Source organism: Anomaloglossus baeobatrachus, chromosome 4 (assembly GCF_048569485.1).
Source record: "Anomaloglossus baeobatrachus isolate aAnoBae1 chromosome 4, aAnoBae1.hap1, whole genome shotgun sequence".
Classification (NCBI taxonomy): Eukaryota; Metazoa; Chordata; class Amphibia; order Anura; family Aromobatidae; genus Anomaloglossus; species Anomaloglossus baeobatrachus.
This window is the reverse complement of record NC_134356.1, coordinates 594,241,333-594,313,421: the sequence shown is the minus strand read 5'-3', so window position 1 is coordinate 594,313,421 and position 72,089 is coordinate 594,241,333. Positions and strand designations below refer to the sequence as shown.

Below are 72,089 nucleotides of genomic sequence, written 5' to 3'. Positions count from 1 at the left end.
GCAGCTGCTGTCTGCTCTCCTGCATACACTAGTGAATGGAGGATGCTGAGACTTGTAGTTCTGCAGCTGCTGTCTGCTCTCCTGCATACACTAGTGAATGGAGGATGCTGAGACTTGTAGTTCTGCAGCTGCTGTCTGCTCTCCTCCATACACTAGTGAATGGAGGATGCTGAGACTTGTAGTTCTGCAGCTGCTGTCTGCTCTCCTGCATACACTAGTTCTGCAGCTGTCTGCTCTCCTGCATACAATGAACATTTTGAAGAAGGAAATGACATCAGACCTTTTTTTTTTTCATCAACAATCTTTAATGGCATTGTGCACTGATTAAAAACGCAGTGAGCAAAAACGCAGCAAAAAACGCACCAAATCGCGGCAAAAACGCATGCGTTTTTGCCGCGTTTTTTTAGCCGCGGGTGCGTTTTTTAGACAAAAACGCACATAAAAACGCAGCGTGAAAAAAACGCCTAGTGCGCACATACCCTAATAATGTTTTACCTCAGGAAGAGTTCAGAAATCAATATTTTGTGGAATAACCATGATTTTTAATCACAGCTTTCATGCGTCTTGTCATGCTTTCCACCAGCCTTTCACACTACTTTTGGGTGACTTTATGCCACTCCTGGTGCAAAAATGTAAGCAGTTCTTCTTTGTTTGATGGCTTGTGACTATCCATCTTCCTCTTGATTACATTCCAGAGATTTTCATTGGGGTTCAGGTCTGGAGATTGGTCTGGCCATGACAGGGTTTTGATGTGGTGGTCCTTCATCCACACATTGATTGACCTATCTGTGTGGCATGGCGCATTGTCCTGCTGGAAAAACCAGTCCTCAGAGTTGGGGAGCATTGCCTGAGCAGAATGAAGCAACTGTTTTTCTAGGATAACCTTGTATGCGGCTTGATTCGTACATCCTTCACAAAGTTTACTCTGCCCAATTCCAGCCTTGCTGAAGCATCCCCAGATCATCACCGATCCTCCACCAAATTTCACAATGGGTAAAAGACACTGTGGCTTATACGCCTCTCCAGGTCTCTGTCTCACCATTAGATGAGCAGGTGTTGGGCAAGGTTGAAAATTAGACTCATCAGAGAAGATTACCTTACTCCATTCCCTTATGGTCCAATCCACATGGACTTTAGCAAACTGCAACCTGGCTTTCCTTTGCTTCTCATTGATGAAAGAAGGATTTTTGTGTACTCACCGTAAAATCTCTTTCTCTGAGTCTTCATTGGGGGACACAGGACCATGGGTTATGCTGCTGTCACTAGGAGGCTGACACTAAGTAAACAGAAAAAGTTAGCTCCTCCCCAGCAGTATAACCCCTGAGCCGGAGGCGGGCTCAATCAGTTTAGTGCACAAGCAGTAGGAGGAGAACCAAACAATCCTGGATAAAACAAGGTAAAAACTATGACTAATAGTCGTGTGACCAGTGGCCTGGGGAAATGGCCACTGGGGTAACAGACAGGTAATATATAACAAATAACACAAGCAGGGTGGGTGCTGTGTCCCCCAATGAAGACTCAGAGAAAGAGATTTTATGGTGAGTACACAAAAATCCTTCTTTCTCTATCGTTTCATTGGGGGACACAGGACCATGGGACGTCCAAAAGCAGTCCCTGGGTGGGAAGAAAAACCATCACCGGAGATAGGAAGGCAACCGCTTCCCCCTGTCGGGCTTGCGCCAGACCTACAAGCACCTACGTTGTTACAGGTGTGCCACTGCCACCCGCAAACCTTACTCCAAGACTGGCCGCTGCCGAAGCTTGGGTGTGACCCTGGTAGAAACTAGTAAAAGGTATGTCGAGTAGAACGGGTGGCGGCCCAGGGGACCTAGTCGGTCGACGTCTGGAGTGCAAACGTCCAAAGGGTACCCCTTGCTCGGTAGACCGCGGCAGAAGTCCGCCCTTCATGCGATAGTCTTCACATATGGAGGAATGGATCCATGTGAAAAATCTGGCCCCTGGCGCCGGCATGCGCCTCTTGGGAACGGGTGGAGGGATGGACTGACTGTCGGTGTAACCGAAAAGGGTGGCCTGCAGACATGTAAGACTGAGGGCTCGTACCAGTTCAGGAACGAACTAGGCCCCTTTCCGGCTGAGAGAGGAGACTAGAACCGAAAACCGAAAAACTAAACACCTCTTCTGAAAGGAAACAGCGAGCTGCCTTGGACAGAAACGAAGAGTTCTGGCCGGAGCCTCCCCTTGTCCTGCTGGAGGAGCCGGAAAAAAAAAAAGGGGGGGAAAAAACGACAAGAGGGCTGTCCGCCCTGATGCCGTCTGTAACAACGAGATAGCCACGAGGAGCCCACCTATCAAAGCAGGTGGAAGCCGGGAGAAAAAGGGGTACCTTGAACGAACCCAACACTGGAATAAGGACCCACGTCCTTAGTGAACGATGATACAGCCGAGCCAGATGGACGCTTCTCTGAGCGAAGGCTCTGATTGGAGGACGGGAAGTGAAAGGACTCCGAAAAACCGAAGCGAAAACAGGCCGACACCTGGCCGATACAGGGACGCGCGAGAGGGCCGCATTCGGATCTGACTGGAAGAATGCCAGCAAGAAGGAGGGAAGATGTGGTCCTCACCCGCCGGGGGAGCTCTTCCCGAGTGGAAATAAATCCTGGAGGAAACTGGATTCCCGGCCCTCCACATTGTCTGTAATACTCTTGTCAACAGACCTGACCGAGGCAGCACCCGGGATCCACTGGTGAAGGCCGTCGAACTTGGGACTTCTGAGTCCTGATAGAAGAGAGGGGCCCCGACACGGAGAACTTGGCGGTCGGGAAGGAGCCCCGGGGCCTCCGTGAGGAGTTGAGTAGGCTATGTGAACTATGCTCGCCTGGGCCACTCCAGAGGCATCTTTGCCTTGGTCCATCCTGAGAACCCTCGAGACCATGGGAAGCCGCGGGAAGATGCAGGAGAGCCTGAACAGGCTACACGACCGGTCGAGGGCGTCGTCACCTAGTCCAGAGCAGGTGGCACACTCGAAGCACCATTGACTTGAAAGTTGGAACGGAAGAACAATAGGTCCCCGACTGGAGGTCTTCCCTCGCCAGGGATCTGACTGGTGACTTCCCTGTTGAGGAGCCCTTTTCCTAAGGGAGGTCTTTTCTACCGAGAAAATCGGCCGTCCAAACGTCCATGCTAGGGATGTACTGCCGAGACTAGCGAGTTAAGGGACCCGTCCCAGAGCAAGATCTTCCTGGCCTCTTCCCTTGCCATGACACTCTCTGCGTCTTCCTGGTGGATGATGCACGTCACCGCTGTGGCATGGTCCGACTGGAACCTGACTGGGCAACCCCGACCCAGAGAAGAAATTGTAACCGGGCTAACCGGATGGCTGTGGTTTCCGGAATGTTGAAAGGGAGACAACGCTCTAGGGCTGTCCCTCGGGACCGTGCCGAGGAATGGTGGGGTAGCATAGCCTAGCACGGGAGACTGGTGACGGTTGATAATATCCTCCAGAGGAGGAAAGGGAAGCTTCCCAAGGGACGGTATCGAAGACTGGTCCGCTAAGAGGAGATTGGCGGATCACCCGCGAAGACGGAACCCTTTTTGCCTCCGATCTTCAGTGTGGTCCGCTGGAGAGTCAGGGATGAAATCTGGTAAGTGCACCGTCGCTATCACCGCCACAGACTGCCGAGGACTCGCATAGCCAAAACGGGAGCGGGTGGCAAGGGTACGCGGAACTCTGTTCCAGGAAGGAAACTATTCCTGCGTGAGGAGTAGCTACTCCTGAACGGGCTCGAAAAAACCGTGCCTAAGGGATGATGGACCGAGCCGGGGTCTGGGAGGACTCCTTCCGGTATCTCAGCTACCCTAGTAGCGAAACAGTGGATATGACGGTCTAAACCTCAAGCGAGGATCCTTGAAGGGAGAACTCTGGGCCTCCCGGCCGTACCTGGGCGTAGAGAACCTAGCAGCTCTGTATAGCAGGATGCGCAGGGACAGTGATCCCCGCAAGCGCCGCTATAAAAACTGGAACGGTCCACTGCCACGCAAGGCGGAGGGGCTGTTGGAGGGATAGAGGCTTCCCGACGGGTGCGGCGTGAACGGGCTGGGCCCTAGTGTGAGGGGACGATCCTGATGCATCTGGGACGATGCAGGGAAAGGGATGTACCCTTCCCTTACGTAGTCTAGGGGAGAAGTACTCTACCCTGACGTAGCCAAGGGGGGCCACTGGACTCGCCTATCTCCAGAGGGGCGTTCCCTAAAGTCGGAAGGGAAGTCAGTGACTTCCTAGATGTCGAATCTGCGATCCTGATCCCGAGTCAGAGGTCTCGACGGGTGGACACACTGATGGTAGAGGCTCAGGCCGAGCCGCAGGCAGACCTCAGGCTTGTGAAGAGAGGGTACTCACAGAAGATGATAACCAGTCCTGGGACGGCATAGGTGGAACGTGGTCCGCTGAGTATGGTGTCCGCTGATTCTCTGAGGGATGCCACGTTCGGGACGAGAAACCCGGAGGAACACAGGCGGGTCGACTACAGGGTGGGGTGCCCCTTCCTTTCGGAGCCCCTTTCTAGAAGGGGTAATGACAATGAAAGGACTTACCACTGGTAAACATCGAGTCCTGGGATTATCCGTGATAACACAGTCACACAGCGAACTGGATTCCACTGAAAACCGCAGGGGCCTGCCATCTCCGTCTCTGCAAGGTGGACCGCCCCCTCTCTCTAGAGCCCTTTGGGGGAATGATAATGACAAAAAACACGACTTACCGCTGGTAAACGCCGTGTCTGGTAGATGTCTGTGATCAATCAAAGACTCCAGCGTAGCACGGCCATTCCCTCCGAAACCCCTTTGGAGAAGGGAATAATGACAATGACATGGCTTACCGCTGGGAAACGTTGTGTCTGGTAGTTGTCTGTGATCACGCGGTAACTCGGCGAACTCTGGATGTCCCCCGAGCACATCAAGGGTCCACTCCAAACGTCTTAACGGAGACCTGGGTGCACAGAAACGATACCTGCAGAAAAAGAGAATTCCAACAGATGAGAGCGACGAGCGTCGCCGAGAAAAAAATGAAAAAATATACGCAAAAAATCAAGTGGCTGAAGGGGGCCCAGTCGGCCCACATCAGCCTCCTACGACACTAAGCAAAAAACTGATTGAGCCCGCCTCCGGCTCAGGGGTTATACTGCTGGGGAGGAGCTAACTTTTTCTGTTTACTTAGTGTCAGCCTCCTAGTGACAGCAGCATAACCCATGGTCCTGTGTCCCCCAATGAAACGATAGAGAAAGGCTTTTTTCTAGCTTTACATGACTTGAGCCCTGCCCTCTAGGAGCCTGTTACAAACTGTTCTTGCCATGCACTTCACCCCAGCTGCCATTTGCCATTACTTTTGTAGGTCACTTGATGTCATCCTGTGGTTGCTGAGTGAAATTTGAATAAGATGATGGTCATCCGTGCAACGGAGAGTCGCTGTCGCCCTCTGCCAGTCTGTACTCTGGTTGGAATTCAAATGACACTGGAATGGAGTGGCTGTCAGACATGTAGAGAAGCTGATTTTTATAAATCTCTCAGTGGTCTCTTAATTTTTACCAGAGCTGTATAATAAATTATAAATATAAATAAATAAATTTTATATCTATATATATATAGATATATATATATATCTATATATATATATATAGATATATATATATAGATATATATCTATCTATATATATATCTATATATATATCTATATATATATCTATATATATCTATCTATCTATATATATCTATATATATCTATCTATCTATATATATCTATATCTATATCTATATCATATATATATCTCTCTCTATATATATATATATATATATTATATATATATATCTATATATAATCTATATCTATCTATATCTATATCTATATCTATATCTATATCTATATCTATATCTATATATATATATATATATATATATATATATATATATATATATATATATATATATATATACATACATACATACACACACCGTGTATATATTATTACTCATCTTGCAGTTTTGCTTTTAACTATACACAAGGACAAAAAAGTAAGAAAACTGAGTAATGTGCAGATATCACAATGCATAGAGAGGGAGGAGGTGAGCTGTCTAGCTGTCTATTACCTAGTGGACCCCATTTATTTTATTTTATTTTTGCCCCTCCATAGGTGTTACCCTCCATCTTTATGGTGCCTGGGATGATAACAAGAGGACAATGTGTCTTCTAGCCATACTTGTAGGATGGGTACATTTATAGGAGTTATTTTTATGGTGGTCTTGTTACATATTCAAAAACCATTGCATTTTTTTACAAAAATCTTTCCATTTTGCCATAGGTTAGATCTCAAAGATAACTCACGTAAAAAACCTTAAGTTATTAGATGTTCGTATTGTACATTTATATGTATATGAAGTTCTACTTGCCATAGGTAAGGCATTGCCCAGATGACCCAATCTTATAATTTGGATTCCAAGACAGAAATCACAGTACTATAAAAGGTTGTCTCACTACAGATGGCCAGTGCATTATGGAATAATTTGGTCATCAAAATAAAATGACTTGTTTGCACAAATGAGTTGTGGGCAGATAGTGTGTTAAATCCTGATAGGGCAAATAATTGGAACTGGTTTTGGTAACCCAATAAAGCCTCTTTAGTGCCTTGAGATGTAACAGAGCGTGTCGGCAAAAGAGGAAAAAAAAAAACCCTGTTCAAACCAAGCTCAGGCACTCAATGCACCCTTGGCATGACCAAATAATTCATTGCACCTTCACACCTACTTGTCCAACCTTTTCTCCGCTTTCCTCTGGCTCTCACAAAGTCAAAGATGTGAATAAATGAAGGAAGACAATGGAGGTAGATAGAAAGCAAGTCAAGGGTGCCTGTGTTTTGTTTGAACAGTCATTTTGTGCTCACAGATTCCATGTAAATTAAAGGGAACCGGTCACCGGATTTGTTCCATATAAGCTCCAGCCACCACCAGTAAGTCCTTATATACTGCATTGTAGTATACTGTATATAAGAGCCCAGGCCGCTGTGTATGACATAAAAAATACCTTTATAATACTCACCTGGGGGCGGTCCAGTCTGATGGACATCACTGGTGTTGGTCTGGCGCCTCCTCTCTTTTTGCAATCACCGTCCTCCTTCTTGCTTCGTGTGAATGGCTTGTCCTACGTCATCCGCCGTGTCCACTACTGCAAAATTCCCTCTGCGCTGCTGAGGGCAGATCAAAGTATTGTAGTGCGCATGCTTGTGAATTCTTTGACCTTTCCACGTGCCTGCACATTACAATACTTTGATCTGCCCTCAGCAGGGCAGAGTGAAAGGCGCAGGACCGCAATGGAGACCTCTGTGTGGATGACGTAGGACTCGTCGTCCACACAAAGCAAGAAGAAGGACGGTGATCGCAAGAAAAGAGGAGGCGCCCGACAGACCAGCAACACCAATCGAACTGGACCGGCCTGCGGCTGATTATAATAAAAATGTATATGGTTACGTTATACAGAACGGCCTGAACACTTTTATATACAGCACTCTAGAATGCTGTATTTAAGGGCTCACAGTTGGTGGCCGCAGCTTATAGGGGACAAATGTGGTGAGGGGTTCCCTTTAATGCTGAAGTTTTTTCCTCCTTATTTGTATTTCCATGCAAAAGCCAATTTCCCAGTAACAGAGGAACAAACCGGCCATGTAAGGCTGTGTGTGCACGTTTTTCGGGTGCGTTTCTGTTCAGAAAACTGCATGACTTTGCTTCCCCAGCAAAGTCTATGAGTTTTCATTTTTGCTGTCTGCACACAGCGGGGTTTTTTTTAGCTGCGTTTTTGTGGTGCCCACAAAAACGCAGCATGTCAATTATTTCTGCGTTTTTCACCCATTGAGTTTAATGAGATGTTCAAAAACGCAACGAAAAACGCAAACTGCAAATACAGCTGCGTTTTAGTGCATTTCTATGACTAAAAACGCAGCTATAAACGCAAGGGGTGGGTAGTTAAGTGACATGAACAGGAAGAGGATTCCTTCTTTTAGTAAACACAGAAGCGTGAATCATCCCGGTACCGTCACCGCTGCGACCACCTCCCGCCCAGCGCCATGTCCACTCCCGTGCCGCACCATGTCCGGACGGGAGGTGGAAGCAGCTGCGAAATCAAAAGTGAACAGTAGAAAAAAAAAAAAAAATCTCATACTCACTTGTCAGCAGACTCCAGGTGCCATGTCCGCTCCCAGCTCCTCCTCCCAGTACCACCACCCCCGCTCCGGCTGTGTGCAGATTCCCGGACCTGGCGGTGATCACCTGATGCGGTCACCTGATGCGGCACCTGACGCGTCAGCTGATCGTAAGTCTCGTGGTGACGCCGGCTTTTTACCGCCCGGCCGGCTTAAACTATCAGCTGATGCCGTCAGGAGACTTCATCAGCTGATTACCTGCAGCGATCGGACGGGAGTCAGCACAGACGTGTGTATTTTTTTTTTTGCACTGATGTATCAGCTGATTGTATAAACGGCTTTTATACAATCAGCTGATGTGTGATGTGATTCAGGCCCTTGAACCTGACACATCATCTGATCGGTATGCCTTCCAGCAAACCAATCAGATGATATTGGATCCGGATTGGACGGCGCGGGACCCTTGACCCAGGATTGCTGCGGAGGGGCACGGTGGCTCAGTGGTTAGCACTGCAGCCTTGCAGCGCTGGGGTACTGGGTTCTAATCCCACTCAGGACAACATCTGCAAGGAGGTTGTATGTTCTCCCCGTGTTTGTGTGGGTTTCCTCCGGGTTCTCCGGTTTCCTCCCACTCTCCAAAAAACATACTGATAGGGAATTTAGATTGTGAGCCCCAATGGGGACAGTGTTGCCAATATATGTAAAGCGCTGTGGAATTAATAGCGCTATATAAGTGAATAAATATTATATATATTCTTTATTTCAATAAAGATGGAGTCACTAATTGTGTTGTGTTTCATTTATAATAAAAAAAAAACGCAACACAGAAAAATATTTTTATCTTTACTAGAAATTCATGGTGGCCATGTATAATATTGGCGTGACACCATGAATTTCGGGCTTAGGGCCAGCTGATAATATACAGCTAGCCCTAACCCCATTATTACCCAGCGAGCCACCCAGCATCAGGGCAGCTGGAAGAGTTGGATTCAGCACCAGAAGATGGTGCTTCTATGAAAGCGACATTTTCTGGGGTAGAAGCAGACTGCAATTCGCAGCGGGGGTGCCCAGAAAGCTTGGGCACCCTGCACTGCAGATTCCAATCCCCAGCTGCCTAGTTGTACCTGGCTGGACACAAAAATTGGGCGAAGCAGCTGCTGTCTGCTCTCCTGCATACACTAGTGGATGGCGTATGCTGAGCCTTGTAGTTCTGCTCCCCCAGCCTCTCCCTCCAGCATACAGTCCTGGATGGAACATGCTGAGCCTTGTAGTTCTGCAGCTGCTGTCTGCTCTCCTGCATACACTAGTGGATGGAGCATGCTGAGCCTTGTAGTTCTGCAGCTGTCTGCTCTCCTGCATACACTAGTGGAGAATGGAGAACATATTGAAGAAGGAAATGACATCAGACCTTTTTTTTTTTCCCCAACAATCTTTAATGGCATTGTTCACTGATAAAAAAAGCATAAAAACGCAGTGAGCCCGAACGAGCTTTGCCGCAAAAAACGCACAATTTTCTGCTATGTTAAAGAAGAAAAAAAAAATCTAAAAGTTTACATCAAATGAGGCCGGGATGTCACAACCTCAGTTTTCATATTTTGGAGCTACGCAGGAGGGGCGGGGGTCTCCATTCACGTTAATAGAGATCTCATTTTCTTGTAAAAAGATCCAAAACTATTCACAAAAATGAAAAAAAAAATAAAAAATAGACAAACATGGTTTCTCTAATCTAGTAACACTGCCACACTTAGCCACAGGCTGTGTCTGGTATTGCACCATAGCCTTATTCCAGGGAATAGGGAGGAGGACAGAGCCGATGGAAATGAGTGGCACCTTTTCTGCAAGAAATCTGAGATAATCCTGTCTATTCTCCCTCTGCAGAGGAATAGTGTGAAGACTGAGTCCTAAAGCAACATCTGCACCCACCCCACTCCCCATTGATGTGTATCGGAATTAGAGGCTAAGTTCAAAGCCTCAATCATATTTTAAGGCAAAGTTAGTGCATTGTGTATGGGCCCTATTGTAGGTCAATGGGGTCCTCCAGGCGCTGACTGAGCATGTGTGACCACCCACACTGGACACAGTTGTTAAATGTTCTGCAAAGTAAATTAAAAGAACCCCAGGGGGCGCCATAACGAGTTTAACAGTGATAGCTACACACAGGAACATATTTTTATTTAAATAATAAAAATTTGGAATATTTTGCCTGATCTAAAAGAAAAATTTAGAACGAGCTTTAGTGCAATAGAAGGGATTGTTTTACAGAAAACTATGATTCAATAGATATACAGCAGCATGTAAAAGTTTGGGCACCCCTGGTCAAAATTACCGCTATTGTGAACAGTTAAGCAAGCTGAAGATAAAATGATCTCTAAAGCTAAAGATGACACATTTACTTTGCATTTTAGGCAAAAATATATATATATTTTCATCTTTTTCATTTGAAAAGTTACAAAAAAAGGAAAAAAAAAAAGAGCTGGTGCAAAAGTTTGGTCATCTTTGGAGATGTGTGTGCTCAGATAACTTTGACCAAGATTTCAGACCTTAATTAGCCTGTTAGGGTTATAGCTTATTCACTATCATTGGTCAGAAAGGCAAGGTGACGCAAATTTGGCAGCTTTATAAAAACCCAACCTCCTCTAACCTTGTGCCAAAAAAAACAGTAGCTATGGGATCTTCTAAGCAGCTGCCTAGCACTATGAAAAGAAAAATGCTTGGATGCCCACAAAGCATTTTCAAGTTCCCCTTTCCTCACTTCAAATGTGATTATGAAATGGCAGTTAACAGGAACAGTGAAGGTCAAGATAAGGTCTGGAAGACCAAGCAACATTTCCGTGAGAGCTGCTAGAGAAGCAAATCAGAACCCCTGCTTGACTGTAAAAGACCTTCAGGATGATTTAGCCAAACTTTCACATGCCACTATAGTTTAATAATGCACAGTGTTGAGCTGATGAGAGTATAACCTTAGAAGCAAAGCTGAGGTGTGGAAGACATTCCACCAGCTATATGGCATCGCTGGCTGCAGTATAAATCACGGATAGATTGGCGCTGGCAGATTCTAGTTAAAGGGGCTGTTTAATGAAAGACATTTATGGTGGGACCTGCATCTCTGAACTTCCAGAACAAGGGTTCCAAAATCCCTTGCTGTTCAACCACCGTTCAGAACAGGAACCATTTTGGACAGAAACGTGGGACCGGCATCCACCATACATGTATAGTAATGTCTTTTGTGAGGCAACCCCTTTAACCATTTCTCGCTCAGGTATAGTGATCACAATGAGCGAAAAAGCATTGTGTGCAAGTGACTGTCAGAATCGCAGGTAGATGAAGATAAAGTTGGCAGAATTAACCGATTCCATTCATGATGTTATTAGAAGAAGGGAATTTTGTTACTTACCGTAAATTCCTTTTCTTCTAGCTCTTATTGGGAGACCCAGACGATTGGGGTATAGCTACTGCCCTCCGGAGGCCACACAAAGCACTACACTAAAAAGTGCAAGGCCCCTCCCCTTCTGGCTATACCCCCCCGTGATATCACGGGTTCTCCAGTTTTAGTGCCAAAGCAAGAAGGAGGAAAGCCAATAACTGGTTTAAACAAATTAACTCCGAGTAACATCGGAGAACTGAAAAACCGTTCAACATGAACAACATGTGTACCCGCAAACAACAAAAAAAATCCCGAAGGACAACAGGGCGGGTGCTGGGTCTCCCAATAAGAGCTAGAAGAAAAGGAATTTACGGTAAGTAACAAAATTCCCTTCTTCTTCAGCGCTCTATTGGGAGACCCAGACGATTGGGACGTCCAAAAGCTGTCCCTGGGTGGGTAAAGAAATACCTCATGTTAGAGCTGCAAGACAGCCCTCCCCTATGGGGAAGCCACTGCCACCTGCAGGGCTCTTCTACCTAGGCTGGCGTCCGCCGAAGCATAGGTATGCACCTGATAATGTTTGGTGAAAAATGTGCAGGCTCGACCAGGTAGCTGCCTGGCACACCTGTTGAGCCGTAGCCTGGTGTCGTAATGCCCAAAACGCACCTACGGCTCTGGTAGAATGGACCTTCAGCCCTGAAGGAACCGGAAGCCCCGCAGAACGGTAGTCTTCAAGAATTGGTTCTTTGATCCATCGAGCCATGGTGGCTTTAGAAACCCGCAACCCCTTGCGCGTACCAGCGACAAGGACAAAAAAAAAAAAAATGCATCAGAGCGGCGCATGGGCGCCGTGCGGGAAATGTAGATTCTGAGTGCTCTCACCAGAACTAACAACTGTAAATCCTTTTCATACCGGAGAACCGGATGAGAACAAAAGGAAGGAAAGGGTATATCCCGATTAAGAAGAAACGCGGATACAACCTTAGGAAGAAACTCCTGAATAGGGCGCAGCACTACCTTGTCCTGGTGGAACACTAGGAAGGGAGCCTTGAATGACAGAGCCGCCAGCTTAGACACTCGCCGAAGCGACGTGATCGCAACCAGAAAGGCCACTTTCTGTGACAGGCGCGAAAGGGAAACTTCCCTCAGAGGCTCGAAATGCGGCTTCTGGAGAGCAACTAGTACCCTGTTCAGATCCCATGGATCTAACGGCCGCTTGTACGGGGGCACAATATGACAAACCCCCTGTAGTAACGTGCGCACCTTAGGAAGACGTGCTAGACGCTTCCGAAAAGAACACGGATAGTGCCGAGACTTGCCCTTAAAGGGAGCCGAGCGACCAACCTCTTTCCCAACCAGATTGCAGGAGGGAAGGCAAAGTAGGCAATGCCGATGGCCAGGGAGACCCTCCCTGAGCAGAACACTAAGATAAGAATATCTTCCACGAGTTGTGGTAGATCTTGGCAGACCGCGGCTGGCTAGCCCGTCTCATGGTGGCAATGACGTCGTGCTCACGGTCGACCGACGGTGAGATGCCACAGATCACGGTACCACGACCTCCCCGGCCAGTCTGGGGCGACGAGGATGGTGTGGCAGCAATCGGTAGCTGGAACTGTGACCAATCCTGAGCCAAGGCGCCTGTCGCCAGAGCTCTTTGATCGTAAGACCGCGTCATGAAAATCGGGACCTTGTTGTTGCCGAGAAGCCATGACGTCGACGTCCGTCTTCATCCTGCGTCTACAGAATTCTTGCAAACAAACGGGTGCAGAGCCCATTCCCCTGCGTCCACGCCCTGGCGACTGAGGAAGTCTGCTTCCTAGTGTCGTACGCCCGGGATGTGAACAGCTGATATGGTGTATGCTCTGTCTTCTACCCATAGCAGAATCCGCCGGACCTCTTGGGAGTCTTGTCGACTGCGTAGTCCGCCTTGGTGGTTGGTGTATGCCACCGCTGTGGATAGTCCGACTGAATTCGGATCTATTTGCATTCCAGCCACTGCAGGAAGGCTTGCAGTGCAAGATACACTGCCCAGAGCTCCAGACCACTGAGTTGAAGAGTGGACTCCTCTGAAGATGGTCTTTGACCGTCTGGAAAAGCTAAAACTCGCCTCTGGATGAGGCGCCTCCTTGAAGGAGAGACTGTCCCCTCGTCTGTAGTGAACGCTGTTTGTCCAGCGGAAGCTTCACTATCGCTGAGAGAGTGTGAAAACTCTCCAGGAGATGCCAGCGATTGGGTTCAACCTTGAAAAGTTGAAGACCCACCCGAAACTCTGGGAAGGGTCCAGCGCCATGTTCAGGTTGTGTTGGCATGCTTGTAAAGGAGAGTGCCTTGACCAGTAGATTGCCCAAGTAAAGGATCACAGAGTGACCGTGAGAGCGCGGGACTGCTCCCTCTGCTGCCACGAACTTGGTGAACACCCGTGGGGCTGTCGCCAGCCAAAGGGTATGGCTACGAAACGAAATATTCTCGTCTTTAATAACGAATCGTAGACAACGCCGGTGCCTCGGAGCAATCGGCACGTGTAGATAAGCATCCTGATGTCTATTGAAGCTAGGAAAACTCCTTGAGACAGAGAGGCAATGACGGAGCGGAGTGATGCCATCCGGAACCGCCTGGTTTTCACGTGCTCGTTAAGCAGTATAAAGTCCAGAACGGGACGGAAGGAGCCGTCCTATTTTGGCACCACGACCAGGTCGGGGCAAAATGCGTATCTGGTTCCTGAAGAGGAACAGGGATTACCGCTCTTTCCGCCTGCAGAAGAGCCTCGGCTCGGTCGGTGCGGTAGTTTGAAAACAAACTGACTCACTCACAGGCCCTCAACCTGCGGTAGGTAAATGCCGCTAAAGCGGGGGAGTCTGCCCCCCCGCGGTTGCGGAGTGAGAGGGCTGAAAATTATGAGGAAAAACGCTTTGGTAGCGGATCCTCCGGCTGCCTTCCCCGGGCGTGAATTGAGCCCGCTAGGAATCTATGCCCTTCTGGGCTTTTTGAGTCGTCTTGGATAGTTGAATGATTTCATTCAACCCTTACCAACAGACTATCACTAGATAAAGGCAACCTGGTTAAGCACTTCGTTGGAAGCAGCCTCTGTTCCAATCTCTCAACTACTAGCCTCTGCGTAAAAACACGGAGTTGGCGGATGCCACTGACGTCCGGCTCGTAGAGTCTCGGACAGCAATAACAGCATGATTCGCCATGCCGACATTGCGAGTTAAAGACGCTGCTGGGACCGAGAGTACCTGTGACAGCGACCCTCTGCGCAATACTAGCTGAAATAGCTTGGAGTGCCTTCACGGCTGCGACTGCCGGAGCAGCCGACAGCTTCATAGACAGATTGCAACCAGAGGCCAATCTGCCTGTCAATGGCATTTTGAAGTGAAGTCCTATCCACCACTACAACTATAGATCTAGCTGCAAGCATGGAGATTGGGGGATCCACATTTGGATACTGGGTCTAGCGCCTGACCACGTCAGGGGGAGCGACACGTGTCTCATTAATACGGTCGGAGAAACGCTTATCGTGATAAGCGTGTCGTTTCTGGACTGCGTCTCTGGAGTCAGAGTGCTAAACAAGTACTCAATATATAGAGATTTCTCTTGCTGTGAAGCTGACCCCTCCACTGGAGGAGTTGAGGGAGAAATACCCAACCTTTCGTTGATGGACGCAATAAGATTATTCACTATAGCGTCACCATCCGGTGTATCCGGATTGAGAGCGGTCTCAGGAACAGAGTCCTGAACAGCTACGTCTGCCTCATCGTACAGAGAGTACTCCAGCTGGGACCTTGCCCAGTGATGTAGTCGAGGGCTAATGCCAGCGAGCCCGCTTAGGCCATCTGGGACTGTCGACCGTGTCGGATGCCTGCTCTCTGGGATGCCTGGAATCACTCTGGCGCCTTGAGATGCTCCAGATCAGGGCGGCCAGGGTCATTGCAACCATATTGCCCACGGTCTGCTTGGGGTGCAAAGTCTGTAAGATGTCAGTCATAGTCACAGACAATATATCAGCGGAAAAACTGCAACTTCGTCCCTGTCTCTGGACAGAGATCACAGGTGGTTCCTTTGGCCACATATAGCAGAGACCCCGGTTGAGCAATTGCACGCACTGGGGGTCCTGAAACCGTATGACATGCAGTACAAGCAGCATAGAAAGCCCGTGCATTGGCAACTTGTCTTTTTCTGCTGTTGTTGTCTAGCTATCTAAGAGCCTAGCCGAGGATAGCGACCGTACAGTGAATAGTCATACAAGCATGAAGTACAAATAAACACTTCAGCACATGTAGTACACGCAGCATTGAAACTTGTGGCTTGGCACATTTGCTCTTCTGCTGCTGTTGTCTATTTATCTAGGAGCATGAGACAAGGATAGCGACATACAGTGAATGTATAGCATACAGCATGACAGTAAACACTGCAGCCCATGCAATCCAAGCAGCATTGAAAGCTTGCGCGTTAGCACCCAAGCCTTTCTGCTGCTGTTGTCTATTTATCCAGGAACATTAGCCAAGGATAGCGACATACAGTGAATGTATAGCATACAAGCATGACAGTAAACACTGCAGCCAATGCAAGTCAAGCAGCATTGAAAACTTGTGCCGTAGCACCATTGCTCTACTGCTGCTTTTGTCTGTTTATCTGGGCGCATTAGCCAAGATGAATGTATATCATAACAATAAACCGTGCAGCACATGCAAGCGAAGCAGCATTGAAAGCTTGTGCCTTAGCACAAATTGCTCTACTGCTGCTGTTGCCCAATCTGACAGTAAACACTGCAGCACATGCAAACGAAGAAGCATTGAAAGCTTGTGCCTCAGCAGCATTGCTTATTTGCTGCTGTTGCCCAGAATAGCGACAGTACAGTACAGTGCATAGCATATCAGCACACAGCCCAAAAGCCCACTTCAGCATTAGTGGTGTCATTGCTTACCGCCCGCACAAGAGCGGGTGCGAGGTCGCCCAAAAACCTGTGACTGGTTCCGTTCTCCCAGAGTGGAAACCATAATGGCTGCCGGCTTCTCTTCCCCGTCCTGTGCAGAGGGGCGGGCCGTGGGCGAGCCCCAGCCAAGAGCGGGAACCCGGCGTCTCACTGTGTTCAGTGAGAGGGGGCTGGAGAATGCAAAGCAGACTCCAGCTCCCTGCGCTGAGCTACTGTACAGCGTCCCGCCCCTCCTCTGACTGGCAGGGCTGGGGCGGGAACGAAACGAAAACTAGGCCGCAAAGCCGGGGACTCTAGTAATAAGCGCGGCCGTCCTATGTGCACGGCCGACGCCGAAGTCCCCCGGCGCACCACAAGTCCCAGCCGCGCCACAATGTAAAAAACAACCAGCAGCGGCCGGCGCGGCCGTTTTCAATACATAAATTCACTCAGCAAAGCTGCAGTGAATAATAGCACCAGCGCTCCGCGCTGTTGTCCCCGGCGCACTAACACTCCCAGCAATGCTGGTGTGTGTGGGCGCGATGTGCATGGGAACACAGAGTACCTTGATGTAGCAGGGCCTGTCCCTGACGATACTCAGCTCCATATCCAGCAGGTTCTTTTGGGTCTGTGGATGGAGCTCGGTCTCTGTGCCTGGAGACCGGTAAGATCCCACTTCACCCAGAGCCCCTCATGGGGATGGGGAAGGAAAACAGCATGTGGGCTCCAGCCTCTGTACTAGCAATAAGTACCTCAACCTTACAACACCATCCACGGGTGAGAAGGGAGCATGCTGGGAGCCCTATATGGGCCCTCTTTTCTTCCATCCGACATAGTCAGCAGCTGCTGCTGACTAAAATCTGTGGAGCTATGCATGGATGTCTGACCTCCTTCGCACACAAAGCTAAAACTGGAGAACCCGTGATATCACGGGGGGGTATAGCCAGAAGGGGAGGGGCCTTGCACTTTTTAGTGTAGTGCTTTGTGTGGCCTCCGGAGGGCAGTAGCTATACCCCAATCGTCTGGGTCTCCCAATAGAGCGCTGAAGAAAGTTAGGTTTTTAAGTGACAATCACAGATGTCTAGTAAAAAAAACAAAACTATAACTCAGACTTCAGACGTTCGGCCAAATCTTCCTGGTCGATTTGTCCGTCGTGCCCATACCAGCGGTGGTATGACAGAAGGGCGATATTCTTTGCGGAGAGGGCACACATCTCCATGGCACTGGCTGCCGACTCTATACTGTTCAGATAATAGATGTCGTGGTGCAGTATTATCGGGGGTAGTTTTTCAGGAGGGTCATAGTGGGGATAAGCCAACCATTTCTTTACAATAACTGCATGATAGGACTCGAACAAGAGACGCAGCTGTTCATCAGTGAGGGGCTCCGGAGAGAAGATCTTCCAGACTTTGTTGTCAGAGGCTTTGGCCGCTTCAGACTCTGGTTTCACGGGTGACACGGGGCCGATGCTATTGATGAAAAGTTTCGGCTCATCGGTGGTTAAGATTTCTGATACCGAAAAGTGCAATGGCTTCGGGTAACCAAAGAAAGAAGCGTTGATCTGCCCGTGGACAAAGGTGGCCACGGTCTGCTGGTATGGCTTGGAAGCCTCTGCTGGTAGGTCAAAGTCAAGGAATTTAATTTTAGTAACGTCCTTAGCGAGTGGGGTAGCAATGACTACAATATCATACAGGCCGAGTGTGGGACCCTGGTCGGTCTCATAATTTACTTCATACAGATTCACTGTATCTCCTGAAAAAGAAAAAAAAAAAGGCACAATTACCAAAATATCGAAAGCTCAAACATGGCAGAAATATTCAGAATTCATAAGTGTGGGATATGGAACTACAGAGCGACCATAATCAATCATTGTGCTCTGTGGAATGCAATAACTAAACTCCTAAGGTGCCAGACCCTTCACTGCCATCATCAGTACTCCAAAGGGAGTACGATCTGGTAGGAAAGCAGTAGAACGAAGCCACTTGCACGTTATTTTTTTTGCCAGGAATTAAAAAATCCTTAAAAGGGGATCTGTCAGCTGCAATATGTACCCAGATCCATGAGCAGTTCAGGGTGGATATTGGTGATCCCTGCCTAACTGTCCCAGTATCTAGTAGCATAGATAGAGAGATCTTTAGAAAAAAGTATTTGTAAACATCCATTATAATATACTAATGAGGCCAGCGACTAGTCACAAGGGCATTCGGTCCCTTGGCTAGTTAGCCCCCTTAGCATGTAACCACGCCCCTATGGGCATGCTAACATGCTAATGAACGTGCAGCATCAGAGGCTTGGTCACGATCACCTCTCCGCTGCCATCACATCCAACGCTGAACTTCAGCTCAGTGCGTATGATCTCGGACGTCCGGTCATGCGCACTACATCGGTTTGACGTCAAGACGCGTACACCCGGCTTCAAAAGTCCGGGATCATGCGCACTGAGCCGAAGTCCAGCATCGGATGCGATGGCAGCGGAGAGGTGAGCGAGATCATCCTCTAACGCTGCCCATTCATTAGCAAGTTAGCATGCCCACATGGGCGTGGTTACATGCTAAGAGGGCCAACTAGCCAAGGGAACTAACGCCCTTGCGACTAATTAATGGCCTCATTAGCATATCATGTGGTATCTTTAGAGTTATTTAGAAAGAATTTCTATCTATGCTACTGTATACAGGGACGGTTAGGCAGGAATTAGCAATATACACCCAGAACTGCTCGTGGTTCTCGGTGCATATTGCATCTGACAAGTTCCCTTTAATATAGTGATATGTAAACTTTCATAAGCCAAAAGGACAAAATTATTTAGAAGAAAAAAAAAAAGAAAGTTTGGGTACACTGTAATATCTTGCCCCTTAGGGCAGAATAGTAGATTATGGGGATGGTGCGAGATGTTCCACACAAAACAGGTGCTGGCTGTCTTATACAGCCGGCATCTTCACAAACCGCAGCAAATGGAGCTAGACTGATATTTAGACACTGAAATCCTGCCGTCATTCTCTGAGAATAGCATTTAAAAGGGAGTCTGTCACCAGGTTTTTGCTCCCCCATCTGAGAGCAGCATAATGGAGAGGCAAAGACCCTGATTCCAGCGATGTGTCACTTACTGAGCTGTTTGCTGTCTTAGTGATTTTATCAAAAGTTTTCTCTGCTGCAGATCTAGCAGTCATACAGAGCTCATGAATATGCTGGACTACCTGACAGCACACCAAGTAGTCCTCTTATGATAAAATCACTGATCAGAAGCAGATTATCCAAACTACACTAAGCAGCCCAGTAAGTGACATAGCTGGAATCAGGGTCTCTGTCTTTACATTATGCTGCTCTCAGATTAGGTGGCAAACACCTGGTGATAGATTCCCTTTAAGTTGCACAATCCTGTGGGGTGTACATTCGAGGCGATTGCGATCTGTTAATGGTTCGCCATGGCTTGCTGATTGCCACCTTAACCATCCATAAAAATTTAAAAATAAAATAAAAAAAATCGCCCCCTTTTCGTTAACCTAAATTAAATATATTTGATGGAAAAAATAAATTTAGTACTAATGCATCTTTAACAGTGCGATCTCTGAAAATACTAAATTATTTTACACAGGTCGTCCAATGTAGGGAAGTCTTTGCGCCCCCCTCAGTGCAGTTTGGTATAATTAGAGAGTAACTTACCGGACTTTGTAGGGCGAGACTTCTCTTGCACAGAGGTAACCGTGCCCTTAACTAGCTGGGCCTTTGAAGCATAGAGGAGCCCAGTGCACACCAGTTTGTTACCTCCCTCCACGGCCCAAAGTCCAGAATCAGTACCAGCCAGAGACACTGCCCCTAGAACACACACATATAGGAATAGCATTATCATCAGTAAAATAGTAGTTTTTAGCAAGATCATCATTTCCATTTGCTCCCGCCATGCAGAGATTCAGATCACTGGAGAGGATGCACAAAGTATATTAGAATGTTGTAAAATGTTTTGTTTCACAGTCATCAAGCTTGCGCCTTATATATTCTGAGGCCAACATTAAAACTGAACCTGTCAAAAACTGAACTTCTCCTGTTTCCTCCCTCTCCCAATCTTCCGAAACCCAATATTACCATTTCTGTGTGTGGCCCTACCATTACGCCCCAGCAGCACGCCCGCTGTCTTGGGGTTATATTTGACTCCGATCTTTCCTTCACTCCCTCGTTCTTGTCACTTCCACCTCAAAAACATCTCAAGAATTCGAACTTTTCTTACCGTTGACTCTGCAAAAACTCTTACTGTCACTCTCATTCATTCTCGCCTGGATTATTGTAATTCTTTACTAATTGGTCTCCCTGTTACTAAACTCTCCCCTCTTCAATCCATCCTGAATTCCGCAGCCAGGATCATTTTCCTCTGCAACCGCTTCACTGATGCCTCTGCTCTGTGCCAGTCATTGCACTGGTTGCCTATCCGTTACAGAATCCAATATAAACTTATCACTCTCACTCACAAAGCTCTCCATGGTTCTGCACCGCCCTACATCTCCTCCCTCATCTCTGTCTATCACCCCACCCGTGCCCTCCACTCTGCTAATGACTTAAGACTGACATCCTCAACCATTCGAACCTCCCACTCCCGTCTTCAAGATTTCTCACGAGCTGCGCCTATGTTCTGGAACGCACTACCAAGAGCAATCCGATTAATTCCCAACATCCACACCTTTAAGAGGGCCCTAAAAACGCATTTCTTTAGACTACCCTATCACCTCACTGCCCTAATCTAATCTAGTCCCTTTCTGCCCTTCAAAAAATTTACTTCCAGTTCTTGTCCCCTGTACCTCTATAAATTCTCACCGACTGGTTCATGCAGCTGCTTTTGAATACCCTATTAAATGGATGGCTGGACCATATATGACAAGCTTTTCTCCCCCCCATTCACCTTTTGTGTCTCCCCTATTTCCTCATAGACTGTAGCTTACGAGCAGGGCCCTCACTCCTCCTGGTATCTTAATTTTGTTATTTTGTAATGTCTCATATTGTCTGTACATGTCCCCTCTTAATTGTAAAGCGCTGCGGAATATATTGGCGCTATAAAAATAAAAATTATTATTAATAAACATTCTCAGCTACATGCAGCTAGGCAATGCTTCTACCTGCTAGATACATTCATTTTACTCTCTAAAAAAAGGGGGTCTCAAACACACGGCCCCTTAGGCTGCATGCGATGGGGAATCCAGACACCAGAGGTACAACAATGACCAAACTCTGGGAGGAAGGGGGACTGCCGATGCCAGTGCCGATTTCAGCTGAATTTGTGTCCAAGGAAGCACATTCAGCTGAAATATATTGAGCCCGCAGCTCCCTGCACCCCAATAATCACTATACAAGCCACCGGCCAATCAGGGCTGCAGCTAACATCGTGACCATGGCAGGAGATGCCTGACATCACTGCCATGGAGCGACCCACTCCCATGCGGCGGCTACGAAGCAAACCCCATACATCATGTGAGCGAGGACAGGTAAGAAGAATCAGGAAGGGGGACATTATTATAGGTTAAGGTCCAGGACAGACTGTAGTAATGTTATCAGAGGACAGAGTCCAGGAAGGGGGACATTATTCATAAAATCATAGAATCATAGAATGGTAGAGTTGGAAGGGACCTCAAGGGCCATTGGGTCCAACCCCCTGTGAGTTCAGGCTTTCCTAACTCATCCCAGCTATATGTTTATCCAGCTTCCGCTTGAAGATTTCCATTGATGGAGAGCTCACCACCTCCCGTGGTCGCCTGTTCCACTCTATGACTGCCCTGTCAGAAAATGTTTCCTAATGTCTAATCTGAATCTCCATCCTTTAAGTTTCATCCCATTGCTTCTTGTACTTCCTTGTACTAATGAGAATAGGGTAGTTCCCTCTGCACCGTGACGTCCTCTCAGATATTTGTAGACCGCTATTAAGTCTCCTCTCAGCCTTCTCTTTTTCAAACTAAACATCCCTAAGATCTTTTAGCCGGTCTTCAAATGACATGGTTTGCAAATCTTTTACCATCTTGGTTGCTCTTCTTTGGACTTGCTCCAATATATCGATGTCTTTCTTGAATTGGGGAGCCCAGAATTGTACTCAGTCTTCCAGGTGTGGTCTGACCAGGGCAGAGTATAGGGGAATAATTATCAAAAGGTGAGGAGGACAGGGCGCTACGCTATATGTAGAGACACATGGGGAAAAAAACCTTTTAAGACATACACAGCTGTAACGCTGAGCGCAGCAAAAATATATAAGCGACAGAAACACTGATGCTGGAAAAACATAAGCACAGCTGTGGGGTGCTACTTCAAAGAGACGGCAACATGATCCACTGTGTGAAATAGTAGAAAAAATGATGAGGAGCACTCACCAGTAGTTGCTGTGCAAATAGGTGTAAGTTTATTCACGGCCGTTTCGCACTCTATACTAGTGCTTCGACGGGTCAGACCCGTCGAAACACTAGTATAGAGTGCGAAACGGCCGTCGTCTGACGTGCCGCCCCATCCTGCTCCCTCCCTGCCTGCCTTCACATGTAATACCGCACTTGTGAATAAACTTGCACCTATTTGCACAGCAACTACTGGCGAGTGCTCTTCATCATTTTTTCTACTATTTCACATAGGGGAATAATTACCTCTCTTGAAGTAGATTCAATGCTTGTCTTGATGCATCCCAGAATTTGGCTCATGTTGAATCTGGGATCCACTATTATGCCCAAGTCCTTTTCCCCGGTGCTATCACCTTATTCTATTCCTCCCATACTATATATGCATTTTATATTTCTTTTACCCAGATGTACGACCTTGCATTTAAATGCAGATGTTAAAAACCATCCTGTTCTCCTCGGCCCATTGTTCGAGTGTGTCTAGATCCTTTTGAATACGCTCTCTTTCCTCTCTAGTGTTGGCTACTCCTCCTTTCTTAGTATCATCTGCAAATATTATGAGTTTCCCAATAATTCCATTATCCAGATCATTTATAAAGATATTAAACAGCACTGTCCCCAGGACAGAGCCTTGCGGCACCCCGCTTTTGACTTTCCTCCAGGTTGATGTGTAGCCATTTAGTATTACTCGTTGTGACCGATCATTAAGCCAGTTGTGAATCCATCTAATGGATTTTTTGTCAGTTCCGTCCTTGATCATCTTCTCAATGAGGATATCATGTGATACTTTATCGAATGCATTACTGAAGTCAAGGTATACTATATCCACGGCATTCTCCTGGTCCAACCATTCAGTGACTTTACTGTAAAAGGAAATTACGTTGGTCTGACAAGATTTATTGGTCATAAAGCCATGCTGGCTTTGGTTCATTAATGCCTTCTTATCCACGTACCTAAGTAAATGTTCTTTGACAATTTGCTCGAAGATTTTTCCTGCAATAGAGGTCAGGCTTACTGGCCTGTAATTCCCTGGATCCTCTTTCTTCCCCTTTTTGTAGATCGGAACCACATATGCCCTTTTCCAATCTAGTGGGACCTCTCCTGTTTCCCGTGACTTATTGAAGATTATGGAAGCGGTGCTATTATTTCCTCAGCTATCTCTTTCAGGACTCTAGGGTGTAAATCGTCTGGAACTGGGGACTTGGTTTCCTTTAACTTGGCTAAGTGTTCTAATATCAATTCATTGTTTATTGTCAACTTGGACTCCTCCTGACCATCACTTCTATCATGATTATTGTTGATGCTTGCATTACTTTTTTGGAATGGAATCCAGGACAGGGACAAAGGACGGGAGTCATCATTAGAAGCCGGGTCCAGATGAGGGGAAATTACCACAGGTCCAGGCTGGAGGACACTATTACAGGACTGAGTACCTTATTATAGGATGGGGGCCAGGACAGAAGATATTATTACAGAATTGAGGACATTATTACTGGATGGGAGTGGGGGTAGGGCGAGGACAGGACATTATTACAATGTGGGACAATTTTACTTGGGCATATTTGGAAACCATATTATTGATTGGCGACACTATTACTCCAGGATGGGAAATATAAATGTCAACCAACGGCCAAGTAATGGCCTTTGATTTTGAAAACAATAGTGGAGTGTGAGGTCATGCAATAAGCAGGGTCTAACAGGCAACATGTCTCTATAAAGCTGACAAAATTTAATATTCTGAAGTATAGAAGTATTGCAGGATACTAGATTAGTAATCAGGCAATCGAAAGTTAAAGTCTCACATAGCGACTAAGTAAAAAAGGAGTGAAAAAAAAAATGTAAAAATGGAAAATAAATAATTCTAAATAAAGTATAAAAAGATTACAGAGAAATGTTTTGCCACTTAAAATGCTGATTTTGGTAAAAAGTGACGTTCTAAAAAAAATAAATAAATAAATATATAAATAATAATAATAATAATAATAATAATAATAATAATAATAATAATAAAATGCACACATTTCGTACTGCCATATCCGGCGCAACCACGGATATAAAATTGTACCATAACTCATATGATGACCATCATTAAAGGGGTTGTCCACTGCTAGGACAACCCCTTCTGATTGCACTTGACAAAAAGTCATGTGGAAAAAAAACAAACAAACCCCAAAACACAGTATCACTGAAAACATCATCAGGAATGCAGCCTGTCAACGTCAATGTTTTTCTATGTGCGGCCCATTCAACTTGGCAGTTTCAGACCCCAAATTACCAACCTTTCTAAATTTGTACTCAAGCAGGAAGGCTAAAGGGAGTTGAGCACTTTTGCACCCCGGTTTGAGCTCTTACCAACAAAGCCGTTGACTTTGGCTCCTTGTCCGTAGTTGACTCTCATAGCTGGAACCACAATGTCATCGATGAACCTCTGAGAGAAGCCGGCTTTCTGCATGACTTCATCGATGGTCACATTTACCTTTGTGAGGAAATCATTTCCACCCATAGCATGAAGCAAAGACTCTGTGCTGGAGAACGAATAGTCAAAGGTCTGATACCGGTAGATCCTGCCGACAATAAAAGATCTGTGTAACCAAATCAGACAGCAGCCAAATAGGCAAAAGGAGTGTACAATAAAAGATACAAAAATAAATAAATGATCATACTCCCAGATGACTAATGTGGAGCTGCAGGCACAACAAGAGAAAAAAAAATAAAATAAAAAATAAATAAAAAAAATATTATATATATGTGTATGATCAGTATATATTATAAATTTTTCTCTATTCTACAGAGAAAAACTAAAATGAGGGTGAGCCATGTCCAATTTACACAATAAGCAAGAGCCAAGTAGAATTAGGCCTCATGAGCACGCTGCGTTTTTTGCTGAATTTTTGCCTCGTTTTTTGTGTGCAGTTTGTAGTACAAAACTGCATGCATTTCTTTCCCCAGCAAAGTCTGAGATTTCAGTTTTGCTATGCGCAATTGCGCAAGTTGCTTTTTTTAATGGTGACCACAAAACTGCAGCATGTCAATTCTTTTTACGTTTTGTCCCTGCATTTTTCACTAGTGATGGGAGGACTCGCAGATACCCGGGGTCAACGGGCGATTGATCCCTGGTATCTGGCCGGATGCCGGTCCCCATACTAGTCTGTGGGAACCAGAATCTGGCGCAAAGGGATAGGAACAAGTACTTCATACTACCCAAGACACCGGCGCTGCTGTAACTGCTCCTGCGGCAGCTTCCGGGGCCACGCAATACCTTCATTGCATCCTCACTGCTTCCCTGACCACCAGCCTCTGTGTTTGTTTGAAGTCAGACGCGCCCCTATGCTGAGTGACAACTTGTCGGACACCTCCAATTACAGACACTGGTGGGCGCGGACTATATAGCACAGCAAAATAAAAAATTGGTGTAGGGTCTCACCGAATTATAATACCCAACACAGATGAAGCATACGGCTACAGCTTTTAATAATTTAATACGGCTTTTAATAATTTAAAAAAAGTGGCATGATACCTAGCACCAAGATAAAGCATGACAGCTGGATGGAGGCTGGTATTATCATGCAGGGGAGGACCCAGGCTTATTGAGCCCCCCCCCCAGCCTAAAAATAGCAGCCTCTCAGAATTTCTGCATCCATTAGATGCGACAATTACAGCACTTTACCCAGCTCTTCCAGATTGCCCTGGTGCAGTAGCAATCGAGGTAGTAAAGGGTTATTGGCCGCTCACAGCTGCCACTAAGCCCTAAATTGGTAATGAGAGGCTGCTATGAGACCCCCACATTACTAGTCTGTAAGTGAAAAGAAATAAAACACAGACACTCCAAAAAATCCTATATTTGAAATAAAATACAAAAAGAACCCTTTCACCACTTTATTAAGCCCAAAAACACCCCTGTAGGTCCGACGTAATCCACACCAGGTCCCACAACGATTCCAGCTCTGCTACATCTAAAGTCACAGCACGCGATCATGGAAAATGACTGCCCGCTGTGGACTTAAGGCAGATAATGAGTGAGCCACGCGCTCAGTGGTGACGTCACTCAGGTTAGCCGTAGCCACAGCCGAAGGTTCCCACGGCCCTCCACCTGTGAGCGCAGATAACCTGACCTCAGGGGACCTCAATAAACTCAGTGACCTCACCTCAGGTGAGGTCACTGAAGTCATTTGAGGTCAAATTACCTGTGGTTTCAGGTGCAGAGCCGTAGGAACCCCCAGCTGTGATAGCTGCTAACGTGAGTGACGTCACCGCTGATCGCTGCTCAATCTCTGCCTGAAGTCCACAGTGGGCAGTCATGTGCCATGATCGTGCGCTGTGACTTCACATGTAGCAGAGCTGGAATTATCGTGGGACTTTGTGTGGATTACGTCGGACCTGCAGGAGTATTTTTGGGGTTAAGTGGTGAAAGAGTGGGGTTTTTTTTTCTTATTTCAAATAAAGGATTTTTTCGGTGTTTATGCTTATTTACTTTCACTTACAGATTAGATGCCACCTCCCATTACTAATCTAGCATTTAGTGGCAGCTATGAGCTACAATTAACCCTTCTTACCCAGGTCTTGGTGCAGTGGCAAAGTGCTGGGATTGTCGCATCTAATAGATGCAATAATCCTAGGCGACTGTAGGCTGCTATTTTTAGGCTGCGGGGCTCAATAAGCATTGGTCTCCCCAGCCTGAGGATACAAGCCCCCTGCTGTCGTGCTTTAGCTTGATATCTTGGCTGGGTATTAAAATGGGGGGGGGGGGGCGAATGCCGCTTTTTTATAATTATGCAATTCCTCTTATTTTGATACACAGCCAAAAGAAGGGCTAGGCCGGGGGCTCCAGCCTGTAGCCATAGGCTTTATCTATGCTGGGTATCATAATATGGTGGGACCCTCCGTCAATTTTTTTTAAAAACTATTTTTACTGTACGATACAGACCGGGTCTGTGATTGGAAGTGTCAGACACACTGTCATTCAGTGTGGGGGTGTGTCTGACTGCAACTAAGCACAAACGTCGGTGGGCGGGGAAAGCAGTGCATATGCAATGAAGGTAATGAGCGGCCTCGGAATTGAATGAGAGGCCGCGAGAGCAGTTACAGCTGACTTTTTTTAAATTACCCGAGTGCCGGATCTGAATCAATACACCCGGGCCCGGTACTCTGGTGCCTTTGAACCTGCGGTGGTCAGTCTTTACAGTCCGGGTTCACCCATCAGTTTTTTTTCACCAATTGACTTAAAAAAAAAAAAAAAAAATGCATTGTCAAAAACCCATGGTAATTGCATGTGTTTTTGTGACCACAGGGTGCAGTTTTGTGGTGAACACAACACTGCAGCGTGCGGACATAGCCTTAATGTTCTAACCTAGTCCATCAAACGTTATGCGACGCGTTTAGGAAATACCTCTGTGCCAATTAGTGATGGGGTTCTAAAAAATTCCAAAGCGAAATTAAGCAAATATCTACGGTATAATTGATGCCGTGTGCCGAAACCACAAAAAAAGTGGATTAACCCTTGCAGGTTTTCAAAAACGTACCTGCAATAAACTTACAGAAAAAATGTACATACAGAAGCGCAGCAAGTGTACAGCACCCGGCCGCTCCTTTCTATCCAGTGCGAATACACTAAGGTTATGCTCACATTTACGCTTTTCTTATCTGTTTGGGGAAATAAAACTTTCAGCTACAGAACCCAATCATTTGAATTGGTTTAATTTTTCTTGCAATATCATCTATTTCCAATCATCCTTGGATGAACTGCAGATGGAACATTAAAGATTAAGAGAAACGGATTATAACGGATGGTTATCAGATTCGTATTTAACCCCTTCACGACCGGCCGATTTTTCGCTTTCCGTTTTTTTTTTTCGCCATTCTTTGTCTGAGAGACGTAACTTTTATTTTTCAGTCAATATGGTCATGTGAGGGCTCATTTTTTGCGGAACGAGCTGTACTTTTCAATGAAACCATAAGTTTTACCATATAGTGTACTGGAAAATGGCAAAAAAATTCCAAATGCAGAAAAACATGTATAGGTTTACTTTTATATAAGGGGTTAAAAAAATTCGGAAGTTTGTCTGAAAAAAGTGGCGCACGTTTTACGCCATATTCCGTAACCTGTAGCGTTCTCATTTTTCGGGATCTATGGCTCAGTGACGGCTTATTTTTTGCGACTCGAGCTGACGCTTTTAACGGTACCATTTTTGCGCAGATGCTACGTTTTGATCGCCTGTTATTGCATTTTGCGCAAACGTTGTGGCGACAAAAAAATGTCATTTTGGCGTTTGGAATTTTTTTGCCACTACGCCGTTTACTGATCAGATTAATTGATTTGATATTTTGATAGATCAGGTGTTTCTGAACGCGGCGATACCAAATGTGTGTATATTTTTTATTTTTTTAACCCTTTAATTTTCAATGGGGCGAAAGGGGGATGATTTGAACTTATGTTTTTTTTTTAATTTTTTAAAACTTTTTTTTTTACTTTTTTTATTTTACTAGTCCCCCTAGGGGTCTATTGCGATCAGCAGTCCGATCGCTCTGCACTATCTGCTGATCACAGCTACAGAGCTGTAAACAGCAGATACGTGCACTTCCTGCTTCCCTGGCCTCCGTGGAAAGCAAAAGTGAAAGTAGTTCATGTCTAGCACAGGAGTCATCACATGACCCTGTGCTACCATGACAACCACCGGAAGTCACGTGATCATGTCACGTGACTTACGGTATCGGGCGGTAAGTAAAGCTTTACCGCAATCGCGTTTATAATGGCGGTCACATATTGACAGCGCCATTACAGGGGTAAACGGCATGAGCAGATAACGATTCTGCTCGTGCCTAGCAAGCACACATCTCAGCTGTGAAAATCAGCTGAGATGTACGCCGATCGCGGCATGCTGCTGCCAGCAGACCGCAGGCAGTAAAGTTATGACCGCTAGGACGTAATTTTATTGCCCGCGGTCGTTAAGGGGTTAACGGGAATAAGGCTAGTTTCACACTTGCGTTGGGTGAAATCCGCTGGGTCCGTTGCTGCATCGTTTTGACGCATCCGATATTTTTGTGGTGTCAATGGATGCAACGGTCCGTTATGTCACAGGAATCCGTTAGCTGATTCCTGTGAAATAACGTACCCGTTGCATCCGTTTGGAGTCCGTCTAACGGAATGCGTCGGCTCCGTTTTTTTATTTTTTTTCCATTTTTTTCACTCTGGGCATGCTCAATAGAAATTAGCGGAATCCAGCGGCGTATTCCGTTGTAAAACACTTTGCAACGGAATCCGCTACCATAGAGAGCCATTATAAATTTTAAACGGAAGCAACGGAATCCGCTGCTTGGCGTCATTTTAACGCAAGCAATTAACGTTACATTCAGCGTTGCTTCCGCTCGGCGGAAGCAACGCAGCGTCGGCCAGCGGAAGCAACGCAGGTACTTTTGGCACAATCGGTCATCCATACAAGTCTATGGGAAACAGCGGAATCCGTTAACGGATTCCGCTGTTTTCCAAAAGGGGGGATTATGACGGAAGGAAAAAAACGCAAGTGTGAAAGTACCCTTAGTCTCTTGATTATTGCCGCCAAAACCACAAGCAGCATGAACAAGAGCCTGGCTCCTTGATTGCTGCTAGGTACATTTTTCTCTGAAACGTTCCGGCTTTTCCCAGTGCCGTTGCAGGTGAGTGGCAGGTCTCTTCCATTTGTGTACATGGCGAGAGACCTGTCAATCACCCGTAGCGGCGCTGGGAAAAGCCAACCAGGGCTTGACTAGTCTAGTTTCTGACTATGGTCCCTGTCCAGATCTTCTAACTATAATTTCTCTGGAACACCAGAACGCTTCAGATGTAAACGCAATTGACAACCCGTGCAGCCAGGCTCTGATTTATGCTGCCCATTATTTTGACAGCTAGACTCAAGCGACTGGTCCCCTTTAAAAAGGGGTTTCCCACAAGCAAAACATGTTTTAATCAATAGATCTTGGAAAAAAAGTAAGTTCCACAATTGGATGTCATTAGCAAAAATGTTCCTGTGCTGAAATAATCATATATATATGTGTCCCTGCTGGGTACTGTGTAATGGCCGTGTCTGACTGTACAGAGACATGGAGAGAAAGTAAAAAAAATATATATTATAATACATATATATTACACACTCACACACTCACACACTCACACACTCACACACTCACACACTCACACACTCACACACTCTACAGCACAGGATCATCGATGGTTCTTTTTGTGAGGTAAAACTTTTCCCTGTCTGTTTTTAAGCCATGTTTTACCTCACAGAATGAACAATTTGCAATCCTGTGCCTTCCTGTTTGTAAACGCTATTACTTCCTCCCCAGCCCAGGAGCTGTGGTATAATCAGATCATGTGACATACATATAACATTATCTCAACACAGGGACATTTTTTTTCTATTACATCCAATTGTGGAAATTATTATTATTATTCCAAGATCTATTGATTAAACTCAACTTTCTTCATGGGAAAAACCCTTTAAGCACTGGACATTCCCTGATCACTAGGTGGTCAAAGACACCTCCAGTATAACTGGATCCATTTAAAACGGAAAACGGATACCCCAGGTACAAGGATACTGGTTTACATCTGGTAAGTGTTTTTGTTTTTTCCCATTTCTATATTCAAATGTGTCCAGTATGAATGGATTCTACATGAAGGTGTGAACATAGCCTGAAGCATAATACTGTCAATAAGACAGTGGGCATGCACTGTGCCCAATGGCTGCCCAGCATCTCCATGTATACACAGCACCCAATTGTCACTGGTTAGGAGTGTGAGAAGAATCCGATAGTTATTCTGTATACGTGGGAATCTAAAATTTACAAACCTCATAAACTTATCCAATATGTCTTCCACCCACATGTACATCCGCAGGAAGTTCAGGCCGTAGTTCCAGACCATTTTGAAGACATTAACCAAAAACCATTCGCTCTCTTGAAAAACAAACTCCTCTCCATTATAGATTCCAACCAGATTGGAGTTCAGAGAACGAGTATTGAGCCCTGTGAGAGAGAAGGCACCGGTTACAATCCAGCCTGTCCTCTTACATGTAAAAATGGGTAATAAAGACTCAAATACTCCACATCTTATTGTCCGACTTCAAAGTCTGTCACTTACTGACTACTACAATGCAGATCAAGAGTTCAACTGTCCAAATTATGTGCAGAAATGGATCTCTGCTTTAGGTCCTGTGCGCACTGAAAAAAGGAATTTTCTGAAGAAAATTCCGCAGGCACTGAAAGATTACCGCACCTGCGGAACAAAAACGCAGAAAAACCGCACCAAAATCCGTATGTGTTTTATTGCAGTTTCGGTGCGGTTTTTCCGCCGGTTGGTACATGTGTTTTAATGCATTTAATGCAATAAAGCACATAAAAAAAAAGGTAATTTCCTTCTGATATAGATAGATAAGAGAAATAGATAGATAATGGATAGATAGATGATAGATAGATGGATAGATAGATAATCAATAGATTGATCTGTCCTCTATCAATCAATAGATAAGAGTCACTGTGAGGACACATTGCAGTTCTTGAGAGCGGTAGTGTGTTCACGTGAGAAATGACCTGCAATTACCTCTGCAGGCTCGTTACGAGGCTGCATAGTGTACAGTGTGTCAGTCACGGCTGGATGCAAGCGTTGTGGGACCTCGGTGGACTACACCGGAGCTGTGTGTTGAGAGGGGTTAATAAAGGGGTGAAAGAGGGGCTTTTTTGTCTTTTATTTAAAATAAAGGATTTTTCGGTGTGCGTTTATTCACTTTACTTACGGGTTAATCATAAAAGCGGTCTCATAGACGCTGCCATGATTAAGCCTAGACTTAGTGGTAGCGATCCGCTGTCATTTAACTCCTTATTACCTGGATTGCCACCGCATCACGGAAATCTGGAAGAGCCGGGGACACTCCGGGACTGTCGCATAATGGATGAGACAGTCCCGGGCAGCTGCGGGCTGATCTTCTTGGCTGCGGGAGGGGGGGGGAGTCATTAACCCTGGCCCTCCTCAGCCTGAGAATACCCGGCCGCCACTGTGTGTTTACCTGGCTGGACGGTACAAATACAGCGAAGCCCGCGGTTTTATTGGGTTTTTTGTTCTATTATATGTATGTTTGATTTCTATGTGTATTTTATATGTCTGTGTGTGAGTGTGATGTGTGTGTGGTTACTCTCTGCTCCGCTTCCTCTTCCGGTCATAATGACTTCACTTCCCTGCACACCGCAGGCAGTGATGAACATTATGTCCCGAAAACGCAAAATACCGCAGGGAATAACGCAGTGAACCGCACAGAATTTGCTACCTGCGTTATTCCCTGCGGGATTTCCCGATTACATTGCAGTCAATGAAGTGAAATGCCGCTGCTACCTGCGGAATAGAAGTGACATGCAATTGTGTTTGCTGCGGGAATCCTGCAGCAAAACATGTAGCTGTCAAAATCCGCCTAGTGCGCACAGCATTTTTTTTTCCCCATAGGATTTGCTGGTGAATTCCTGGGAGATGTTATGAACATTTTCTGCAGCGAAACATGCAGCAAATCCGCAGCAAAAACCGGCAAGTGTGCACAGGGCCTTATACACAAGTGTCCCATGCGGCAAATGCTGTTCATTGACTGAGGATTGCTGATGAATAAAGCAGCTGCCCAGCAGTCCTACTTATTCTCTATTACTGATACAGTCTGTGCATTTCACGAATTCTAAACTAAAGTCATCATGTCTCTTATTTAGATGCTACTCACCCAGCTCCTTCATGAATGATTTCATGTGCAGATTCAGGGGGTGTATAACGGACCCCCCAGATTCGTAATGCTTCCCTTCCATCTCTATGGTGGACAGGCGGCCTCCTACCTCTCCCTTTTCAATGATGTCAATCTGGACATTGCCAAACTTCTGCCGCAAGAAATAAGCTGTGGACGTTCCTCCGATCCCAGCTCCTACAACAGCTGGAAAAAAAATATTAAACATTTTAGCAGTTCAAAAATCTGATATTTAAGGTCTTGTTCACATGATGTTTATTTTTGTTCTCCGTTTAATATATACAGCAGAAACGGTTAGTGAATTATACAAAGTGATCACACAACAGTGGCATCCGGCACCCACAGGCTATCGTGCTAGTCATTAAATTGATTTTATGGAAATTGAGAACTTCATCACGTCTACATTTACCACACACTAGTGACGGGTATGATCAGTGGCTTCCGTCACATCAAGACATCTAGAGGAAATAAGAGGAGCCGCAGGTTTCACTTTCTTCAAATGTCTGAAAGAGGAGACAGTGAGGCCAGTGTTTGTTGGCCACAGGGATTGCAAGACATAAAAGGGTCACACAATCCCCAGGAGAGGCCAGAGAGGAGTATAGGTGCTGTTAGTTTACCTGGGGGAGGGGGGGGTGAAAAGGGGAGAGATAGGGTGACATAGGAATTGAGAAGGGCCGTTTGATTAGTGGACAACCCCTTTAAGTCCCACCCAACTATCCCTTCTGGGGAATGTCCCTAACCCTTCAAAGAACACCATCGACAGATCCATTTTTAAGAGAAGTTTACATAAAGTCCACCCTCCTCCAGTAAGGGACTCCTCAAATTTGCGTCTGAGACTGAGAAAAAAGAAGAAAAACCTTAGCCTTCCCTACAGTGCCTACAAGTAGTCTTCAACCCCCTGCAGATTTAGCAGGTTTACACATTCGGAATTAACTTGGCATTGTGACATTTGGACTGTAGATCAGCCTGGAAGTGTGAAATGCACTGCAGCAAAAAAGAATGTTATTTCTTTTTTTTTTTTTTTTTTAAATTGTGAAAAGTTTATTCAGAGGGTCATTTATTATTCAACCCCTCAAACCACCAGAATTCTGTTTGGTTCCCCTAAAGTATTAGGCTCTGTGCGCACTGGGAAATGAAATTTCCTTGCGTAAATTCCGCAGGCTCTCAAAGATGTTATCACCTGTGGAAAAAATCCGCACCAAATTCCGCACCAAAATCCGCATGCGGATTGTCGCATTTTGTTGCGGATTTGGTGCGGAATTGGTGCGGATTTAGTGCGTTTTTTCCGCAAGCTGTTCCCTACGTGATTTTTACATTAGATTAGGGAAAACCCGCAGCTACCTGCGGAAAAGAAGTGACATGCACTTGTTTTTGCTGCGGGATTTCCGCAGCAAAACATGCAGCTGTCAATTTCTGCCCAGTGCGCACAGGATTTTTTTTCTCCATAGGATTTGCTGGTGATTCACTGCAGAGATGTTATGAACATTTTCTGCAGCTTCTGGGAGTTGAAGATTTCCGCACCTGCGGAAAAATCCGCAGGAAAAACGCATGCGGATTTGCCGCGGATTTACCGCAGGTTGGTCCCTGCGGTTTTGCAATAAATAATATAGATAATCGATAGACAGATAATGGATAGAGGGAAAGATGGATAGATGAATAGATAGATAGATAGATGAGAAAGACTTCTATAATGTCCCACCCCCCTGCATTTTCTAAGCTGGCACCCTTTAGTAACTTTCATGTGGCACTAAAGGGTGCTTAGCCTTGTATTTAGCCATAAAATAAATAAATAATTAAAAAAAAAAAAACGACGTGAGGGTCCCCCCCATCTTTTGTAGCCAGCTAGGGTAAAGCACACGCCTGCAGACCACAGCTGGCAGCTTCACCTTGGCTGGTAATCCAAAACAGAGGGCACCCCACGCTGTTATTTTACATTAAATAAATAATTTAAAGCCAAAAACGTGGGGTCCCCCCCAAATTGCATCACCAGCCGAGGTAAAGCGGACAGCTGTGGTCTGGTATTCTCAGACTAGGGAGGTCCACTGTTATTGGACACTCCCCAGCCTAAAAATAGCAGGCCGTAGCCACCCCAGAAGTGGCGCATCCATGATTAGACGTGCCAATCCTGGTGCTTCGCCCCAACTCATCCCGTTGCCCTGGTGCGTTGGCAAACGAGGTAATATATGGGGTTGATGCCAGATGTGTAATGTCACCTGGCATCAAGCCCTGGGGTTGGTGAGGTCAGGCGTCTATCAGATACCCACCCGACATCACCAACCCAGTCAGTAAGAAATAAAAAATAGACAACAAAAAAAGTTTTATTTGAAAAAACACTCCCCAAAACATTCCCTCTTTCTCCAATTTAATTGAAAAGAACAATCAATTCCACGTCCGGCGTAATCCAATAAGGGGGGGGGGGTCCCACGGCGATCCATACCATAGTCGCTGTGCCAGTCAATGAAGAACAGAATGTTCCCCATTGGCTGGGAGAGCAATGCAGTGACCTGAGCTAACATCAATAGCCCAGGTCACAGCATGGGATGCCGAGCGCTGCTGCCAGGAGGATAGATGAGATCATTACCTGCTGTGATGATCTCCTGCAGTCCTGCCATCAACGCTGTCACTGCCTTCTATGCCCACCGCGTTGTCAGAAGTATCGCGAGAGCCCGTGACATCACCGCTAGTGACAGTCACGGGCCGCTTGCGAGACGGGCATAGACAGCAGTGACCGCGGTGACGTCAGGAGGCAAGAGATCATCACAGCAGGTAATTATCTCACCTCCTGACAGCAGCGCTCGTCATCCCCGAGGCTGCCAGCACTGCAGGGTGTCAGTGTCTGCCTGCACTGCCGCGTGACAGGCTGCTGACACTGCGGGCAGACACTGACACCCTGCAGTGCAGTTTGAGTGTCTGCCTGTGTCAGTGTCTGCCTGCGCTGCAGCGTGACAAGCTGCCGACACTGCGGGCAGACACTGACGCTGCAGTGCAGGCAGCCGCGAGGCTGGAGCGGGACACAGACTGCACGGCCACCTGGAGGTCGCACGGAAGCACTTCTGTGCGGTGTCCAGGGAGTGTGACGTCTGTGTTTACTCTGCTCCGCTTCCTCTTCTGGCATAATGACATCGCTTCCTGCAAAACCACAGGCAGTGATGAGCATTACCGCAGGTAAATCGCGGCTATACCGGGGGTATACCGCACATCATTTGCTACCTGCGGTATACCCCCGGAATTTCGCGATTACATTACAGTGAATGGAGTGAAATTCCGGGGGTATTCCGCAGGTACCTGCGGAAAATAATGGACATGCTCATTTTCTCAAGAAATTTTCTCAAGAAATTCTTCTCAAGAAAATTTCTTGAGAAAAATCCGCAGTGTGCGCACAGCTATTTTTTTTTCACATAGGATTTGCTGGGAAATGTCTGCACAAAGATTGCAGACATTTCTCAAGAAATTTCCGCGGCAAATCCGCGGGTAAAACGCACTAGTGCGCACAGGGCCTTAAGAAGTATTTCAGGCACAAAAAACAATGAGCTTCACATGTTTGGATTAATTATCTCTTTTTCCAGCCTTTTCTGACTAATTAAGACCCTCCCCAAACTTGTGAACAGCACTCATACATGGTCAACATGGGAAAGACAAAGGAGCATTCCAAGGCCATCAGAGACAAGATCGTGGAGGGTCACAAGGATGGCAAGGGGTACAAAACCCTTTCCAAGGAGTTGGGCCTACCTGTCTCCACTGTTGGGAGCATCATCCGGAAGTGGAAGTCTTATGGAACTACTGTTAGCCTTCCACGGCCTGGACAGCCTTTGAAAGTTTCCACCCGTGCCGAGGCCAGGCTTGTCTGAAGAGTCAAGGCTAACCCAAGGACAACAAGGAAGGAGCTCCGGGAAGATCTCATGGCAGTGGGGACATTGGTTTCAGTCAATACCATAAGTAACGTACTCCACCGCAATGGTCTCCGTTCCAGACGAGCCCGTAAGGTACCTTTACTTTCAAAGCGTCATGTCAAGGCTCGTCTACAGTTTGCTCATGATCACTTGGAGGACTCTGAGACAGACTGGTTCAAGGTTCTCTGGTCTGATGAGACCAAGATCGAGATCTTTGGTGCCAACCACACACGTGACGTTTGGAGACTGGATGGCACTGCATACGACCCCAAGAATACCATCCCTACAGTCAAGCATGGTGGTGGCAGCATCATGCTGTGGGGCTGTTTCTCAGCCAAGGGGCCTGGCCATCTGGTCCGCATCCATGGGAAGATGGATAGCACGGCCTACCTGGAGATTTTGGCCAAGAACCTCCGCTCCTCCATCAAGGATCTTAAGATGGGTCGTCATTTCATCTTCCAACAAGACAACGACCCAAAGCACACAGCCAAGAAAACCAAGGCCTGGTTCAAGAGGGAAAAAAATCAAGGTGTTGCAGTGGCCTAGTCAGTCTCCTGACCTTAACCCAATTGAAAACTTGTGAAAGGAGCTCAAGATTAAAGTCCACATGAGACACCCAAAGAACCTAGATAACTTGGAGAAGATCTGCATGGAGGAGTGGGCCAAGATAACTCCAGAGACCTGTGCCAGCCTGATCAGGTTTTATAAAAGACGATTATTAGCTGTAATTGCAAACAAGGGTTATTCCACAAAATATTAAACCTAGGGGTTGAATAATAATTGACCCACACTTTTATGTTGAAAATTTATTAAAATTTAACTGAGCAACATAACTTGTTGGTTTGTAAGATTTATGCATCTGTTAATAAATCCTGCTCTTGTTTGAAGTTTGCAGGCTCTAACTTATTTGCATCTTATCAAACCTGCTAAATCTGCAGGGGGTTGAATACTACTTGTAGGCACTGTACCCCCATCCTGCTATATACCCCCCATCCTGCTCATAATATACCCCCATCCTGGTATATGGCCTGTATCCTATGGCACAGAAAAAAAATAAATGTTTATACTCACCTTCCCTCACTTCCTGCAGCACCGATCATCTTCCTCTCTGTCTCAGCTGCAGCGCTGTTAAGTGAAGCCGTCACCGTTGTCTGCAGCATCGCAATGTCTTCCTGTCTGTGCCGGTCAGCTGATCTGTGTGGACACTAGCGGCGCGCACAGCAATGACGTCATCACTGTGCTCACCGCTCTCTACACAGATCAGCTGACCGGCACAGATAGGAAGACATCGTGATGCTACACGGTGACGGGTGAGTACACTGATTCACTGCACTCCCCGCTGATAATGATGCACGGAGGCAGTGAATACAGCCGCACATGATCACTCCAGGCTGTAGTTGCCAGGGGTGATCATGCGAGCCAGCTGTTAATTAAGCACGCACCCCCCCGCCCATCACCCCACCCACCTGTAGCACCGGCTTCACCGCTGAGAGATGGGCGGGAGGATGGGCGTGCATATGTAATGAGCGGGCCCACGTGGTCACGGAAGGCTGCTACAGCTTGCTCGTGCCCCCGATGACCCGCTCCACCGCAGCACCCTCATTACCCGCAGCCACATTCAGACCATAAGACCCACCCCCCACTTTCCCCCAACATTTGGGGGGGGGAAAAAGTGCGTCTTATGGTCCGAAAAATACAGTATATGTTTTTTACTGTACAGTATTTTGTATTAGTGTACTGTAATAATTTTATATGACTATAGTACATTATTTTGTATTACTGTAATAAGCTTGTATAAATACAGTAAATATTTTTGGGTTATAGAATGAATTGTCTGCGTTTCAATTATTTCCTATGGGAAAAATTTGCTTTGATATAAGAGTAACTTGGTTTAAGAGCTCACTCCCGGAATCAATTATGCTCGTAATCCAAGGTTCCACTGTAAAAGTAAATGAACCTTCAATGACTATAGCACAACACCCAATAGGTATACTCGATAGTCAGAATATAAAACTTCAGCAAAGGACTAAAATGTAAAATTTTATGAGAAACCAATAAAAGTTAAACGTCACAACAGACACACATACCGTATACCATAAAGCCCCTAGGGAGGTGATGGCTAATACATTAACTATTATAACCATAATCCGTTAATAAAAGGTCACACAAAACGTGGCCAAAACCTACCTAGAATGCCACTAGTTAAAAAACACAAAACAAAACAAAAAAAAAAAACAACAACACAACAAACAGAACATAATTGTGTTGTTTCCGTCTCAGGGAATAGACAGTGGTCCTCCCTCACCCAGAAAAAAGGAAAAAAAAACAAAAAGAAAAAAAACCCCAATATACTCAAATGAAAATACTCTTTAGCAGTGACAGTGGTCAACTATAAAAGAAGTTGAGTAAAAGTGGAACTGTCTCACCAGGTCCATATGAGCCAGGGTGCATGGATAATCCCACCAGGGCGAGGTCCTCTGGTTACCACAGATGGAGCTGACCCTATTACGTCCTGATGATTTTACACCCTTTACTAGAACCCATAGACTCAGGTGACATACTATCATCCCTGGATGATAGTATGTCCCCTGAAAAGTCCCTCCGGACAAAATGCGTCGGGACAGATACAGGGTCATTGTAGGGGTTAGTTCAGGAGAACTTAGCTGTGGACCGTCCTTGTCAGGGAGGAGAATCAACAAATTTCAGCTAAAGCAATAGCAGACATCATGGGGATTTCCCGTGAACGTGCTTGTGTCATTATCCATGAACATTTGGAAATGAGGAAGCTATCTTCAAAGTGGGTCCACAAATATTTGAAAACAGATCAGAAAATGCATTCGAGTGAAAACTTCCCGGTCTATTTGTCAGCGTTTCCGAACTGATAAGAACTTCATGGACCGACTGATCACTATGGATGAGACCTGGATTTATTTGTATGACCGTAAAAACAAGGAACAGTCAAAAGAGTGGAGGCACAGTGGTTCTCATCCAAAGAAGTTCAGGGTGCAAAAATCAGCCACTAAGGTGATAGTGTCTGTGTTCTGGGATAAGGAGGGCATGCTGTTAGTGGACTACCTTCAAAAGGGTTCCACCATCAATGCAAGGTATTACATTAAACTTTTGGACCAATTAAAGTCAGCTCTGAAGGCCAAAAGGCGCGGCAAGCTATTGAAAAAATCTTGTTCCTGCAAGACAACGCCTCCATTCACACTGCACAAGCAACCACAGCAAAACTGGCAGAGCTGGGCTTCCAGCTGGTTGACTACTCACCAGATCTAACTCCCTCCGACTATTATCTGTTTCCAAACCTGAAGAAACACCTCAAGGATACCAAATGTCACACCATTTCAGATGCCATGGCTGCTATGGATGCCTAGTTTGAGGCAGAATCGAAATCCTTCTTTTTGCTAGGCTTACAGAACTTGGAATACCGATGTAAGAAGTGTGTTGACATCAGTGGAGAGTATGTGGAATGGTAAAGCCAAAGACTTAGCAGCCCCTCATATAAAAGATGGGCTACACAATGGAAAGGGGCTTGCATGTGGCGGTCAGCCTGAGCTGGATGTGATCCAGAAATTCCGTCTCCTACCCTCAAGGTAAAAGAATCACTTTAGACTGAAACATTTTAGGTATATCTGTTGTTGCTCTATTGTGACACCCCCTCTCAGTAACCACATATCCTCAGAACGGGAAACATTAGAATAGTGCCCGATCCCAGGGGATGTGGAGGTTTTTAAAACTCTACAAAACAGAATGAATTTCAGTTCTAATCAAAATGTTTGATATTTCTATCCATAGGAGATGCAGCAGCAACAGGATCATCAATACATTTCTGGACTAGAGATTTAGCTTAAGACGAGGCTAATTTAGTCGTACATATGAAACTCATTCTTAATTTTGGCTGTAGCTTCCTTGGTCAATCCTGTGAATTAATAGGAAGCCAGAACTTTTCTACAGCATATAGCCACATTGACCAAAACATAATGCCAGACAGGGTAGAGCGATCAGTATCTGCATCACGTGGACTCTCCAAAGCTTCCATAGGTGACTGATGATCCACCTATGGCCCTGGATTCGCCAGCGACCACGGGGCTGGTGGACAGTGGAGAGGGCAACTCATAACAATGGTAATCCATTCAAATTCCTTAGTGCTCTACTTCCAGTGGTCACGGCCACACTTCTGGTCAAGCGTTTCCATCTTCTACAATCCAGACCATCGGTGTTATATGGCTCATTATCAATGGTGTAATGCCACACTTCCGGGGACACACTCCTTGTAGTGACCTTTTGAGACTGGTGCCAAATGAGTGAAAAGAATCTAGGAAAGCGCTGGCACAAATGAGGGAAGGTTTTTAATAATTATTCACTATGGTTGGGAATATTATCCATACCTCATTCTGGGAACAACCTTTATGCACAGATCTCTGTATCCTAGGGCAGGAAACCACTGACAGTGGCTCCAGCATCTGTGCCTACAGGTTTCCTGTCCTAGAAGGTGGACTCTCTCATGGTGCTGTCATGGGCAGGGGGACATATGCGTTTGAACCTTGATGTGAGTGGCGAATAGACAGCAGCCATGGTCTCCAAGATAATAAAGCAATAGACTGATCAGGACCTGGCAGGATAGCAGTACCAGACCGCCGACCTAAAAGGAAAGCAGGAACACTTCAACGGCCTCTTGTGAATCTTCTGGTAGACAATGAACGTTCTGCATTCTGGACAAAACTGAATAATGTGTTCTTGATGAATCAGCAGCTGTATAATAACAGGAGCCCACAAGCTCCGCACACGCCGCGGCCCACAAGCTCCGCACACGCCGCGGCCCACAAGCTCCGCACACGCCGCGGCCCACAAGCTCCGCACACGCCGCGGCCCACAAGCTCCGCACACGCCGCGGCCCACAAGCTCCGCACGCCACTTCTTATTCCTTTTTTTAAAGGCTAAATCATAGTAAGTTTGTCAGTCAATTCCCATAACTACTACTGGAATGTCTGTCGCCCCAAAAGTGCAATAAGCCATGGCCATTTAGGTTTCTGAGCTCCTGCTTTGCTCAGTGCAGTCGGGGTGTGCTGTGCGCGCCCCGGCCACAGTCGGGATGTGCTGTGCGCGCCCCGGCCACAGTCGGGATGTGCTGTGCGCGCTCCAGGCACAGTCGGGGTGTGCTGTGCGCGCCCCGGCCACAGTCGGGGTGTGCTGTGCGCGCTCCGGGCACAGTCGGGGTGTGCTGTGCGCGCCCCGGCCACAGTCGGGATGTGCTGTGCGCGCCCCGGCCACAGTCGGGATGTGCTGTGCGCGCTCCAGGCACAGTCGGGGTGTGCTGTGCGCGCTCCGGGCACAGTCGGGGTGTGCTGTGCGCGCTCCGGGCACAGTCGGGGTGTGCTGTGCGCGCTCCGGGCACAGTCGGGGTGTGCTGTGCGCGCTCCGGGCACAGTCGGGGTGTGCACACGACTGGATTTAGTTCAGACAGGGCTTTCAGTCAACATCGGCGAGAGGCGGACAGGAGCACAGAGTTTTGGCCACCCCAGGGGTACACCGCGCACCCGCATCAGAATTAAAGATCATTTTCTAAATAGTAAGAAAACAACAGCAGCCATGATTTATTAGGGCTCAGCCCCCGTGTGACATCTGGTTAGGTAACACTGAGTATTCAGGGGCAGACGCCGCTCTCACGTCCTCACGTGTCACATTATGTAATTTATATTTGTCTATGGATTTATTCCAATTAAAATGTTGCACAATTTCCAAAGCCAGAACGAGACGACTTCTGCTCCCACTTCTCCAACACAAAACAGTTTTCAATTTCAGTCAACAAGTTCAATTACATAAAGCAGAGCTGAGAGTGGCCTGTAATCCACGCCCAAGTGCCACGTATGAAACAAATAGTGCCCAGAGTGGTATTGTGCCCTCTGCAGTTGAAACCAATAATGTCCCGAGAGCCCGCCCCACAGGTAATAATGCCACCGCTGTGCCATCCACCACAAACAAAACAGGCTAGGTACATATACTGACCCCGCCGAGCTCGGAGTGTCGGGGCGGACCCTGTAACGTATGAAAAGACCCCGGAGCGCGGGGGCAGACCCTGCAGACCCCGGAGCGCGGGGACAGACCGTGCAGACCCCGGAGCGCGGGGACAGACCGTGCAGACCCCGGAGCGCGGGGACAGACCGTGCAGACCCCGGAGCGCGGGGACAGACCGTGCAGACCCCGGAGCGCGGGGACAGACCGTGCAGACCCCGGAGCGCGGGGACAGACCGTGCAGACCCCGGAGCGCGGGGACAGACCGTGCAGACCCCGGAGCGCGGGGACAGACCGTGCAGACCCCGGAGCGCGGGGACAGACCGTGCAGACCCCGGAGCGCGGGGACAGACCGTGCAGACCCCGGAGCGCGGGGACAGACCGTGCAGACCCCGGAGCGCGGGGACAGACCGTGCAGACCCCGGAGCGCGGGGACAGACCGTGCAGACCCCGGAGCGCGGGGACAGACCGTGCAGACCCCGGAGCGCGGGGACAGACCGTGCAGACCCCGGAGCGCGGGGACAGACCCTGCAGACCCCGGAGCGCGGGGACAGACCCTGCAGACCCCGGAGCGCGGGGACAGACCCTGCAGACCCCGGAGCGCAGAGGCAGACCCTGCAGACCCCGGAGTGCAGAGGCAGACCCTGCAGACCCCGGAGTGCAGAGGCAGACCCTGCAGACCCCGGAGTGCAGAGGCAGACCCTGCAGACCCCGGAGTGCAGAGGCAGACCCTGCAGACCCCGGAGTGCAGAGGCAGACCCTGCAGACCCCGGAGTGCAGAGGCAGACCCTGCAGACCCCGGAGTGCAGAGGCAGACCCTGCAGACCCCGGAGTGCAGAGGCAGACCCTGCAGACCCCGGAGTGCAGAGGCAGACCCTGCAGACCCCGGAGTGCAGAGGCAGACCCTGCAGACCCCGGAGTGCAGAGGCAGACCCTGCAGACCCCGGAGTGCAGAGGCAGACCCTGCAGACCCCGGAGTGCAGAGACAGACCCTGCAGACCCCGGAGTGCAGAGACAGACCCTGCAGACCCCGGAGTGCAGAGACAGACCCTGCAGACCCCGGAGTGCAGAGACAGACCCTGCAGACCCCGGAGTGCAGAGACAGACCCTGCAGACCCCGGAGTGCAGAGACAGACCCTGCAGACCCCGGAGTGCAGAGACAGACCCTGCAGACCCCGGAGTGCAGAGACAGACCCTGCAGACCCCGGAGTGCAGAGACAGACCCTGCAGACCCCGGAGTGCAGAGACAGACCCTGCAGACCCCGGAGTGCAGAGACAGACCCTGCAGACCCCGGAGTGCAGAGACAGACCCTGCAGACCCCGGAGTGCAGAGACAGACCCTGCAGACCCCGGAGTGTAGAGACAGACCCTGCAGACCCCGGAGTGCAGAGACAGACCCTGCAGACCCCGGAGTGTAGAGACAGACCCTGCAGACCCCGGAGTGCAGAGACAGACCCTGCAGACCCCGGAGTGCAGAGACAGACCCTGCAGACCCCGGAGTGCAGAGACAGACCCTGCAGACCCCGGAGTGCAGAGACAGACCCTGCAGACCCCGGAGTGCAGAGACAGACCCTGCAGACCCCGGAGTGTAGAGACAGACCCTGCAGACCCCGGAGTGCAGAGACAGACCCTGCAGACCCCGGAGTGCAGAGACAGACCCTGCAGACCCCAGAGTAGCGGCACAGACCCCGCACAGCTCGTTCCTCTACTTTCCTCCCCTTCTGGCAGCGTAGTCCCTGCAGTGCTCCCGGTCCTCGCCCCCTGCACACACAGACACCGTGATGTCGGCACCGCCCGTCCTTACCGATCCTGCTGGGCGCTCTCCGCAGGTCCGTGGTCGCTGCCGCCCGCAGGTTGCACAGGACGAGGCCGCTCAGCACGGAGGAGACGACCGCCGAGAGCTGCATGGCTGCCACCAGTCCAGACTAGCACTGCGCATGCGCGCCTCTCCGCTCCGTCTTCTTGCGGTTTCCTGGATACTTTGATCCCGCTCACATTTCACTGATCCCCGAAGTGCGGGCCAAGTACACGAGCGGCCAGGAGTGGTCCGGGGCTTTCCCTGTATATTTTGGAGGGGGCAAAGTCGTTGCATCAACTTTATTAATTTGATAAAGTTATTGTGAGAGTGAACAGGGGGCGACCTCCAGGGCCATGCCCATCTCACACAGGGCGACCTCCAGGGCCATGCCCATCTCACACAGAGCGACCTCCAGGGCCATGCCCGTCTCACACAGGGCGACCTCCAGGGCCATGCCCATCTCACACAGGGCGACCTCCAGGGCCATGCCCATCTCACACAGGGCGACCTCCAGGGCCATGCCCATCTCACACAGGGCGACCTCCAGGGCCATGCCCATCTCACACAGGGCGACCTCCAGGGCCATGCCCATCTCACACAGAGCGACCTCCAGGGCCATGCCCGTCTCACACAGGGCGACCTCCAGGGCCATGCCCATCTCACACAGGGCGACCTCCAGGGCCATGCCCATCTCACACAGGGCGACCTCCAGGGCCATGCCCATCTCACACAGGGCGACCTCCAGGGCCATGCCCATCTCACACAGGGCGACCTCCAGGGCCATGCCCATCTCACACAGGGCGACCTCCAGGGCCATGCCCATCTCACACAGAGCGACCTCCAGGGCCATGCCCGTCTCACACAGGGCGACCTCCAGGGCCATGCCCGTCTCACACAGGGCGACCTCCAGGGCCATGCCCATCTCACACAGGGCGACCTCCAGGGCCATGCCCATCTCACACAGGGCGACCTCCAGGGCCATGCCCATCTCACACAGGGCGACCTCCAGGGCCATGCCCATCTCACACAGGGCGACCTCCAGGGCCATGCCCATCTCACACAGGGCGACCTCCAGGGCCATGCCCATCTCACACAGGGCGACCTCCAGGGCCATGCTCCTCTCACACAGGGCGACCTCCAGGGCCATGCCCATCTCACACAGGGCGACCTCCAGGGCCATGCCCATCTCACACAGGGCGACCTCCAGGGCCATGCCCATCTCACACAGGGCGACCTTCAGGGCCATGCCCATCTCACACAGGGCGACCTCCAGGGCCATGCCCATCTCACACAGGGTGACCTCCAGGGCCATGCTCCTCTCACACAGGGCGACCTCCAGGGCCATGCCCATCTCACACAGGGCGACCTCCAGGGCCATGCCCATCTCACACAGGGCGACCTCCAGGGCCATGCCCATCTCACACAGGGCGACCTCCAGGGCCATGCCCATCTCACACAGGGCGACTTCCAGGGCCATGCCCATCTCACACAGGGCGACCTCCAGGGCCATGCCCATCTCACACAGGGCGACCTACAGGGCCATGCCCATCTCACACAGGGCGACCTACAGGGCCATGCCCATCTCACACAGGGCGACCTCCAGGGCCATGCCCATCTCACACAGGGCGACCTCCAGGGCCATGCCCATCTCACACAGGGCGACCTCCAGGGCCATGCCCATCTCACACAGGGCGACCTCCAGGGCCATGCCCATCTCACACAGGGCGACCTCCAGGGCCATGCCCATCTCACACAGGGCGACCTCCAGGGCCATGCTCCTCTCACACAGGGCGACCTCCAGGGCCATGCCCATCTCACACAGGGCGACCTCCAGGGCCATGCCCATCTCACACAGGGCGACCTCCAGGGCCATGCCCATCTCACACAAGGCGACCTCCAGGGCCATGCCCATCTCACACAGGGCGACCTCCAGGGCCATGCCCATCTCACACAGGGCGACCTCCAGAGCCAAGCCCATCTCACAGAGGGCGACCTCCAGGGCCATGCCCATCTCACACAGGGCGACCTCCAGGGCCATGCCCATCTCACACAGGGCGACCTCCAGGGCCATGCCCATCTCACACAGGGCGACCTCCAGGGCCATGCCCATCTCACACAGGGCGACCTCCAGGGCCATGCCCATCTCACACAGGGCGACCTCCAGGGCCATGCCCATCTCACACAGGGCGACCTCCAGTGCCATGCCCATCTCACACAGGGCGACCTCCAGGGCCATGCCCATCTCACACAGGGTGACCTCCAGGGCCATGCCCATCTCAAACAGGGCGACCTCCAGGGCCATGCCCATCTCACACAGGGCGACCTCCAGGGCCATGCCCATCTCACACAGGGCGACCTCCAGTGCCATGCCCATCTCACACAGGGCGACCTCCAGGGCCATGCCCATCTCACACAGGGCGACCTCCAGGGCCATGCCCATCTCACACAGGGCGACCTCCAGGGCCATGCCCATCTCACACAGGGCGACCTCCAGGGCCATGCCCATATCACACAGGGCGACCTCCAGGGCCATGCCCATCTCACACAGGGCGACCTCCAGTTCCATGCCCATCTCACACAGGGCGACCTCCAGGGCCATGCCCATCTCACACAGGGCGACCTCCAGGGCCATGCCCATCTCACACAGGGCGACCTCCAGGGCCATGCCCATCTCACACAGGGCGACCTCCAGGGCCATGCCCATCTCACACAGGGCGACCTCCAGGGCCATGCCCATCTCACACAGGGCGACCTCCAGGGCCATGCCCATCTCACACAGGGCGACCTCCAGGGCCATGCCCATCTCACACAGGGCGACCTCCAGGGCCATGCCCATCTCACACAGGGCGACCTCCAGGGCCATGCTCCTCTCACACAGGGCGACCTCCAGGGCCATGCCCATCTCACACAGGGCGACCTCCAGGGCCATGCCCATCTCACACAGGGCGACCTCCAGGGCCATGCCCATCTCACACAGGGCGACCTCCAGGGCCATGCCCATCTCACACAGGGCGACCTCCAGGGCCATGCCCATCTCACACAGGGCGACCTTCAGGGCCATGCCCATCTCACACAGGGCGACCTCCAGGGCCATGCCCATCTCACACAGGGTGACCTCCAGGGCCATGCTCCTCTCACACAGGGCGACCTCCAGGGCCATGCCCATCTCACACAGGGCGACCTCCAGGGCCATGCCCATCTCACACAAGGCGACCTTCAGGGCCATGCCCATCTCACACAGGGCGACCTCCAGGGCCATGCCCATCTCACACAGGGTGACCTCCAGGGCCATGCTCCTCTCACACAGGGCGACCTCCAGGGCCATGCCCATCTCACACAGGGCGACCTCCAGGGCCATGCCCATCTCACACAGGGCGACCTACAGGGCCATGCCCATCTCACACAAGGCGACCTCCAGGGCCATGCTCATCTCACACAGGGCGACCTCCAGGGCCATGCCCATCTCACACAGGGCGACCTCCAGGGCCATGCTCCTCTCACACAGGGCGACCTCCAGGGCCATGCCCATCTCACACAGGGCGACCTCCAGGGCCATGCCCATCTCACACAGGGCGACCTCCAGGGCCATGCCCATCTCACACAGGGCGACCTCCAGGGCCATGCCCATCTCACACAGGGCGACCTACAGGGCCATGCTCCTCTCACACAGGGCGACCTCCAGGGCCATGCCCATCTCACACAAGGCGACCTCCAGGGCCATGCCCATCTCACACAGGGCGACCTCCAGGGCCATGCCCATCTCACACAGGGCGACCTCCAGGGCCATGCCCATCTCACACAGGGCGACCTCCAGGGCCATGCTCCTCTCACACAGGGTGACCTCCAGGGCCATGCCCATCTCACACAGGGCGACCTCCAGGGCCATGCCCATCTCACACAAGGCGACCTCCAGGGCCATGCCCATCTCACACAGGGCGACCTCCAGGGCCATGCCCATCTCACACAGGACGACCTCCAGAGCCAAGCCCATCTCACAGAGGGCGACCTCCAGGGCCATGCCCATCTCACACAGGGCGACCTCCAGGGCCATGCCCATCTCACACAGGGTGACCTCCAGGGCCATGCCCATCTCACACAGGGCGACCTCCAGGGCCATGCCCATCTCACACAGGGCGACCTCCAGGGCCATGCCCATCTCACACAGGGCGACCTCCAGTGCCATGCCCATCTCACACAGGGCGACCTCCAGGGCCATGCCCATCTCACACAGGGCGACCTCCAGGGCCATGCCCATCTCAAACAGGGCGACCTCCAGGGCCATGCCCATCTCACACAGGGCGACCTCCAGGGCCATGCCCATCTCACACAGGGCGACCTCCAGGGCCATGCCCATCTCACACAGGGCGACCTCCAGGGCCATGCCCATCTCACACAAGGCGACCTCCAGGGCCATGCCCATCTCACACAGGGCGACCTCCAGGGCCATGCCCATCTCACACAGGGCGACCTCCAGAGCCAAGCCCATCTCACAGAGGGCGACCTCCAGGGCCATGCCCATCTCACACAGGGCGACCTCCAGGGCCATGCCCATCTCACACAGGGCGACCTCCAGGGCCATGCCCATCTCACACAGGGCGACCTCCAGGGCCATGCCCATCTCACACAGGGCGACCTCCAGGGCCATGCCCATCTCACACAGGGCGACCTCCAGTGCCATGCCCATCTCACACAGGGCGACCTCCAGGGCCATGCCCATCTCACACAGGGTGACCTCCAGGGCCATGCCCATCTCAAACAGGGCGACCTCCAGGGCCATGCCCATCTCACACAGGGCGACCTCCAGGGCCATGCCCATCTCACACAGGGCGACCTCCAGTGCCATGCCCATCTCACACAGGGCGACCTCCAGGGCCATGCCCATCTCACACAGGGCGACCTCCAGGGCCATGCCCATCTCACACAGGGCGACCTCCAGGGCCATGCCCATCTCACACAGGGCGACCTCCAGGGCCATGCCCATATCACACAGGGCGACCTCCAGGGCCATGCCCATCTCACACAGGGCGACCTCCAGTTCCATGCCCATCTCACACAGGGCGACCTCCAGGGCCATGCCCATCTCACACAGGGCGACCTCCAGGGCCATGCCCATCTCACACAGGGCGACCTCCAGGGCCATGCCCATCTCACACAGGGCGACCTCCAGGGCCATGCCCATCTCACACAGGGCGACCTCCAGTGCCATGCCCATCTCACACAGGGCGACCTCCAGGGCCATGCCCATCTCACACAGGGCGACCTCCAGGGCCATGCCCATCTCACACAGGGCGACCTCCAGGGCCATGCTCCTCTCACACAGGGCGACCTCCAGGGCCATGCCCATCTCACACAGGGCGACCTCCAGGGCCATGCCCATCTCACACAGGGCGACCTCCAGGGCCATGCTCCTCTCACACAGGGCGACCTCCAGGGCCATGCCCATCTCACACAGGGCGACCTCCAGGGCCATGCTCCTCTCACACAGGGTGACCTCCAGGGCCATGCTCCTCTCACACAGGGTGACCTCCAGGGCCATGCCCATCTCACACAGGGCGACCTACAGGGCCATGCTCCTCTCACACAGGGCGACCTCCAGGGCCATGCCCATCTCACACAGGGCGACCTCCAGGGCCATGCCCATCTCACACAGGGCGACCTCCAGGGCCATGCCCATCTCACACAGGGCGACCTCCAGGGCCATGCCCATCTCACACAGGGCGACCTCCAGGGCCATGCCCATCTCACACAGGGCGACCTCCAGGGCCATGCCCATCTCACACAGGGTGACCTCCAGGGCCATGCCCATCTCACACAGGGCGACCTCCAGTGCCATGCCCATCTCACACAGGGCGACCTCCAGGGCCATGCCCATCTCACACAGGGTGACCTCCAGGGCCATGCCCATCTCACACAGGGCGACCTCCAGGGCCATGCCCATCTCACACAGGGCGACCTCCAGGGCCATGCCCATCTCACACAGGGCGACCTCCAGGGCCATGCTCCTCTCACACAGGGTGACCTCCAGGGCCATGCCCATCTCACACAGTGCGACCTACAGGGCCATGCCCATCTCACACAAGGCGACCTCCAGGGCCATGCCCATCTCACACATGTATGGCACATCCATAGTCAACCATAAATGTATAGTAAGATGCGGGTCCCACCAACAGGACTTGAATTTCGGCCACCACTGGACTGACAGCGGTGGTGGCCTGTACTCAGTCTCATGTCCCATGGGTGGATTCTCACTAGCTATACATTTATGTCATATCCATTCATGAGATGAGAACACCCCTTTAATGCTGCCAAACTGATATGTGGTTTTTTTTCATCTTTTCTCCCGGACTTTTTTCAAAGCTCACAAAACAATAACTTGTTACAAATTATGGCCAGGGGCGGAAAACCTCTTTTGAGGGGGTCCTATTGTTTTAGCAAACTCCCCTGCAGCTGTTTTTTTATCTATTTACCAAAGGAAAATCTAGCTATACTCATCCTTCCCAGGTCCAGCATTGAGTTTTTACCGCTGCTACCGATCTCTGTTCTTGTTTGCAGCACTGACATCAACATATCACTGAGTTTAGTGGATTGGAGTGGTTGGTGTCATCAACTCAACCAGAGGTGCATCGCTCACTGACTTTCTGCAGGTCAATGCGTTTCAAAGACATATCCGTCTTCTTCATCAGGACAAAAAGCAAGGGGAACAATATATAATATTGTTCCTTTTGCTTTTCTTCAGCGCTCTATTGGGAGACCCAGACGATTGGGGTATAGCTACTGCCCTCTGGAGGTCACACAAAGCACTACATCAAAAGTGCAAGGCCCCTCCCCCTCTGGCTATACCCCCCCCGTGGTATCACGGGTTCTCCAGTTTTAGCTTTGTGTGCGAAGGAGGTCAGACATCCATGCATAGCTCCACAGATTTTAGTCAGCAGTAGCTGCTGACTATTTCGGATGGAAGAAAAGAGGACACATTTAGTGTCCCCAGCATGCTCCCTTCTCACCCCTGGATGGTGTTGTAAGGTTGAGGTACCTATTGCTGGTACGGAGGCTGGAGCCCACATGCTGCTTTCCTTCCACATCCCCCTGAGGGGCTCTGTGGAAGTGGGATCCTGCCGGCCTCAAAGCTCTGACGCCGGGCTCCATCCACAGACCCATTTGAACCTGTTGGATACGGAGCTGGAGTACCGTTCAGGGACATGGCCCTGCATCATACAGGTACTCTGTGTCCCCGTACACACAGGCACAGCACACTCCAGACTTGCTGGGTGTGCTAGTGCGCCGGGGACAGTAAAGGGTTACAGTCACTGCAGCTTTGCTGAGTGACTTTGTGTTTTGGGAACTACCGCGCCGGACGCTCCGGGAGCGGCGGCGCGGCTGGGACTTGTAGTTCGCCGGGGACTGGGCGCCGACCGCGCTTTTACGGCGGCGGCGCTTATAAATCCAGTCCCCGGCTCCTGCGGCCTAGTGCCGCTTCGTTCCCGCCCCCTCCCTGTCACTCAGGGAAGGGGACAGGCGCTGAGCAATCAGCAGCGCCGAGGGCTGGAGCCTTTTTACATGCTCCAGCCCTCTCACTGCAACACTGTAGGACGCCGGGTTCCCGCTCTGCCTTGGGGGCACGCCTACGGCCCGCCCCTCCTCACAGGAGCTGGGGAAGAAGCCGGCAGCCATTACTGAAGTCGGACTTTCGACCAGGCAGGACGGTGGCGATCATACACCCGCTTATAGGCGGGCGGTAAGCGGCACACATAGTGCTGACCAAGATAACTGCAGTGTGTACATGTGTTGGTTTTAACTGCACAGGTCGCTATATGCCCGCTTGGGGAGCGACACATTAGCAGCAGGAAAGCAGGTGTGCTAAGGCACAGGCTTTCTAGGCTGCTTGTATGCACGACTGAGGTGTTCATTTGTGTTTATGTGTTATACATTGCACTGTACAGTCGCTAGTCTTAGCTATATTCTCCTGGAATGGCTAGACTACAGCAGCAGAAAACCAAGGGTGCTGGGGCACAGGTTTTTTTCTATGCTGCTTGTATTGCATGGGCTGCAGTGTGCATTTGTACTTGTGCTTGTATGCTATACATTGCACTGTATGGTCACTCTTCTGGGCTATATTCCCATAGATGACTAGTCTATAGCAGCAGAAGAGCTGGGGTGCCAGGGCACAGGCTTCTATGCTGCTTGTATTGCATGTGCTGCAGTGTGCATTTGTACTTGTGCTTGTATGCTATACATTGCACTGTAGGGTCACTCTTGGCTATATTCTCCTAGATGACTAGTATACAGCAGCAGAAGAGCAGGGGTGCCAGGGCACAGGCTTCTATGCTGCTTGTATTGCTTGTGCTGCAGTGGTCTTTTGTACTGTATGCCTGTATGCTATACATTGCATTGTACGGTCACCAATCTTGGCTATATAATTCTAGATAGCTAGTCGGCAGCGGCAAAAAAGCAACACAGATTTTCAGTGCTGTTTTTACTACATGGGATGCTGTTCATGACACCGTCCCATTGTGTGCATGCTCCCCTGTAGCACGTCGTCTGCCGGGGTCTCTAGCACTTCGTCTGCCGGGGTCTCTACTAGTTGTGACCAAAGAAACCACCTGTCAACCCTGTCCATGGACAGGGACGGAGTAGTCATAATATAGAGACTTGCAGTCCAGACAGGCCATGGGCAATCTTCTTGACCAAAAGGCAGCTCTTCAGGGCTTTGATACTGACATAGCTATCGATCCGGATACACCGGGTGGTAACGCCATACGGAATGATCCTATACCGTCCATCAATGGAAGGTTGGATCTTTCTCCCTCAGCTCCCCTAGTGGAGATAGGAGACGAACAGGAGAAGTTCCTTTCAGTATCTCACACAGATATTGAGTATTTTTCTGGCCACGCTGACTTCAGAGAAGCAGCCCAGGAACTCCACGCTTACCAGATAAGCGTCTTCTCCAAACGTTTTTAGGATACACGTTATCCCTTTTCCCCTGACGCGGTCAGCGCTGGACCCAGGGTCCAAAGGTGGATTCTCCAATCTCCAGGCTTGCGTCTAGAGACATAGTTGCACTGGAGATGGGGCTTCACTTAAAGATGCCAGTCACAGACAGATGGACTCTGGTTGAAATCTGTCTAGGAAGCTATCGGCGTGTCGGTTGCTCCGGCATCCACAGCCGTATAGGCAACCTAACCTTTTCAGCTGTTCTTGCGCAGCTGGCCTTGAGCACAGGGACATCTGTACCGCAGAGGCGTCCGTAACCCGCAATGTCTGCACTGCGACTTACCCTGTTAATACTGTCCTAAAAGTACAGTCGAGGTTTCGGTCCTTCCCAAGCTCCGGTAGGTCCCAATTGTCCTCGGGCAAAAGGGCTACTAAACCTCAGACGGGCTCAGATTCCGGCCGGGCTCAATCACGCCCAAGGAAGGCAGTCGGAGGAACCGCTACCAAGGCGGTCTCCTCAGGACTCTCAGCGCTCTCTCTCTCTCCGCATCCGCGGTTGATGGCAGAACCCCCGCCTTTGGCGACATTTAGCTGCCACAGGTCACAGACCGGTGGGTGACGGACATTGTGCTCACGTGCACAGGACAGTGTTCTATTCTCGTCCTCCGACTCCATTTCCCTGCTGCAGGCGGTGGATGCTCTAAGAGCAGAAGGAGTGGTGATCCCTGTCCCCCCTCAGGAACGAGGGCGAGGGTTTGTACTCCAATCTCTTTGTGGCTCCAAAAAAGGACGGGTCCTTCCGTCCCGTTCTGGGCCTGACACTGCTCAACGAGCATGCGAACTCCAGGCGGTTCCGGATGGGATCCCTCCGATCCGTCATTACCTCAATGTCTCGAGGAGACTTCCTTGCCTCAACAGACATCAAAGATGCCTATCTCCACGTGCCAATTGCTACGGAGCACCAACGTTTTCTACGTTTTGTGATAGGAGACGAACATCTTCAGTTCGTAGCTCTGCCATTCAGTCTGGCGACAGCCCCACGGGTGTTCACCAAGGTCATGGCAGCAGTGGTAGCAGTCTTGCACTTTCAGGGACACCCGGTGATCCCATACTTAGACGATCTACTCGTCAAAGCACCCTCCCTCGAGGCATGCCAACGCAGCCTGAATGTTACGCTGGAGACTCTCCAGACTTTCGGGTGGTTCATCAATTTGGCAAGGTCAAATCTGTCTCCGACTCAATCAGTGGAGTTTCATACTCTATCAGCAATAGTGAAGCTTCCGCTGAACAAGCAGCGTTCACTGCAGACAGAGGTGCAGTCTCTCCTTCAAGGCCAGTCGCACCCCTTAAGGCGCCTCATGCACTTCCTAAGGAAGATGGTAGCAGCCATCGAGGCAGTTCTCTTTGCGCAGTTTCATCTGCGCCAACGGCAATGGGACATTCTCCGCCAATGGGACGGGCAGTCAACCTCCCTGGACAGGGAAGTCTCCCTTTCCCAGTCGGCCGAGGACTCTCTGCTATAGTGGCCATAGCCCTCATCCTGGGCACTGGTCACGACAGATACGAGTCGGTCAGGGTGGGGAGCAGTTTGTCTCCGCCACATGGCTCAGGGGACGTGGACTCAGCAGGAGTCCACCCTTCAGATCGATGTTCAAATCGGGGCAGGGTATCTTACCCTATTAGCCTTCCAGAAGTGGCTAGAAAGAGAGCACATCCGAATCCAGTCGGACATCTCCACAGCGGTGGCATCAACCACCAAGAAGGGGCGCGCAGTCAGCAAGCCTTCCAGGAAGTCCGGCGAATCTTCATGTGGGTGGAGGACACAGCATCCACCATATCCGCAGTTCACATCCCGGGCGTAGAAAACTGGGAAGCAGACTTCCTCAGTCGCCAGGGTATGGACGCGGGGGAATGGTCCCTTCACTCGGACGTGTTTCAGGAAATCTGTTGCCGCTGGGGGGTGCCGGACGTCGACCTAATGGCGTCTCGGCACACCAACAAGGTCCCGGCATTTATGGCACGATCGCGCGATCACAGAGCTCTGGCGGCAGACGCCTTAGTGCAAGATTGGTCGCAGTTCCGGCTCACATATGTGTTTCCACCTCTGGCACTCTTGCCCAGAGTACTGCGCAAAAATCAGATCCGATTGCAGCCGCGTCATACTCGTCGCACCAGACTGGCCGAGGAGATCGTGGTACCCGGATCTGTGGCATCTCACGGTCGGCCGACCGTGGTCACTACCAGACTTACTGTCCCAAGGGCCGTTTTCTCCATCGGAATTCTGCGGCCCTGAACCTGACTGGGTGGCTTTTGTGTCCTGGATCCTAGCGTCTTCAGGATTATCCCAAGGGGTCGTTGCCACCATGAGACAGGCTAGGAAGCCCACGTCTGCTAAGATATACACAGAACGTGGAAGATTTTCTTATTCTGGTGCTCTACTCAGGGAGTGTCTCCCTGGCCATTTGCATTGCCTACTTTTCTTTCCTTCCTACAATAGGAGTCAGAAAAGGGCTTGTCGCTCGACTCCCTCAAAGGGCAAGTCTCAGCACTATCCGTGTTTTTTCAGAAGCGTCTAGCACGTCTTTCTAAGGTGTGCACGTTCCCGCAGGGGGTTTGTCATATCGTACCCCCGTACAAGCGGCCGTTAGATCCATGGGATCTGAACAGGGTTCTAGTTGCTCTCCAGAAGCCGCCTTTCGAGCCTCTGAAGGAAGTTTCTTTTTCTCGCCTGTCACAGAAGGTGGCGTTTCTCGTTGCGATCACATCGCTTCGGCGAGTGTCTGAGCTGGCAGCTCTGTCATCCAAGGCTCCCTTCCTGGTGTTTCACCAGGACAAGGTAGTGCTGCGCCCCATTCCGGAGTTTCTCCCTAAGGTCGTATCCTCGTTTCATCTTAATCAGGATATCTCCTTACCGTCTTTTTGCACTCATCCGGTTCACCGGTATGAGAATGATTGACGTTTGCTAGATCTGGTGAGAGCACTCAGAATCTACATTTCCCGCACGGCGCCCATGCGCCGTGCCGATGCACTTTTTGTCCTTGTCGCTGGTCCACGCAAGGGGTTGCAGGCTTCTAAAGCCACCCTGGCTCGATGGATCAAAGAACCAATTCTAGAGGCCTACCGTTCTGCGGGGCTTCCGGTTCCTTCAGGGCTAAAAGCCCACTCAACCAGAGCCGTGGGTGCGTCCTGGGCATTACGTCACCAGGCTTCGGCTCAACAGGTGTGCCAGGCGGCTACCTGGTCCAGTCTGCACATTTTCACCAAGCATTATCAGGTGCATACCTATGCTTCGGCGGATGCCAGCTTAGGTAGAAGAGTCCTGCAGGAGGCAGTGACACCCCCGTAGGGGAGGGCTGTTTTGCAGCTCTAACATGAGGTATTTCTTTACCCACCCAGGGACAGCTTTTGGACGTCCCAATCGTCTGGGTCTCCCAATAGAGCGCTGAAGAAGAAGGGAATTTTGTTACTTACCGTAAATTCCTTTTCTTCTAGCTCTTATTGGGAGACCCAGCACCCGCCCTGTTGTCCTTCGGGATATTTTTTTGTTGTTTGCGGGTACACATGTTGTTCATGTTGAACGGTTTTTTCAGTTCTCCGATGTTATTCGGAGTTAATTTGTTTAAACCAGTTATTGGCTTCCTCCTTCTTGCTTTGGCACTAAAACTGGAGAACCCGTGATACCACGGGGGGGGTATAGCCAGAGGGGGAGGGGCCTTGCACTTTTGATGTAGTGCTTTGTGTGACCTCCAGAGGGCAGTAGCTATACCCCAATCGTCTGGGTCTCCCAATAAGAGCTAGAAGAAAAGGAATTTACGGTAAGTAACAAAATTCCCTTCTTTGTCCTGATGAAGAAGACAGATATGTCTTTGAAACGCGTTGACCTGCAGAAATAAAGAAAAAGGATTTCATCATATATCCTTGGATTCTTGTGGTTTCTAGCGCAGCATTAAACCCAGATCTCTCTTTTTTACCATATTGGTTTATCGCTTTCTTCGGGGCTGCTGCTGACCACCATTTGAAATATATGTGCTTATAAGGAGTTGTGCCTGACACAACTTCATCAGGTGAGTGTGCCTTTGGCACCCTATCTAAAATCCCATACCGGGTAAGACCCTATGTGCGCTTTCTCTTCCACAGATAAATAATTTTTGTTTGGAAGTTAGAAAGGTTCAAAGTTCATCAGCAATTTTTATTTTTTCCAACAAAATTAGCAAAATCATTTCTTTTAGGCACCACATCATATTTGAAGGGACTTTGAGAGGCCTAGGTGACAGAAAATACCCAAAAGTGACCCCATTCTTTCTAAAAACTGCACCCCTCAGACTGCTCAAAACCATATCCAATAAGCAGCAGACTTTTTGGTTATTCCCTAATAATTAATTTTGGAATGTGCAATATCCACGTAATCATAGTGGTATTTTTATTAGATAGGTCTCAAACAAACGGCCCGTGGCCCGCGTGCGGCCCCTCAGGCTGCTTCGTGCTGCCCCTCAGGGTAGTTCGTGTGGCCCCCAGGCCGGTGCAGGGGCCGCAGCCACTGTCTGCGCTTTATGTCAGATGAATGTTTTGCCGGCGCTGTGCTCTCAGAGTCCAGCGCTCTCAGTGTCCAGCGCTCTCAGAGTCCAGCGCTCTCAGAGTCCAGCGCTCTCAGTGTCCAGCGCTCTCAGAGTCCAGCGCTCTCAGTGTCCAGCGCTCTCAGAGTCCAGCGCTCTCAGAGTCCAGCGCTCTCAGTGTCCAGCGCTCTCAGAGTCCAGCGCTCTCAGAGTCCAGCGCTCTCAGTGTCCAGCGCTCTCAGTGTCCAGCGCTCTCAGTGTCCAGCGCTCTCAGTGTCCAGCGCTCTCAGTGTCCAGCGCTCTCAGAGTCCAGCGCTCTCAGTGTCCAGCGCTCTCAGTGTCCAGCGCTCTCAGTGTCCAGCGCTCTCAGTGTCCAGCGCTCTCAGTGTCCAGCGCTCTCAGAGTCCAGCGCTCTCAGAGTCCAGCGCTCTCAGAGTCCAGCGCTCTCAGTGTCCAGCGCTCTCAGAGTCCAGCGCTCTCAGAGTCCAGCGCTCTGTGCACAACTATTCCTCCAATGGAAACTGCCTGACCTCAGCTGCTTATCTCTGATTGGCGGGCGGCTACGGCTGCGTTGGAATAGTTGAGCACAGAGAGCTTGACTCTGCGCTCTCGCGCCGGCAAAACAATCATCTGACATAAAGCGCTGCCAGTGAATACTGCCCCTGCACCGGCCACAATAGTCACTGGGGGCACGGGCCTGCAGACAGCAAGAAGCAGAGATGAGGAAGGGGAGGGAACAAGGGACAGGTGAGAAAAATGGTATTTTTTTTTTTTGTGTGTCTATGTGAAGGACAGCACATTAACCCCTTAGCGACCTATGACGTACTGGGTACGTCATGAGTCCCTTGTACTTAACAAACTCATGACATACCCAGTACGTCATGGCGAAATCGCGGCCCCGAAGCCCCGGTGGCTGCGATCGCTTTGTAAATACCTTAGATTCGGGGAGGAGGGGACCTCTACCTGACCTCAGAGGGGTGGTGTCTCCTCCCCGGACCTACGGAGGCTGTGATTGGCTGACAAACGCCATTCAGCCAATCACAGCCACTGTAATGTTTGAGCCATTGAAAATGGTTGAAACATTGAAATCCAGCCTTGATCAGTGCAGCTATAGCACTGTTCATTGGCTGCAGCTGGGTGACCTCTGTTTCACCCGCCCCCAGCTCTGATTGGAGAGATTGTCCTTGTGACCGATTTCTCTAATCACTGTGGATCCGGCGTCTGTGGAAGCTGAGGACTGGAGAGTGATCAGTAAGTTATAGCCACTGCTCCCTTTCAGCCGCCGCCATATTACTATAGGATGGGGCATTACTATAGGATGGGGACAAGGTGGGCACAGTACTACAGGATAGGGACATTACTACAAGGAGACAAGGATGGGAAACATTACTACAGGATAGGGATAAGGCTGGGGACATTACTATAGGTTGGGGACATTACTACAGGATAGGAAGATTGCTACAAAGGGTCAAGGATGGGAAACATTACTACAGGATGGGCACATTACGATAAGATGGAAACAAGGATTGGGAACATTACTATAAGATGGGGACAAGGATTTGCACATTACTATAGGATAGGAACTAGGATGGGGCACAATACTACAAGGGGACAAGGATGGGAAACATTACTATAGGATGGGGACAAGGATGAGCACATTACTGTAGGATGGAGACTAGGATGGGGCACAATACTACACGGGGCCAAGGATGGGCACATTACAACAACATGGAGAACATTACTAAAAGATGTTGGCCAAAATTTCTATATAGTGCTAATTGTTACACTATTAGTCTATTAGTTACAAGAAAGGGATAAAATGAAGAAAAAAAAAACCCCTCAAAATAAGGCATGACATTTTTTTTTTTACCATCAAAGCTAGTATACAGCTAGTATATCTATATATATAATTGCCTTATTCTGTCTGTCTGTCTTGCTCCAAAATTGTGTCACCGTGACAGTGTCGTTAGAGTGAAAACTGTCAGATTGGCTGCTGGGCTCGGCCTGGCTCCGCCCCCCCCACGGATTGGCCGCTCGCCTCGGTCTGGCCCCGCCCCCCGCATGGATTAGCCGCTCGCCCCGGCCCTCCGCACGCATCGCCCGCTCCAGCGTACACCGGCTCCCAGTACACATGTGCAGGAAGCCGGCATATGGTGACGCCTCGCCCGCTCAGCCCTGCTCCAGCGTACACCGGCTCCCGGTACACATGTGCAGGCAGCCGGCATACGCTGACGCCTCGCCCACTCAGCCCCGCTCCAGCGTACACCAGCTCCCAGTACACATGTGCAGGGAGCCGGCATACGCTGACGCCTCTCCCCCGCCACACGTTGGCACGCTCGGCCCCGCTGGGATCGTGACCGAGCCAGAGTACGCTGGTAACCATGATACACATCGCGTAACTATAGGAAGCGCTTCCCTTAGTTACCCGATGTGTATCATGCTTACCAGCGTACACCGGCTCCCGGTACACACGTGCAGGGAGCCGGCATACGCTGACGCCTCGCCCGCTCAGCCCCGCCCCCGGCACACGTTGCCACGCTCGGACCCGCCCCCGGCGGCCCCAGCATGGGGGATGGAGCACGATGGGAGGTGTGCAGCATGGAGGATGGAGCACGATGGGGGGTGTGCAGCATGGAGGATGGAGCACGATGGGGGTGTGCAGCAAGGGGGATGGAGCAAGATGGGGGGTGTGCAGCATGGAGGATGGAGCACGATGGGGAGTGTGCAGCATGTCGGATGGATCACGATGGGGGGTGCACAGCATGTCGTATGGAGCACGATGGGGGGTGCGCAGCATGGGGGATGGAGCACGATGGGTGGTGCGCAGAATGGGGGATGGAGTACAATAGGGGGTGCGCAGCATGGGGGATGGAGCATGATGAGGGGTGCGCAGCATGGGGGATGGAGTAGAATAGGGGGTGCGCAGCATGGGGGATGGAGCACGATGGGGGGGTGCGCAGCATGGGGGACGAAGCACGATGGGGGGTGCGCAGCATGGGGGATGGAGCACGATGGGGGTGCGCAGCATGGGGGATGGAACACGATAAGAGTTGCGCAGCATGGGGGATGGAGCACGATGAGGGGTGCGCAGCATGGGGGATGGAGCACAATGGGGGGTGCGCAGCATGGGGGATGGAGTACAATAGGGGGTGCGCAGCATGGGGGATGGAGCACGATGGGGGGTGTGCAGCATGGGGGATGGAGCACGATGGGGGGTGCGCAACATGGGGGATGGAACACGATGGGAGGTGCGCAGCATGGGGGATGGAGCACGATGAGGGGTGCGCAGCATGGGGGAAGGAGCACGATGAGGGGTGCGCAGCATGGGGGAGGGAGCACGATGAGGAATGCGCAGCATGGGGGATGGAGCACGATAGGGGGTGCGCAGCATGGGGGATGGAGCACGATGGGGGGTGCGCAGCATGGAGGATGGAGCACGATGGGGAGTGTGCAGCATGTCGGATGGATCACGATGGGGGGTGCGCAGCATGTCGGATGGAGCAAGATGGGGGGTGCGCAGCATGGGGGATGGAGCACGATGGGAGTGCGCAGCATGGGGGATGGAGTACAATAGGGGGTGCGCAGCATGGGGGATGGAGCACGATGGGGGGTGCACAGCATGTCGGATGGAGCATGATGGGGGGTGCGCAGCATATCGGATGGAGCACAATGGGGGTGTGCAGCATGGAGGATGGAGCACGATGGGGGTGTGCAGCATGGGAGATTGAGCACGATGGGGGGTGCGCAGCATGGGGGATGGAGCACGATGGGGGGTGCGCAGCATATCGGATGGAGCACGATGGGGGGTGCGCAGCATGTCAGATGGAGCACGATGTAGGGTGCGTAGCATGGGGGATGGAGCACGATGGGGGGTGGAGTACAATAGGGGGTGCGCAGCATGGGGGATAAAGCACGATGGGGGGTGCGCAGCATGGGGGATGGAGCACGATGGGGGGTGCACAGCATGGGGGATGGAGCACAATGGGGGTGCGCAGCATGGGGGATGGAGCACTATGGGGGGTGCGCAGCATGGGGTGCGCAGCATGGGGGATGGAGCACGATGGGGGGGTGCGCAGCATGGAGGATGGAGCACGATGTGGGGTGCGCAGCATGGAGGATAGAGCACAATGGGGGGTGCGCAGCATGGAGGATGGAGCACGATGGGGAGTGTGCAGCATGTCGGATGGATCACGATGGGGGGTGCGCAGCATGTCGGATGGAGCAAGATGGGGGGTGCGCAGCATGGGGGATGGAGCACGATGGGGGTTGCGCAGCATGGGGGATGGAGTACAATAGGGGGTGCGCAGCATGGGGAATGGAGTACGATGGGGGGTGCGCAGCATGGGGGATGGAACACGATGGGAGGTGAGCAGCATGGGGGATGGAGCACAATGAGGGGTGCGCAGCATGGGGGATGGAGCACGATGAGTGGTGCGCAGCATGGGGGATGGAGCACGATGGGGGGTGCGCAGCATGGGTGATGGAGCACGATGAGGGGTGCGCAGCATGGGAGATGGAGCACGATGGGGGTGCGCAGCATGGTGGATGGAGCACGATGGGGGGTGCACAGCATGGGGGATGGAGCACGATGGGGGGTGCGCAGCATGTCGGATGGAGCACGATGGGGGGTGCGCAGCATGTCGGATGCAGCATGATGGGGGGTGCGCAGCATGGGGGATGGAGCACGATGGGGGGTGCGCAACATGGGAGATGGAGCACGATGGGGATGCGCAGCATTAGGGAAGGAGCACGATGGGGGGTGCGCAGCATGGGGGATGGAGCACGATGGGGGGTGCACAGCATATCGGATGGAGCACGATGGGGGGTGCGCAGCATGTCGGATGGAGCACGATGTAGGGTGCGTAGCATGGGGGACGGAGCACGATGGGGGGTGGATTACAATAGAGGGTGCGCAGCATGGGGGATAAAGCACGATGGGGGGTGCGCAGCATGGGGGATGAAGCACGATGGGAGGTGCGCAGCATGGGGGATGGAACACGATGGGAGGTGCGCAGCATGGGGGAAGGAGCACGATGGGGGGTGCGCAGCATGGGGGATGAAGCACGATGGGGGGTGTGCAGCATGGGGGATGGAGCACGATGGGGGGTGCGCAACATGGGGGATGGAACACGATGGGAGGTGCGCAGCATGGGGGATGGAGCACGATGAGGGGTGCGCAGCATAGGGGAAGGAGCACGATGAGGGGTGCGCAGCATGGGGGAGGGAGCACGATGAGGAATGCGCAGCATGGGGGATGGAGCACGATAGGGGGTGCGCAGCATGGGGGATGGAGCACGATGGGGGGTGAGCAGCATGGAGGATGGAGCACGATGGGGAGTGTGCAGCATGTCGGATGGATCACGATGGGGGGTGCGCAGCATGTCGGATGGAGCAAGATGGGGGGTGCGCAGCATGGGGGATGGAGCACGATGGGAGTGCGCAGCATGGGGGATGGAGTACAATAGGGGGTGCGCAGCATGGGGGATGGAGCACGATGGGGGGTGCACAGCATGTCGGATGGAGCATGATGGGGGGTGCGCAGCATGTCGGATGGAGCACGATGGGGGGTGCGCAGCATGGGGGATGGAGCACGATGAGGGGTGCGCAGCATGGGGGAGGGAGCACGATGGGGGGTGCGCAGCATGGAGGATGGAGCACAATAGGGGTGTGCAGCATGGAGGATGGAGCACGATGGGGGGTGTGCAGCATGGGGGATTGAGCACGATGGGGGGTGCGCAGCATATCAGATGGAGCACAATGGGGGTGCACAGCATGGGGGATGGAGCACGATGGGGGGGTGCGCAGCATGTCGGATGGAGCATGATGGGGGGTGCGCAGCATGTCGGATGGAGCATGATGGGGGGTGCGCAGCATGGGGGATGGAGCACGATGGGGGGTGCGCAACATGGGAGATGGAGCACGATGGGGATGCGCAGCATTAGGGAAGGAGCACGATGGGGGGTGCGCAGCATGGGGGATGGAGCAAGATGGGGGGTGCGCAGCATATCGGATGGAGCACGATGGGGGGTGCGCAGCATGTCGGATGGAGCACGATGTAGGGTGCGTAGCATGGGGGACGGAGCACGATGGGGGGTGGATTACAATAGGGGGTGCGCAGCATGGGGGATAAAGCACGATGGGGGGTGCGCAGCATGGGGGATGAAGCACGATGGGGGGTGCGCAGCATGGGGGATAGAACACGATGGGAGGTGCGCAGCATGGGGGAAGGAGCACGATGGGGGGTGCGCAGCATGGGGGATGGAGCACGATGGGGGGTGCGCAGCATGTCGGATAGAGCATGATGGGGGGTGCGCAGCATGTCGGATGGAGCACAATGGGGGGTGTGCAGCATGAGGGATGGAGCACCATGGGGGGTGCGCAGCATGGGGGATGGAGCACGATGGGGGGTGCACAGCATGGGGGATGGAGCACGATGGGGGTGCGCAGCATGGGGGATGGAGCACGATGGGGGGTGCGCAGCATGGGGGATGGAGCACGATGGGGGGTGCGCAGCATGGGGGATGGAGCACGATGGGGGGTGCACAGCATGGGGGATGAAGCACGATGGGGGGTGTGCAGCATGGGGGATGAAGCACGATGGGGGGTGCGCAGCATGGGGGATGGAGCACGATGGGGGGTGCGCAGCATGGAGGATGGAGCACAATGGGGGGTGTGAAGCATGGAGGATGGAGCACGATGGGGGGTGCACAGCATGGGGGATGGAGTACAATGGGGGGTGCGCAGCATGGGGGTTGGAACACGATGGGAGGTGCACAGCTTGGGGGATGGAGCACGATGAGGGGTGCGTAGCATGGGGGATGGAGCACGTAAGCGGGGGGTGCACAGCATGGGGGAGGGAGCACGATGAGGGGTGCGCAGCATGGGGTAGGGAGCACGATAGGGGGTGCGCAGCATGGAGGATGGAGCACAATGGGGGTGTGCAGCATGGAGGATGGAGCACGATGGGGGTGTGCAGCATGGGAGATTGAGCACGATGGAGGGTGCGCAGTATGGGGGATTGAGCACGATGGGGGGTGCGCAGCATATCGGATGAAGCACAATGGGGGTGTGCAGCATGGAGGATGGAGCACGATGGGGGTGTGCAGCATGGGAGATTGAGCACGATGGGGGGTGCGCAGCATGGGGGATGGAGCACGATGGGGGGTGCGCAGCATATCGGATGGAGCACGATGGGGGGTGCGCAGCATGTCAGATAGAGCACGATGTAGGGTGCATAGCATGGGGGATGGAGCACGATGGGGGGTGGAGTACAATAGGGGGTACGCAGCATGGGGGATAAAGCACGATGGGGGGTGCGCAGCATGGGGGATGAAGCACGATGGGGGGTGCGCAGCATGGGGGATGGAACACGATGGGAGGTGCGCAGCATGGGGGAAGGAGCACGATGGGGGGTGCGCAGCATGGGGAATGGAGCACGATGGGGGGTGCGCAGCATGTCAGATGGAGCATGATAGGGGGTGCGCAGCATGTCGGATGGAGCACAATGGAGAGTGCGCAGCATGGGGGATGGAGCACGATGGGGGGTGCGCAGAATGGGGGATGGAGCACGATGGGGGGTGCACAGCATGGGGGATGGAGCACAATGGGGGTGCGCAGCATGGGGGATGGAGCACGATGGGGGTGCGCAGCATGGGGGATGGAGCACGATGGGGGGTGCGCAGCATGGGGGATGGAGCACGATGGGGGGTGCACAGCATGGGGGATGAAGCACGATGGGGGGTGCGCAGCATGGGGGATGAAGCACGATGGGGAGTGCGCAGCATGGGGGATGGAGCACGATGGGGGGGTGCGCAGCATGGGGGATTGAGCACGATGGGGGGTGCGCAGCATGGAGGATGGAGCACAATGGGGGGTGTGCAGCATGGAGGATGGAGCACGATGGGGGGTGCGCAGCATGGGGGATGGAGTACGATGCGGGGTGCGCAGCATGGGGGATGGAACACGATGGGAGGTGCGCAGCATGGGGGATGGAGCACGATGAGGGGTGCGCAGCATGGGGGATGGAGCACGATGAGGGGTGCACAGCATGGGGGAGGGAGCACGATGAGGGGTGCGCAGCATGGGGTAGGGAGCACGATAGGGGGTGCGCAGCATGGGGGATGGAGCACGATGGGGGTGCGCAGCTTGGGGGATGGAGCACGATGGGGGGGTGCGCAGCATGGGGGATGGAGTACGATGTGGGGTGCGCAGCATGGAGGATGGAGCACAATGGGGGTGCGCAGCATGGAGGATGGAGCACGATGGGGAGTGAGCAGCATGTCGGATGGATCACGATGTGGGGTGCGCAGCATGTCGGATGGAGCAAGATGGGGGGTGCGCAGCATGGGGGATGGAGCACGATGGGGGGTGCGCAGCATGGGGGATGGAGTACAATAGGGGGTGCGCAGCATGGGAATGGAGCACGATGGGGGGGTGCGCAGCACGGGGGATGGAACACGATGGGAGGTGCGCAGCATGGGGGATGGAGCACAATGAGGGGTGCGCAGCATGGGGATGGAGCACGATGAGGGGTGCGCAGCATGGGGGATGGAGCACGATGAGGGGTGCGCAGCATGGGGGATGGAGCACGATGAGGGGTGCACAGCATGGGAGATGGAGCACGATGGGGGTGCGCAGCATGGTGGATGGAGCACGATGGGGGGTGCGCAGCATGGGGGATGGAGCACGATGGGGGGTGCGCAGCATGTCGGATGGAGCACGATGGGGGGGTGCGCAGCATGTCGGATGGAGCATGATGGGGGGTGCACAGCATGGGGGATGGAGCACGATGGGGGGTGCGCAACATGGGAGATGGAGCACGATGGGGATGCGCAGCATTAGGGAAGGAGCACGATGGGGGGTGCGCAGCATGGGGGATGGAGCACGATGGGGGGTGCGCAGCATATCGGATGGAGCACGATGGGGGGTGCGCAGCATGTCGGATGGAGCACGATGTAGGGTGCGTAGCATGGGGGACGGAGCACGATGGGGGGTGGAGTACAATAGGGGGTGCGCAGCATGGGGATAAAGCACGATGGGGGGTGCGCAGCATGGGGGATGAAGCACGATGGGGGGTGCGCAGCATGGGGGATAGAACACGATAGGAGGTGCGCAGCATGGGGGAAGGAGCACGATGGGGGTGCGCAGCATGGGGGATGGAGCACGATGGGGGGGTGCGCAGCATGTCGGATGGAGCATGATGGGGGGGTGCGCAGCATGTCGGATGGAGCACAATGGGGGGTGCGCAGCATGAGGGATGGAGCACCATGGGGGGTGCGCAGCATGGGGATGGAGCAGGATGGGGGGTGCACAGCATGGGGGATGGAGCACAATGGGGGTGCGCAGCATGGGGGATGGAGCACGATGGGGGGTGCGCAGCATGGGGGATGGAGCACGATGGGGGGTGCGCAGCATGGGGGATGGAGCACGATGGGGGGTGCACAGCATGGGGGATGAAGCACGATGGCGGGTGCGCAGCATGGGGGATGAAGCACTATGGGGGGTGCGCAGCATGGGGGATGGAGCACAATGGGGGGGTGCGCAGCATGGGGATGGAGCACGATGGGGGGTGCGCAGCATGGAGGATGGAGCACAATGGGGGGTGTGCAGCATGGAGGATGGAGCACGATGGGGGGTGCACAGCATGGGGGATGGAGTACGATGGGGGGTGCGCAGCATGGGGGATGGAACACGATGGGAGGTGCACAGCTTGGGGGATGGAGCACGATGAGGGGTGCGCAGCATGGGGGATGGAGCACGATGAGGGGTGCACAGCATGGGGGAGGGAGCACGATGAGGGGTGCGCAGCATGGGGTACGAAGCACGATAGGTTGTGCGCAGCATGGGGGATGGAGCACGATGGGGGTGCGCAGCATGGGGGATGGAGCACGATGGGGGGGTGCGCAGCATGGGGGATGGAGCACGATGTGGGGTGCGCAGCATGGAGGATGGAGCACAATGGGGGGTGCGCAGCATGGAGGATGGAGCACGATGGGGAGTGTGCAGCATGTCGGATGGATCACGATGGGGGGTGCGCAGCATGTCGGATGGAGCAAGATGGAGGGTGCGCAGCATGGGGATGGAGCACGATGGGGGTTGCGCAGCATGGGGGATGGAGTACAATAGGGGGTGCGCAGCATGGGAAATGGAGCACGATGGGGGGTACGCAGCATGGGGGATGGAACACGATGGGAGTTGCGCAGCATGGGGGATGGAGCACAATGAGGGGTGCGCAGAATGGGGGATGGAGCACGATGAGGGGTGCGCAGCATGGGGGATGGAGCACGATTGGGGGTGCGCAGCATGGGGGATGGAGCTCGATGAGGGGTGCGCAGCATGTCGGATGGAGCACGATGGGGGGTGCGCAGCATGTCGGATGGAGCATGATGGGGGGTGCACAGCATGGGGGATGGAGCACGATGGGGGGGTGCGCAGCATGGGGGATGGAGCTCGATGAGGGGTGCGCAGCATGGGAGATGGAGCACGATGGGGGTGCGCAGCATGGGGGATGGAGCACGATGGGGTGTGCGCAGCATGGGGGATGGAGCACGATGGAAGATGCGCAGCATGTCGGATGGAGCACGATGGGGGGTGCGCAGCATGTCGGATGGAGCATGATGGGGGGGTGCGCAGCATGGGGGATGGAGCACGATGGGGGGTGCGCAGCATGGGAGATGGAGCACGATGGGGATGCGCAGCATTTGGGAAGGAGCACGATGGGGGGTGTGCAGCATGGGGGATGGAGCACGATGGGGGTGCGCAGCATGTCGGATGGAGCACGAAGGGGGGTGCGCAGCATGTCGGATGGAGCATGATGGGGGGTGCGCAGCATGTCGGATGGAGCACGATGGGGGGTGCGCAGCATGGGGATGGAGCAAGATGGGGGGTGCGCAGCATGGGGGATGGAGCACGATGGGGGGTGCACAGCATGGGGGATGGAGCACGTTGGGGGTGCGCAGCATGGGGGATAGAGCACGATGGGGGGTGCACAGCATGGGGGATGGAGCACGATGGGGGGTGCGCAGCATGGGGGATGGAGCACGATGGGGGTGCACAGCATGGGGGATGGAGGACGATGGAGGGTGCGCAGCATGGGGGATGGAGCACGATGGGGATGCGCAGCATGGGGAAGGAGCACGATGGGGGTGCGCAGCATGGGGGATGGAGCACGATGGGGGGTGCACAACATGTTGGATGGAGCATGATGGGGGGTGCGCAGCATGTCGGATGGAGCACGATGGGAGGTGCGCAGCATGGGGGATGGAGCACGATGGGGGTGCACAGCATGGGGGATGGAGCACGATGTGGGATGCGCAGCATGGGGGATGGAGCACGATGGGGGTGCACAGCATGGGGGATGGAGGACGATGGAGGGTGCGCAGCATGGGGGATGGAGCACGATGGGGATGCGCAGCATGGGGAAGGAGCACGATGGGGGTGTGCAGCATGGGGGATGGAGCACGATGGGGGGTGCACAACATGTTGGATGGAGCATGATGGGGGGTGCGCAGCATGTCGAATGGAGCACCATGGGGGTGCGCAGCTTGGGGGATGGAGCACGATGGGGGGTGCGCAGCATGGGGGATGAAGCACGATGAGGGGGTTCGCAGCATGGGGGATGGAACACGATGGGAGGTGCGCAGCATGGGGTATGGAGCACGATGAGGGGAGCGCAGCATGGGGGATGGAGCACGATGAGGGGTGCACAGCATAGGGGATGGAGCACGATGGGGGGTGCGCAGCATTGGTGATGGAGCACGATGGGGGGTGCGCAGCATGGGGACGGAGCACGATGGGGGGTGCGCAGCATGGGGGATGGAGCACGATGGGGGTGCGCAGCATGGGGGATGGAGCACGATGGGGGGTGCACAGCATGGGGGATGGAGCACGATGGGGGGTGCGTAGCATGTCGGATGGAGCACGATGGGGGGTGCGCAGCATGTCGGATGGAGCACGATGGGGGGTGCGCAGCATGGGGGATGGAGCACGATGGGGGGTGCACAGCATGGTGGATGGAGTACAATAGGGGGTGCGCAGCATGGGGGATGGAGCACGATGGGGGGTGCGCAGCATGGGGGATGAAGCACGATGGGGGGTGCGCAGCATGGGGGATGGAGCACGATGAGGGATGCGCAGCATGGGGGATGGAGCACGATGAGGGGAGCACAGCATGGGGGATTGAGCACGATGGGGGGTGCGCAGCATGGGGGATGGAGCACGATGGGGGGGTGCGCAGCATGGGGGATGGAGCACGATGGGGATGCGCAGCATGGGGGATGGAGCATGATGGGGGCTGCGCAGCATGGGGATGGAGCACGATGGGGGGTGCGCAGCATGTCGGATGGAGCATGATGGGGGGTGCGCAGCATGTCGGATGGAGCACGATGGGTGGTGTGCAGCATGGGGGATGGAGCACGATGAGGGGTGCGCAGCATGGGGGATGGAGCATGATGGGGGGTGCGCAGCATATCGGATGGAGCACGATGGGGGGTGCGCAGCATGTCGGATGGAGCACGATGGGGGGTGCGCAGCATGGGGGATGGAGCACGATGGGGGCTGCGCAGCATGGGGGATGGAGTACAATAGGGGGTGCGCAGCATGGGGGATGGAGCACGATGAGGGGTGCACAGCATGGGGGATGGAGCACGATGGGGGGTGCGCAGCATGGGGGATGGAGCACGATGGGGGGTGCGCAGCATGGGGGATGGAGCACGATGGGGATGCGCAGCATGGGGGATGGAGCATGATGGGGGGTGCGCAGCATGGGGATGGAGCACGCTGGGGGGGGCGCAGCATGTCGGATGGAGCATGATGGGGGGTGCGCAGCATGTCGGATGGAGCACGATGGGTGGTGTGCAGCATGGGGGATGGAGCACGATGGGGGGTGCGCAGCATGGGGGATGGAGCACGATGGGGGGGCGCAGCATATCAGATGGAGCATGATGGGGGGTGCGCAGCATGTCGGATGGAGCACGATGGGGGGTGCGCAGCATGGGGGATGGAGCACGATGGGGGCTGCACAGCATGGGGGATGGAGCACGATGGGGGGGTGCGCAGCATGGAGGATGGAGCACGATGGGGAGTGTGCAGCATGTCGAATGGATCACGATGGGGGGTGCGCAGCATGTCGGATGGAGCAAGATGGGGGGTGCGCAGCATGGGGGATGGAGAACGATGGGGGTGCGCAGCATGGGTGATGGAGTACAATAGGGGGTGCGCAGCATGGGGAATGGAGCACGATGGGGGTGCGCAGCATGGGGGATGGAGAACAATGGGGGGTGCACAGCATGTCGGATGGAGCATGATGGGGGTGCGCAGCATGTCGGATGGAGCATGATGGGGGGTGCGCAGCATGGGGGATGGAGCACGATGAGCGGTGCGC

General features: G+C 52.2%; 1 protein-coding gene across 1 annotated transcript; it reads right to left on the bottom strand.

Moving 5' to 3' along the window:
- Positions 1-17,409: 17,409 nt before the first annotated feature.
- PCYOX1 (prenylcysteine oxidase 1) lies at positions 17,410-45,382 on the bottom strand. Its single transcript, XM_075342907.1, has 6 exons — positions 45,234-45,382; positions 33,507-33,710; positions 31,602-31,776; positions 25,126-25,337; positions 20,078-20,230; positions 17,410-18,169 (listed from the first exon to the last, which is right to left on the bottom strand). Exons 1-6 carry the CDS (start codon positions 45,334-45,336, stop codon positions 17,517-17,519), a joined length of 1,500 nt encoding a protein of 499 aa, XP_075199022.1. The 5' UTR covers positions 45,337-45,382; the 3' UTR covers positions 17,410-17,516.
- Between the last annotated feature and the right edge of the window lie 26,707 nt (positions 45,383-72,089).

Coding starts and splice junctions, on each gene's coding strand:
- PCYOX1 (XM_075342907.1), bottom strand. CDS start 45,336: ATGCAGCTCTCGGCGGTCGTCTCCTCCGTGCTGAGCGGCCTCGTCCTG. Junction 33,711..45,233: donor GAGAGCGCCCAGCAGGATCG/GTAAGGACGGGC, acceptor TTTTTTTTCCAG/CTGTTGTAGGAGCTGGGATC. Junction 18,170..20,077: donor GTCTCGCCCTACAAAGTCCG/GTAAGTTACTCT, acceptor TTTCTTTTTCAG/GAGATACAGTGAATCTGTAT.